Source organism: Gavia stellata, chromosome Z (genome assembly GCF_030936135.1).
Source record: "Gavia stellata isolate bGavSte3 chromosome Z, bGavSte3.hap2, whole genome shotgun sequence".
NCBI classification, from domain to species: Eukaryota; Metazoa; Chordata; class Aves; order Gaviiformes; family Gaviidae; genus Gavia; species Gavia stellata.
In genome coordinates this window covers 15597736-15669824 of record NC_082637.1, presented here as the reverse complement: position 1 = coordinate 15669824, position 72089 = coordinate 15597736, and positions in this window count along the sequence as shown.

The following is a 72089-nucleotide window of genomic DNA, read 5'->3' as shown; positions in this document are numbered from 1 at the left end:
CTGAATGTTCCTAAAAATTCCAAATTAGCTTATGCCTGTTTAGTGGTAAAATCAAAAACAGAAGTCAGGTTGACAACCAACACTGTATCTTATTTGCTAAAAGCTATTTCTAGAAATTTGCCAAATAAATCCAGAACTTGGTGGTTTTTTGATGCACTAAAAAGCAGTCAGCAAATTATGCAGTAACCCAGGATAGCTTGCTATTTCTTTTTCAGCTTGTCTTATATTTCTTTCACCATTATCTTTTCAGCTTATTACTCCTTTCCATTTTACCTGGACTTCTAAACACAAATAGATGGAATATCTCTGTTTGAAAAGGCAATGCTCAATACTAAATGATGCATCATATGGATTATGGATCTTTCTATACCTGACAGGTGTTTGACCTGAACTGACTTTTTTTTGCACTGCTGCACAGTTCCACTCTCTGGGCCTCTGGTGCCTCTCTCTGTGTCAGACTTCTGCTGTATTTTAGACATCCAAGAGTGTACAAAGACAAAAGAGTAATTTTCCACAGAATAACTGCAATCATTAGAATTTTATAAAGCTAAGAGTTAATTATGTATATCATAATGATCATGTTTTCAGATGGGCTGAGTACTTAAAATTCCCCAGTGCCTGAGCATACTTGTGCACTGGGGAAAATCTAAACAAGTTAATTTAAAGCACTAGAAAGAAGTCAAAGAATTATTATTACTTCGCCCATCACTGCAACTAAATTTTATGGAGCATGCACGTCTTTAAGAGCATTTTATGGCATTCTTTTTATTCATCTTTAGAGGGAAATGTCCTCAGTCTAAATGTGCTACTTATCACATTTGGTAAAGAGCTCTAAAGGTGTGCAGTTGCTGGATGATGTGTTCCAGAATTCACTGCAGCAGAAACACTTACCCTTAATTTTTCATGTTGCAGTACTGAGGAGATGAAATCTTGGCTTTGATACCATTAAAATCAGAATTCTGATTATACATTCCAGTTTTCCAATATTTACACATTTTAAACATGTTTTAAGTTATTTAATATATTATTAAGGAAATTTTAGTTATTTACATTTTTGTTGTTATTATTATTAGGCAGTGTAGCTTTCACTGGATATGTTACTTTCTAAAGACATAAACAATATCACTCTTATGGTATCCTGGTTTCTGAAATTCACTCCTTACCTTAGTCACCAGATGTGGAATTCATAAGCCTGGTGGGTATGCTACAAGTTCTCTCTCTTAGAAGTTGCAAAGGGCAGAGGTCTTTGAATCAAGCAGCCGAGTCAGATGGTTTGAATGCTAAATGTGTATAGCATTCATTATTGTTAATTTAGAGTTATTATCTTTAAGCAGATGGTTCTTGTGGAGCAGCTATTTGGTGTTTTTGAACTTTTCTATATCTGTATTTTACTCTACCTGGGGCAAGTGGTAAATACCTAAAAAACCATAATGAAGAGGAACTGGCCAGACCAAGAGATTAGGAATATTCTCAAGGGGGGAAAACGGATTGGTAGTGACTCAAATTTTTCACCATCTGTGAGCTCTTTCATGACCTGTATAAAGTTACTTGGCTCTTTCTGTCTTCTGCACATGCCAGAACCACAGCTGGCACCAAATCATATTGTTTTTGTTGGAGAAGAACAGGTCTGAACACTGAGCAATCAGAAGTGCATCATGTGGAGCAATCCTGGGAAGGCTGTGCTAAGCATGTCTCTGCAAGGCTCTTCCTTTCAGCTCCATGTTGTACTGCCTTTTTTTTTTTTTTAATTGCCCATATCACATCTGTCTGACTTAAGATGATAAGTTCCTTGAAGCAGGAACCTGTTCTCATTATAAAGCACAATGCACTCTATAAATTCAAGGATGTACTATGAAAAGTATCTGCATTGGTCACTAGGTACGCTTTCTGGTTTAGTTCAAAACAGGGAAATAAAAAGATAGGAGATTCTCAAAAGATGAGCTGAAATAAATATATTCAGTCCTTACTCATGCGGTGCTCCATGTCAGCTTCAGGAAAATAACCACAATTCTTTCGCCAAGGGGCTAGAAGGAAAGAAAGGGGACATGTTGCTCACAGCCATCTGCATCATGGGATCTGGAGGTCTGCGTATGTAGCAGAAAATGAAGATTAGGGACACGTGAGCCATTACAACACAGTTGCTAAGATCTACTCCTGAGCCAGCCAGGCTGCTGCCTTGAGCTTCCTTGCTAACCATTAAATAACTCTGCTACCATCCTGCATCCTCTAGGAAGAGGTCCTCTAATCCCCATGAAATTGCACTTCTCCAGGGCTGTGGATTAAGAGTGAAAGGAAACTGGCCTACAATGCAGTAGCAAGCACGCTAGGTCAAGGGCACCACATGGGAAACTACACCAGTTAAAATGAAAGGAAGCTCAACTTGTTCTGCTTTTTCATAATGAACATATTTTAAGTGCTGTGCTACACCTAGAGTGTAAGATTGATGCTATAAAAGTTACACAAATGAATAAAACAGCTGAAGCATGAGCTAGAGATTTTGACATTACAGAAAAAATAATCAAAGAAAATAGGAATGTCCAAGTTCCCATATTAATCATTGTGTTCAAGTAAAACAGTATACTTTGTGTTAAAACAAATCCCTGCTGCTATCTCCATCTGTCTAAAAGATAATGTGGGCAGTGTGGTGCATGGAATTTACCTTAGTGGGAGACAAGATAATTATGAGAAATAAATCACAATACTAGGAAGTTACTTCATAGGAAAAATAGTCTTTTTACTACAAGGTTCTACAACAATCTTTAGTTAATAATAGATAGACTATACTTAGCTACCCCAACACCTGTATGCCACACAGACATGTCTACATCAGAAACCAAACTAACCACAGCTGTTCCCTTATAATGCAGCTCGGACTGTGTGTGTTCTAATATGCCTTCTGTTTATTCTCCCAAGTGGTACTTGCTGCAGACTTTTCGTTCTTTTCATTCTCTTTGATGGCATCACAGTTATATCTTCATAGTCCTATTTTTTCATTACCATTTATTTATTATGATAGCTGCCTACAGAATTCTGTGTCTTTGCAACTGCACCTAGGAGACACAGTTGTACAGGGGCTCAGCATGCTGTCTTGTGTGCAGAGAAAAAATTATTCCTGGTGCTTGAACCATCTAAACAGTAGTTAGAAAGACACTGTGCCCCAAAGGATAGCAGTGGCAGGGAGAAGTTGCATAAACAGGGGTTTATCTGTTAATGCCAGAGGCAGACTTGGCCTTTAATGTGTGTACTCCACAGGTAGTTCAGTCTGACAAGGCTACAGGTGGGAAAAGTTTAGCTGAGAGTGGCAGGGAATCATTAGTAGGTGTGACGAGCATCTAATGGTAACCAAGGTGAGGAGAGCAGCGAGATAGCAGTGTGGAGTTAAAGATGTGTATTACACTACACAACACATGCCTACCTGCAATGAAAATGAGAAGTAGATGGGAAAACTAATTTTCTTGTCAAGAACTCAGGAAAGCTGTAACAAAATCACACAGTGGTTTTAAATTCTAGGAGGCTGCCTTATTTAATAAAGAATAGTTCTTGTAAAAGTTGTGGCAGGAAGCTTTTGAAAACAAAAGCCTATAGGGATGACCACCTGGATTTGTCCAGGTTTTTTGTATTTCTTTCAGCAGAACAAATAGGCTAGCATAAAGGATTCCTTTACCATAGCGTAAAGATTCAGGACTAGTCTTAATCTTTGGGGAGAGGAAAGAGGGGGTCAAGCGCATGGTAAGGTGAGAGGCAGAAGGAAGCCCAAAAGTAACAGTAATGTCACAGCTTCTAAGGATTTCAAAGGGGCTAAGAATGGCCTGCAGTCTTAATTTGAATCTTAGGCAAGTGTCTTAGGAACAAAACTGTTCGCTGCCCACCTCCCCGGCTACATGGTGCCACTGCTTTACCATGAGCTATGGGTAGCTAGCCAAAGGCTTGGAGTGCACCCTGCAAGCAAAGACTTGCAAGAGCTGATGCGGTTCCTAGAAATTGACTGCTAAATATCAACTGGCACATCCAAAACTTTCCAATACTAAAAGTCATTATGAATATGATAAATGCTAAACTCCAATTCTTTCTTAACTTAAAGCTACTTTTCTCCCTTCATAGATGAGAAAGGCAGGCCTGTAGTTAAGAAAGATCTCTGGTTCACTGAAAGGGGACAGGATGAGGGTTGGATGTGGCTACTTATTAAACATGAGATAATAACATTTTGCTGCAGATCTGATTAGGACTCTAAGGACACTGGCAATCTGAGTGGCATAATGTGATTTCCCAGTATGAAAATGTAAGGTACTCCTAGGATTTAGGGCCAGCATATCTGGTGTCTTAATTTGCTTTTTTTGTTTTCTTTTTCTTTCTGCCTTGTAAATAGTTGGATAAGAAGAAAACCACAAACACTAACACTCTGTTAAATTCCATGTCTTTTGTACCATGGAACTTAAATTAAGAAATAAGAGCAAAGTACAGAAAACTTTCTTAAGGGTAAAAGTTTATCCTCTTAAATGCTCTCCATGGAGAAACTGTGTTGAGTCATCTTCATTATGGCACAACAGAACATTACTTCAGACCTAAAACGATTAGTGTTATGAGTCAGTTCATCAATTGTTTTAGATCTAAAGTCATGTTCCAGCATTGTCATGTAATGCACTAGGCTTAACTAGCTGGGGATTTGGGCAGAATGGTTAGACAAGGAAAGAGATGTAGCTTTCATGGATATTTCTTCTGAAAAATAACAAATACCAGAGCCATGTGATTCCCAGCTTCACGTCATACCTAAGTATCACTTCTTCACTTCTCTGTCATGTGAAACAGGGTCTCCTATCTACAGGCAGGACCCAGGGTCAAAAAGAAAAGTACAATTCGTACCAAAATCAATGTGCATATTTCCACTAGCTGTCTCAAATAAACCCTGTGGCAAACTTCAAAAATAAGTCTTGGGAAATAATAGATTCTAAGCAAAAAACCAGTACACAGCACCTTGTCACCGACATGGAGCTGTACCCAGCAAACTTCAGAAGGTACATTAATTGAGGGTTACAACCCCATGATTAACTACAGCTAATTTTGAAGTACAGATTAGACTCTTTTCAGGTATCAAGCCCTGAACAAAGCCAAATTTGCAAGAGTGCTCCAAGGCAGGAAAAGATCTCTTGATCTCGGTGTCCCTGAAAATGTGGCCCTTTTATTTTAAAAACATATTCTCACCATAATTCTGCTGTACTTGAGGAAAAGTGCTATCAAATTACTCATCAAGTTTAATATAGCTATTTCTAACATTTTAGAATATTTTAGCAAAACCATAAATTTGCCAAGAACCCTGCTTGAATAAGAGAGCAAAGAAATGGGCCTTTCCTAAAGAGCTTTCTACCCCAAATTTGAGGCAACAACAACCACAAATAATAAAAGCACGTGAGAAAAAAGACTGAATGAAAGGGTATAACATAAACAAAAATATTAAAAAGCTATGAGTTCCCAAATAGTACACATATAAACCTTGATAGAAAAAAGTCATGTAAACTTCTGATTAAGTATTTCAACTTCTACCTTTAAAATAATGCATTTTTTCAAGATGGACTACACAGATCTCTGATTTGTCCCCTTTTGTGATTTCCATTGCAGATGGCTGAATTAAGGCAATTTCATACATAATTGTTTACACTTCCAAATCTCTCAAGGTAATATTCAGCAAAAGCAGGAGCAACACAGTGCTCATTCATAACTATACTCCCACTCTTAGTAAACGAGTAAGATTATCTTTGCAACTTAATTCAGTCATCTGATTTTTGGCTTTGATAGTAAGGCAGATCCCCTCCTCTTTGGCCTCTTTTGCATTCGCTTTAAAATAGGATGTTTCAAGTTGTTTCCTCATGAGTAAATTCCACTCCTTGCCTGCAAATCTCCACGTACTGGGGTGTGTCTCCAGGTGAGGCTGAAGATTAAGACAGGAATTCACCTGAGCCCCAAGGCAACAGGGTTGATGAACCAGGACTGTGTTGCTTTAGCTGAGATCAGAGCACCACTCTCTGGACAAACATTTGTAGCATTTTCTTGCCACCACATGGTAGTTATTCCTGTGCAATTGTTCTTTAATATACTGCGTCGTTTCCAGAATTACTGAGGAGGGAATGTCATATCTTCAGCACTGGCTACTTTTCTGCCAAATCTGCTTCCTTTGTGCAGCAATTACCTCAAGGCAGAGATCGGCAGGGCTGGTAGAAACCACTGTCTTGAATTAGCTGAGCTTTTTCTGGATGTTTAGTGCTATGAGAACCATTGTATCATCTGAAAGGCTTGGCAGTTAGAGTAGAAATTTAAAAGGGAAAAGAAAACTTTCTCACCCTTGGAGAAAGACAAATTGTCCTTAGTAGAATAAAAATATTTTTCTTTCTCAGCCTGTTCCTAGGATGTATTAAAACCAGATCAGTCTGCAGCCATAGGTGTTGAATGGTATACTTCCAATGTTTTCCTACATATACACATTTAACTGCTGAAATGTCTGAAAAAAAACCTAATGCTGAATTCTCCAACAGTACTGCTAGCTTTTTATGACCTAACATGAGAAAAATTAGATGATCAACAATGAGGGAATGGCACAAAGTAGAGTGTAAATCTGTTCAAAACTCAGGCTTTGTTTGGAATGAGATTTCTGCTGCATGGGGTACAGCTACTGAACTATTTGTGCATGAAGGACAATGGTATAGCAAGCATTCCCATGAGAACCACAGCAGTATTTTGGAACAGAAGCTGTCTTTTCAAGGATGAAAAATATGGAGGTGGGGTGATGTGTTATGGGTGCATTACAGCATCAGGAAGAACAGGCAATATGAAACACATAGAAGACATGGAAATAGGAGAGTCAATGATTGCACCATGGTTGAGTTCATAGGTGATATAGGACGGTTTGGGAACAAAAGATAACAGGCCAGTTCTTTAGTCACTGAAAAGTCATACAATGTCATTACAGTCAGGGGAAGTATAACAGTTCTCCTCCTTTAATGACCTCACCCAGAACGTGACAGATTGTATAAGACAAAGCCTTGAACACGAAACAAAGAGCTTAAAGTTGATGTATAGCTCAATGGATGGACAGCCAACAAGCCTGGTAGAAGTGGGGAGTTGGCATATGCAAGCAACAGAGAAAACCTGTCTCTCTCTCAAGGGACAGCAGCCATATAGCTCCATTCTAGCATATTAATTTGCCGCACAAGCAGTAGAAAACCGATGCTGTTAAGTGCTGTGCATTGATGGCAGCTAAGTAATTCAAGGGATGTTTTCCATTGAGCATGGCAGGCAGCAATACTGAACAGATGTAATTTCATTTTCTCTTTTCTTGAGAACAAGAAGGATGAAAAAATGTCTTATAACCCAAGCAACATTAGCACATGTTCAATAGGACAACTAACATATTCCAGCTGTTTATGACTACCACCTCCAAACCCTGCCCTGCCCTCATGACATACATAGGGTTTTGCTCAAGTACTTGAAAATTTATAGACTGGTTTCATGGGGAGACTTTTGAAGTCTGACTCAGAAAAAAGCAAACAGAAGTTGACTCGTGCCAAACTGTGAATGAACACATAAGTAAACAACGAAGGAAAAGCCATTTACCTCTGAAGATTATAAAAGAGGATATGAACAAGGGACTTAAAATAACAAAATGGTATTGAAATAGGGGTGTTTTTTGTTGGGGTTTTTGGTGTTGGGTTTTTTTTAGTTTCAGTAAAATTAAAGCTTATTCAAATCTGTTTTGGCAGTTTTTACTTTTGTACAACACAGAAGTAATGAAAAAAATATTTATTCATATGTGTACCAACTGGTATGTTTGCTTTCTTTTAAACACAACAGAAATTTGATTCAATCCTTCTGCCTCTTCAATGAGTTTAGAAATGCTAGTTCTGTAATTTTTTTTTTTTGTGTGTGTGTGTGTGTTCAGAAATATACATTTTCCATTGTTCTCTCAGAACTATTTTAATGTTCTGGAGCTGTATGTGAGAGGTGACCAAACCTCTTCTGATTAAATACCTTTAGCTCCTTCTCCTCCAGCTGAATTTACCTATATGAATGAGGATCTAACATCACACACCTCTCTGTCTCTGAGCTGTATCTGTGGTATTCTCAAAGCTCAGACCAGAAGTGCTGAATACACCACCTCTACTTCCCTGTATATCCAGCCACGTTTCAGACTCCTGCACTTCTTTATGAGCAGTGATAGAGCAACTAAAAAACCTTCTTGAAAAAAAGTAACTTCGTTAACAACTTGAACCTGAGGTCTGGGAAGAAAGAAGCAAAAAGATTGTAAAGGAAACACACAAAAAAACCAGACTGCAGCTGAAGCAGAATTGTCTAACTTCACGCAGCAGTACCGGCTAGGTTGGATGGGATTTCTTGTAATGGTAAAAGGAACAAAACAACACTGATTTACCAACAAAAGAGGTGTTCTTTCATGAGTGTATGTATGGAAGCCCATGCTGCTGTGTTGTTACCTTAGCTGCACTACAGACTCAACACATGTCATCGTGCTGCTGCTGCAGGACAGAAAGCCACCACTGTTTCCTGCTCAGCAAGCGCTAAATGTCTGTGAAGACTTACGAGCTCCATTTCTATATATCAGATCCCATGCATGAAGTCTCACTGATGCTGGAGTTTAGATATCAGTCTCCCCCCCCGGTCTTCTGGAAGCTCCAAAAACGGAGGTCGCCATGCTGTTTGACTCCTTCAGTATTTGCATCCACTGTAGATTTTTAAATGGCATGATTTTGACCTGTGCCAGCTTGCTCTTTCCCATGTAATTCCTATGTAGTCTTCAGAAGAAAGAAGGGGCCAGAAATTGTGGTCCAATACACAATTTGACTACAGTCCACATGCAGCATAGGCGAAAAATGGTGACACAAACCATTTTAGGCCATTGTTATAAATAACCTTACAGAGCACACTGTCTCTTGAAGCACACATCACCCCATGAAAATCTGAATTTTGATCATAACAGAAACACAATTTTTGCATGTCAGAAGACACACATATTGTAGATAGAGCAAAATAAATAGAAGCAAGGTGAGCTATTGGTTTTCTGTTCTTTAATACATATATTGCCTTTTTCCTATCCAGTAGTTAAATATCCTTATTAATAACTTGGAAACTGAGCAAAGTCCATAAGCAAATACAGTTTCATTAACTCCAATAGAACTCTTGTCCACCCATGCTATTGGTATATTTGGACCATTGAGTCATGGCCCTTAAAAAAGGGATTTCATCTAACCTTTTTAATGTGTAATACAATTCCTTCCAGCACAGAGAAATTATTTGAGATATAATTTTGGACAATGGCTCACTACAGAGCAACATCCAAAATTCTTTATGTTAGGAAAAATTACCTACCAGAAGAGCTAGCAAACTAACTGAAACACTAAATCCCAGGGGTTGTTAGGAACCTGGAGACACTGGTGGCTCATGGCTTAGACAGATGCACTCTTCACTGGATAAAAAACTGGCTGGACGGGCAAGCCCAGAGAGTTGTGGTGAATAGAGTTAAACCCAGTTGGCAGCCGGTCACAAGTGGAGTCCCCCAGGGTTCGGTTTTGGGACCGGTCTTGTTTAACATATTTATCAATGATCTGGATGAAGGGATTGAGTGCTCTCTCAGTAAGTTTGCAGACAGCACCAAGTTGGGCGGGAGTGTTGATCTGCTCAAGGGTAGGAGGCTCTGCAGAGGGATCTGGACAGGCTGGATCGATAGGCCCAGGCCGATTGTATGAGGTTCAACAAGGCCAAGTGCCGGGTTCTACACTTGGGTCACAACAACCCCATGCAACGCTACAGGCTTGGGGATGAGTGGCTGGAAAGCTCCCCCGCAGAAAAGGACCTGGGGGTGTTGGTCGACAGCCGGCTGAATATTAGCCAGCAGTGTGCCCAGGTGGCCAAGAAGGCCAATGGCATCCTGGCCTGTATCAGAAGTAGTGTGGCCAGCAGGAGTAGGGAGGTGATTGTGCCCCTGTACTCGGCGCTGGTGAGGCCGCACCTCAAATGCTGTGTTCAGTTTTGGGCCCCTCACTACAAGAAAGACATTGAGGTGCTGGAGCGTGTCCAGAGAAGGGCGACGAAGCTGGTGAGGGGTCTGGAGCACAAGTCTGATGAGGAGCAGCTGAGGGAACTGGGGTTGTTCAGTCTGGAGAAGAGGAGGCTGAGGGAGGACCTCATCGCTCTCTACGATTACCTGAAAGGGGGTTGCAGAGAGGTGGGTGTTGGTCTCTTCTCCCAAGTGAGTAGCAACAGGACAAGAGGAAATGGCCTCAATTTGCGCCAGGAGAGGTTTAGGCTGGATATTAGGAAAAATTTCTTTACTGAAAGAGTGGTGAAACATTGGAACAGGCTTCCCAGGGAAGTGGTGGAGTCACCCTCACTGGAAGCATTCAAGGAATGTGTGGACATGGCACTGTGGGACATGGTTTAATGGGCATGGTAGTATTGGGTTGATGGTTGGACTTTATGATCTTACAGGTCTTTTCCAACCTTAGTGATTCTGTGAAGCTTCTCCCAGCATCCACAGTATCATTGTGAGTCCACACCAGCTATGGATCCTTATGAAATATTCCACATCGCACACTGAATTCACAGATGGCTGGCACTGGAAGTATCCCATACCAGCATCTCACTCAGATTCCTGTCTCCTTCTATCGAAAAACTCAGTTCATCTAAAATGCAAGTTTCTGGCTACTTTGATTGCAAGGAAAATCCATTAAATATGATGTGCATAAACCTAATTCACATGATCTGCAAATGTAATTCACAGACTTTGGGGTGTTTATTCAGCAACATATGACATTGATGTGTCAGTACTATCTGTTTTCCACAGATAAGGCAGGAAAAATGAGGACGTGTGACAGATGACATACCTGATGACATGAATATCCCATTTTGTAACATGGGAGGGGAAAGTGTGATATGCAGCATCTTCCACAAGATGAAACCAAATTTAAGGAGGCTTTTAGAACCATAGGACTGTTCAATTCCCGTCAAGGAGAGTCTTGGCAGTGTGGGACACCACTCTAATTGGAGTACACTCAGTCTTACTTGAAATACCTGCTGAAAAAGTGCAAGCTGAAACTTCATTAGTTCACATGTATGAACTGTATTTTGGGGGAATTATTTGGGGATAAGTACTTCCTTGAACATTTTATCATATTTTACTTTCTGACATCCTTCTAAGCCAAGAGCTGTTTGATATAAACTTAAAGCACCTAGTGTGTTTTACGAAATATTTACTGCATGGCTGTACTTCTCTCTGAGTAGCTTCAGCAAGAAATGCCACTTTCCAGCATATATATATTGGAAATTGGCTGCAAAATTAAAAGCATAAACTAAGACAAACACAGCAATAGCAGGTCAGATCTTGAAAGTGCTTCTTCAGAGCAAGTCTGTATCAACAGCAGAACAGCACTGCATTCAGTGATATATGGATCACTACTGCTTTGCTCTTGCCAGTGCCAGGTTAGGAAGTATGCCTGCACCAGCCTTCGGAAAATATCTTCCCAGACAAGACATTTTCTCTGTGCCACAGGGTTCCTTTGACACTAAGTACAATTCTAGAACCTGGCATTTTTGTTACCTCTGGTTTTAACTCATTTTCAGCTTACGAGACAGTTGAGAGCAGACAAAAGTTTTGGTTATGACCTTGCAGAAGCATTCAAAATACATCTTATTAAGACCTCAGAGTTTGTAAGCACAATATTATTGGTCACTGAAACCCATGAACCTACCCAAAACACTAACCATCTACGAGAATTTAAAAAAAGAAAATAATAAAAAAATTAGATAAGATCTTAACATAAGCAGGTTGTGCAGTCACTCCCTGCCACAAGAGTATTTGACTACTTCCAGACCTCTCAGGAGGTGCTTTTGCAAAATATGCAGGCATACACAAAGCTGCACCTCTCTTCGCTAGAGAAATCTGGTATCAGCTACGCTTCAGCAATATTTGTCAGAGAGCTTGAGTTTCAAGCCTAACCAGAAGCAAGTAAAGGTTTTCTCATTGAGGCAACTTAGCTTCATGGTACTACTAGGTTAAAGTTAGCCCACATATGTCTAATTCTACTCCTCTTGTTTGCATCACAACTCAGCTGTGTTCAAGGAACCAAGCTAGCATTTAGGAATTTGAAAAATAAATAAATAATAATACCAGACCTTTGATACGAAAGATCTCGTGAAGAATAATAATTTCTTTCTTCCTTTAAACATTTTTTTTATACTTTTACTCCTAAAGCCAGCATGTGAATGGATATAAAGTTGCAAAGGGAAGTAAAGGTTTTTGTTTCTTCTTGAAAAGCACAAATAATTCTCAGGCAATCACCACCCACCCCACATTTGCGTACATGTGAAAACTCTGGCCACAGTTCAGGCAGTGCTGCACTTGTTCCCAGAAACACATGTTGGTGTAATATGAAGAGACCAGCAAGCTTCCAAAACCCTTCTAGATCCCATAAGTTTTTTTTAACAAGTAGCACAAACCTTTTAAAAGTGTTTAAAAGTATCCTAGGATATTTGGCCTTTATATTCTCATTGTGGATGTTTTTATAGCATCATCAGGAATGTTTTGGTGTTTGTTCAACTTGTAACGGTATTCACTGAGCCTGGTTGGGCTTCTACAGACTAAGAGGAAAAAGCCAAACTTGGCACCAGCCCTCCTCCCCATGCAAAGGAAACCTGGTACACTCCACAGAGCGTGCTGCAGTGTTCTAGGAAATGCTCCATCAAAGAATCCCTTGACGTAGAACTGCTCATTTCCACAGTTTTCCTCAGGGAGCTGAGAGTTTTTGTTACCTCTAGGGTATATTTCCAGTAAACACAGAAAGAGAGGTGGTCTTCTGACCAAGTTTTCAAAACCAGCAAATGACACTGACACTTTTAAAGAATGACTTACCAGTTCTTATCAAGAAAAAAAAAAACCACACCAAAAAACAACAAAACAGTAAGACCTCTACAGATTGTCCTGGTGCTCCAGCTCACTAGCTCCTTTTCATATTTAATTTATTTATCTGTGATGCTACAGATAAATTAATCTGAACTAACTATATTTAAACTGGCTCCAAAAATACTAAGCCCTATTATTCCAGACAAACTTTGTGAGCCTCCCAGTCTACACTTGTCACCCCACTTGCTTTACTCTTTTGGGACACACGCTTTGCAATCCTGTTGTGCTGTGCATATCATCACAGGGGCAGCAGGAGGGCCAGAGAGGTGTGAAGGGACCAAAGGAAGCTGCCAAATCATAAAGCTCAAACTTGAGGAAACAGAGCAGATTACCCAAACACATTAGCAGAAAGCTGTAAATGATCAAATTAAATAAAAGGAGAGGAAATAACAAATATTTTAAAAGCATAAGTCAATAGGGTGTTAATAAGCAGCAGGCAGAGACAACCAATTATCTCTTAGGAGGTTGCAGAATATGCAGAAGTGCTGCTTCTTCCTTTTGGAGAAACGGAGGCCATGGTAAGGTATCCATTCAATGTTTTTCTTGAGCATTAAGCTGACATTAAACATCACGTTTAAACAGGTTGCCTTCAGGGAAAAAATGAGAAAAAAGAATGGTGTAATGCCATGAGCTAGAAGGAGGAAGCAGTGCTAATGGAGCAGTGCTAAAGTAACAAGTCCTGTCTGTTTCTTTAATTGGGACCAGGAACAAAACAAAGACTATCTTGTGCAAGTGCCACAGAACAACACATCAGCTCCCACACTGAAATCTTCCTACTTCACTTAGAGCATCCTTGCAGTTATTAAAAACCTGACTGGATACAGACCTGAGCAATATGCTCTAGTTGACCCTGCTTTGAGCATGGGGGGATTGGATCAGCCAATATTCCAAAGACCTCTTCCAACTCCATAATATTGTCATTCTATGAAAATACTTTAACTGACAGTTTTCTTCAAACCTCATTACGTGGCAACATGTGGTTCTAAAAAATCCACAGTTTTCATGTTTAATATAGTTCTCATACCCCTAATCACACAGAACAGTTTGAGAAAGAGATTAAAAGTCATTTTCATGAGTCAAGAACCTGAAAAAAAATAAAATTAATACAAAAGTAAAATTTTGGTAAATTTTATGATCCAAGAGCACAAGGTTTCTAACTCAAGATCTCTAAAATCTTATGGTTCACAGCATTAGTACTGAGGCAAATTTCTCTGTAACTAGTATAGTTAAACTCAAATCCGAAATTTTACTTAAGATTGAATAGGGGAAACAATTACATAAAAAAAGTGTGTAAAACAGATGTAGGATACTCCAAAGCCTAAATGGCAGCAGATGTTTTAAACAATGCCTGATTATATGAGATTTGTTGTCCCTTATTTTAGACTGTCCTCTGTTCTTGGACAATCTGTAAACACTAGCGTTCTTTTAATATTAACTTTTAAGAAAAGGAAATAAATATACCAATTATTAGGACCCGTACAATGGGAACACTTGCTTGTTATTTAAGGATCGAAGTTCCACATCTGTTTAACAGCTGTCCTGCTTTTCTGTTTACTTGAAAAGTATGTATATTTGACAGTCATTCACTGACTGTTGCCTAAAGAAGAGTATTCTAGGGGATTTCAAACTGCATCTTTATTCTGACATGGGGCTTTGCAATTCTTTACAGGATATTTCAGCTTAGAAGCAGCTTGTAGAACTTGTCGTGGAGCACATCCTTCTCTTAACCTGGTACCACGTTAGATAAATTAATGAGTTAGAAAAGGCTTTGTGGGAAAAAATAACAACTAGTTATTAAAACCAGTTAATTCAAACCATTAAGCACCAAAGAAGCTCTTTATCTTTGTTCCCCTTGAATTGAGTAACACAGAAACTACAAATAGCATGAGAAATAGCTAATAGAGGAGTGCCTATCTTCTATTTTTTGCTTGGAAAAGCAGCATTTTATCTTCAGTGGTCAGATAGAAAGCAGGAAAGTGCTGGATACCATCTGCTAATCTCAGGTGTTCAAACATCATATGACCCCAGAACAAGTGCCTGTCTTCTAGAATTAAGATTCCAGGGCTTAGGTGTTCTAGCTTTCTTTCACAAGCCTTGCAATTTAGAGGGGTCTGTCTTTTCCTTTTTTTGTTTGATTGCAATGACCATGTTACTCATTTCCTCTTTTCTTCGCCCTCAGCCACTAAAGCTGACCTGCCCAAGGAGCAAAACACAAAATTCTGCAAGGTTGAAGATAAGACTGTAGCAGGATAGATTCCAGTTAGTTCCACCTTCTCAAGTCCTCAGCCTCTTTTTCAGCCAGCAACAAGAAAATATCACAGAATCACAGAATCACTAAGGTTGGAAAAGACCTGTAAGATCATCAAGTCCAACCATAAAAAAAAACCAAAAAAAACCACAAAAAAACCCCAAACCAAACAAACCACACACCCACAAAAAACCAAAACCACCCACAAACCACAAAACACACCATACAGCACCATGCCCATCAAGCCACATCCCACAATGCCACATCCACACGCTCCTTGAATCCCTCCAGAGAGGGTAACTCTACCACCTCCCTGGGCAGCCTGTTCCAATGTTTCACTACACTCTCAGTAAAGAACTTTTTCCTAATATCTAGACTGAACCTCCCCTGGCGCAACTTGAGGCCATTTCCTCTAGTCCTGTCACTAGTCACTTGGGAGAAGAGGCCAAAACCCACCTCTCTGCAACCCCCTTTCAGGTAGTTGTAGAGAGCGATAAGGTCTCCCCTCAGCCTCCTCTTCTCCAGACTGAACAACCCCAGTTCCCTCAGCTGCTCCTCATCAGACTTGTGCTCCAGACCCCTCACCAGCTTCGTCGCCCTTCTCTGGACACGCTCCAGCACCTCAATGTCTTTCTTGTAGTGAGGGGCCCAAAACTGAACACAGCATTTGAGGTGCGGCCTCACCAGCACCGAGTACAGGGGCACGATCACCTCCCTGCTCCTGCTGGCCACACTGTTTCTGATACAGGCCAGGATGCCGTTGGCCTTCTTGGCCACCTGGGCACACTGCTGGCTCATCTTCAGCCGGCTGTCAATCAATACCCCCAGGTCCTTTTCTGCGGGGGAGCTTTCCAGCCACTCATCCCCAAGCCTGTAGCGTTGCCTGGGGTTGTTGTGGCCCAAGTGTAGAACCCGGCACTTGGCCTTATTGAACTTCATCCAATTGGCCTCAGCCCATCGATCCAGCCTGTCCAGATCCCTCTGCAGAGCCTTCCTACCCTCGAGCAGATCAACACTCCCGCCCAACTTGGTGTCATTTGCAAACTTGCTGAGGGTGCACTCGATCCCCTCATCCAGGTCATCAATAAAGATATTAAACAAGACTGGCCCCAAAACTGAGCCCTGGGGGACTCCGCTTGTGACCAGCCGCCAGCTGGATTTCACCCCATTCACCACAACTCTCTGGGCTCGGCCATCCAGCCAGTTTTTTACCCAGCGAAGAGTGTACCTGTCTAAACCATGGGCCACCAGCTTCTCCAGGAGAATACTGTGGGAGACAGTGTGAAAGGCTTTGCTGAAGTCCAGGTAGACAACATCAACAGCCTTCCCCTCATCCACTAGGCGGGTCACCTGGTCATAGAGAGAGATCAGGTTGGTCAAGCAGGACCTGCCCTTCATGAACCTGTGCTGGCTGGGCCTGATCCCTTGGTTGTCCTGCACGTGTCCTGTGAGCGCCCTCAAGATGAGCCTCTCCATAATCTTCCCTGGCACCGAGGTCAGGCTGACAGGCCTGTAGTTCCCCGGATCCTCCTTCCAGCCCTTCTTGTAGATGGGCGTCACGTTGGCAAGCCTCCAGTCGTCCAGGACCTCCCTTGTTAACCAGGACTGTTGATAAATGATGGAGAGCGGCTTGGCAAGCTCCTCTGCCAGCTCCCTCAGCACCCTTGGGTGGATGCCATCAGGCCCCATAGACTTATGAGTGTCCAGGTGGCATAGCAGGTCGTTAACTGCTTCCTCCTGGATCATGGGGAGCCTATTTTGCTCTCCATCCCTGTCTTCCAGCTCAGGGAGATGGATACCCTGAGGATACCTGGTCTGACTATTAAAGACTGAGGCAAAGAAGGCATTAAGTACCTCAGCCTTTTCCTCATCCTTCGTGACAATGTTCCCCACCACATCCAGTAAAGGATGGAGATTCTCCTTGACTCTTTTTTTGTTGTTAATGTATTTATAGAAGCATTTTTTGTTGTCCCTCACGACCGTGGCCATTCAGCCCAAGGCAAGCTAATATCTTTTCTGCTAAAGGTCACAACTTGTGTTGAGTGCAATAGGACTCAATAACAGCTCCTTTTACAAATATGTTAATAAAAACATTATAAAATTTCTCTTATTCTTTTCTCCAAAAACATTGTTGCTTCCCACAGTTACTCTCCCAGCAGTACTTCAGCTGCTTACGTTTCTCCATTTTCCATTTTCTTTCCAGAAAGCCAGATGTCTTATTAAATTAATAGATGCAACACAGTCTTCTTAGCTAGTAGCATGACATGCATGGCACGTAGCATGGACTAAGTGATGCTCAAGGACAGTCATTTGGACCACAACTACCAAAGCCAGTGGTTATCACCACAGTTTCTCATTTCTCTCTGTATGAAACATTTCTTCTTTCTTCCAGGAGTCTTTACTCCTGGATCCAAAAAGACAACCTCTGCTCATACCAGAGATTATGCAGACATCTCCCACTGTAGCATCACTCCTTTCTTTGAGAAACAGGGTCTTCTAAATCGGTGTGGAGATCTGTGAGTACGTGGGAATGAGCTGTGGTCCAGAGACTTACCTTAATACCTTCTGCTTCTAATAATTTTGAGGAGAATGAATCCGTCAGAACTTACACAACATTTTTCAGAGTTCACTATGCTCAAGCCATGTCTTTGAAGACAGAAATACCAGATGAGCCACCTAGGTCATCAGTATACTAATGACACCACACCATGTGGAAGAAAAAGCATGCCCAGTGATGCAAGTGGTTCACCTGACATCCCACTGAGCATTCTGATGAATCATAGTAGTTTTAGGAAGTCTGTTGTATTCATTAGTCTAATTTTAGTTTCTGTGAATTTTGATTAAAGCAAAAACCTTGAGATAAAATGCAGGCATACAATACATATCACACAAGTTTGTATAATGACTTGTTTATAAAGTAAACAAAGTAATCATTTAAGCTTCTAATAGCTACCGCTCTGATGTCATCTCATTATTTAACACACTTGCAAAACGTTTCTTGTAACATCAATCAATTAATAATAAATAGTTATAATTTTTTCCAAATTACAATGCTAGAAAGTTAAAGACAAAGTTAAAGTTAACGTCTTCATTCATGCCTAGAGACATAATGAATAAAGGGCTTTTAAGAGTTAATAAATAAATCAGAGAGGGGAGCTGTAGCTCTGCAAGCTATTTCACCATTTCCCCTCCCCTCATCTGGATTGGATCGTGTTAGTGTATGAGTCAGCTAATTATGAAAGACTTCTCTGAAATGAATTAGATGAACCCAGCATCTTTAACAGAAACAGATCTTGTGACCTGGCAGAGTTCCCATCATGGTCCAAACAAAGCCCACCCAGATGTGACCACTTCCTTTACTGTAACTCAATGAACAGAGCGAAACATCAGTATGAACTTCCTCAGCTAAGCATCTTTCCAGCCTTCCTGATGGATAGGGAAGTAACCTTTCCAGTTTACCATTTGCTACTCTGAATCAAATCATATGTGGCACTAGACCCAGAGATAAACTAGTTTAATGTTATTGAGATCAATAAAATTGAGATCATTAAAATATGCCTGCTACTATTGTCTTCAAAAAATGATCAGGTCTTATCTCAGATGGACAAAGCAGGTACTTTAAAGTGGAGAGTCTGATGAAGTTAAGGGTTGTAAGGTTGTCCAAAGGCACTGTTAACCCAAACCTGTTTTCCAGCTTTAGTATTTTTGAAACTAAAAGTACCTGGTGCATGTCACTACCTGGTGAAATCATTGAGCAGTTTGGTTTCTGGTCTGATGTCAGATTCTTTCATATTAGTTTCTAGATTCTGTTGACTTCAACAACCATTGAACTGAAATCATGCCATACTTCACTGCTTTGAAAGAACAACTGGAAAAATAAGAAACTTTTAAGTTGGTTTTGTCTCTGTGAGTCAGACCAGTAGCCTAAGAGATTAGCTTCACAATAAACCTAGGCTGTGCTATACCTCAATCACAGATTTGCAAACCTAACTCCCTGAAGCTAAGAAGAGACTGAGGTGATAGAAGCTGTAGCCTGCACCCTAAAAGAATGTTTAATTCATTTAGCAAGACCGATGTGATGGCAGAACTGGTCAGTTATCTGTTTAGACAGGTGATATCACTTGCACCTGGTTAACATCAGGTAAAAGAGCCGGGGAAGAAGCAAAGTTAGAAGTAGAGGCAGAAATTAACTCCAAGCATCAACAGACAAGGCAAAGCACCTTTTCACTAACTATTCTAAAGCTATCAGAGCAAAAGAAGATATATCTCTCTATCCAATATAGCTATTTAACCTGCATTAACTATGTAACTTAATGTATTATTAATGGACCTTTGTTGTACTAAAAATCAAAGTAGACAAGGCTAAGTTGGTCACATGGATCTCTGCAAATCTTGCTGAGAAGTCAATTTTTTCACTTCCTCTTTCATTTAGAGGAAAAAAGTGATTTTGTCACTGTTTTGTCAGTGGGACCCAAAAGTGTTAGAATACCAAATCAATCAAATCTCTTTTAGTAATTTAGATTACAAACTGACTTTCAAAGCCTGGAGGATTAGCTTTACTTATAGTAGTAAACATATGGCCAAATTCTCTTCTTTCTTATCCTAGTTAAAAATCAACAAATGCTATAAAGAAAGGCAAAACTTATAGGACTCAAAAAATAAGAGCTATTTAAAAAGATTCTGTCTAGCCTTACTAGTCTGTAATCACGTTCACCCATATTAGTATTGCCAATCAGGATTTTTTTTGGTTTTTGGGGGTTTTTGTTTTTTTTTTTAAAACATGACCATTTACTAGTTTCCCTTACCTTTTTAACCTTGTTCCCACTTAGCGACTTGGTCTACTCTATTTAAATTTTCCAGGAGATTTCACACATATTTATTGAGCTCTTAGTTACATTTGACCTAATGTGTACATATTCTTTCTGTTCTTTCAAGTGATACTCCATGAGATTTACTGATGTGATAAATGTCTGTTTCCTTGGCCTTGAAGTTATCAAGGAGAATGATGCACTTTTATTATTAGGTCATGAATTCTAGTGAAGACATTGAATAATATCCATCTTCTATTTATTTCATTAATTTTCTGCAACTAAGTCTAAATTAATGCCTGAGTGCTTTCCAAAGGGCAGTTAGAATCAGGCAGTGTTTTCTGATTAAATGTTTACTTTTCAATATGTGTAATGAATTTATTGCTGCAAAATTTTATTTATACGGAAGATCCAATTTATCCTCTATGTCTTTATTACAGCGTGTTCCTGTGAGGGAACATTCCCTGGTAAAAGAAACCAGAGGCAGAGTTGAAACTGAAACTGTTTCAAATCTGATTACATCTGTCACTTTTATTATTAAGTGTCATGAGCCTTGGAAACAACTTATTGCTTTTCATTTTCATTAATTATTAAAATGTTCTCAAAATTACTTTCTGCCAAAAATTATGAGCGAAAAAAAGAGTTTTAAAAAGCTTTTTTTTAATAGAATCTAGTATTTGAAATGAGTAGTGCCTCTTCAGGATCTTTCTGTGTGAAAATTCAGTTTCCCAGTGGGCCCCTGGAGGATATATCAGCTGTACCTATCTCAGGCCACAAAGCCTAGGGGTTACCACACTTTCTGAGCAATGGGTTATATCATTTTCAAGCCCTCTCTGATTCAGAGGATTTGAATGAGGTCTCTTGGAGACCAGTCTCAAGACACTGCTAACCACAAGCATTCTAGAGCACAAGGATAGGTACAAGAACCATCTTGTCTTTGCCAGTTTTGTCAGCAGTAATGAACCTACTTTATTAGGCAAGTATCAAGAATTGAAACAAACAGAAGAAAATTATTTCAGGACTGCTGAAACTTCAGGTTGGTTTTTTGGGCAAAATTACTACCCAAGACCAACTGAAGCACGTGAATACTTTTAGTGAAGTAAAACTGCGTTTTTCTATAAATAAAGAGTTCTCACAAAAATCCTGCTGATCCTGACAAACATCTTGCACCAGGCCATCCACCCACATAAACACCATTCTGCATTTCAATATCTTTCTTACCTGAATTATCTGGGTTTTGTGCAGAATGGAGATGGTACAAAAATCAGTGCATGAAGCATGAAGATATTTAGAAAAAGAAAGTTTTCCCTTTCTGAATAAAGGTAATATTATAGAAATTAATTTACTCTGTACTAGAAGTAAAAAAAAGCAAAGTCCTTTTAGTATTTTGGCAATGGTTTAATTTCTGTTTAATCTGGTCCCTATTAGTTTCACACAACGTTTCCTCCTCTTATGTGATTATTCATCTCAACCCCGTTTTCTTGTTTATGAAGAACTTTCCTAAGTCCTCTGTAATTCTGCTATTTAAACTATATCATGGAGTGGTGGGTTTTTTCTAAAAAAAAATAAAATAAAATTTAAAAAAAAAAATCTTCTTACACAGCCCTAGCAATTTTTAAAATTAAAATTAGTCAAAAGCTAACTGTTTTGGCTAAATCACACTGTCAAATAATCACTGCTAAGACAATCATGATTTTAGTCTGATTACATTTATGCTTGTATCCAACTTTATTCCAGTATCCCACTACATTTTCATTATCACATAGGGCTGTCTTGCATGGCAGACCACAAGGTACAACACATTGACAACTCTATATGCATGTGGCTAGGTGTCTAGCCTGAACAGCTGCCTGCCTGCACAGCCCCTGTTTTTGTCTGAAAGTCAGAGTTCGCAACATTTTTCAGCTCCAAGAAGAGACAATAGCTATCTTCTGCAGAGCAAGGGGAGGATTAGTAAGTTTGGTTCTCTAGGACTTCCCTCCAGCTGTGTCCCAGACCAGCCCTCTCCTATTGTCCTGAAACAGGAGGAAGACCTGCTGATGGAAGAAGAAGTGAATGTAGGCAGCTATGAGGTGCTTGTGAGTGCCAGATACAAGGTGAATGAGAAGGTGGATGGGGAAGCAGCAGAAGAAATAGATTCACAGAAAAGAGAGAGAATATACAACCCTCTCCTTCCTCTCAGGGATTTCTGAAATCAACCAGTATATTCCAAGTCTCTAATGACTGTCCATGTAGTCCCTTCTCCCAGGCTCACCTGCCTCCCCAACAAAACCAACCATGTCACTAGCACAGGATTGATTTTGCCTGCTGAGAAGTTCTGAGCCAGCTCTGAGCTTGAAAAAGAGAGCATATCACTTGATCCTGTCTTGGTACAAGTAGTACTGGCCACAGCCAGTCCAGGGTCTAGAGCCCTCATTTGTAAAGGAGAATCATTCAGTCTTCAGAAGCTGCCACAATGGCATGGGTCCCCAACAAAAGTGACAGCAGGAATCTATTCTAAAGAGAAAAATATGGTACAAGAAAAAATTCCGATACTTCTGTTCACAGTCTAGTGCACTCCCACAAAGTATGTCTTGTCTTTAGGAGAACACTTGCAGAACTCCTTTCATTCTGTGGCTCCAGATATTAATAACTGTCTAAGATGAGAAAGCACTGAGCTTCTGCAGAGCCCTCTACAGACTCAGACAGGTAGCATTTGCTTACACTAGGCTTGTTTGTTCTAACTGAACCATAATGATTAGAAATTTGCATTTTCTTAAGTACAAAATAGGATTCTGATGTAATTCAGGTACAGAGCTCTAAACACATAGCTGGTATTTATGCATGAATCCAAAGCTGATTCTGTGCTTGTTTCTGGAAATGGATACTGCCACCACTTTCTCCTCAAGCTTACCTGATATGAAAAAAAGTTATGGCTTCAACTGGTTTTTGGCACAAGAACACTTAATGATGCACCTAACACCTGTTCCATACTAGTCATTTCTTGTCTAGTTTCTCATGGAAGAGTCATTAAAAAAATACACCACTATTCTTTTGGTGATGATAGCTTGGTGTCATGGCCACCTTCAAAACAAATAGTTGTGCCAGCCAAAAGCACATATATCATTATTAATACATTTAGGCTTGTCGTAATGGAACATACTCTGGCAATCTATTCATCTGTGGCTTCCAGGCTCCCTTCTTCTAAACCGCGAATGCTTGTGCTGTGAAATGGAGATCAAATTTGGGGATATGCATAAAGGCATGCTCAATCTTATTTTTAGAACCCAAGTCTAAAATTTCAATCCTCAGACTTATCATTTAGTTGACATCCAATCTGGAAAGAACCTAAATTACCTGGGCATCTATTTATTTGCCACAAAAACACCCTTATGTAAATGTAACGGTTCAGGCAGTGATATCAAATCCTGAGGTCACCAAACTACTCAATGTGTAACAATACACTGATCCATGTTTCTTGCGAATACTGATTTGTTAGCAGGGGAAAAAAAAATGGGTGACAGGAAAGGTGAGCTAACCTTGAGGCTATCAAGTGTTCAGATGTGGTCAGACTCTCCCAGTCATGTTATTCCATTTTACATAAAGCATAAGCATTACCTATAAAGGTATCTACCGAAGAGAGAATGACTCTATAGAATGTTGGTTAGGGCATACAGCTACTGTTATCTGGAAGATCTACAAGACAGCGTAAATCAAAGAGATTTTGCCTTATTACAACACATGAACATAAAGGAATGAATCCAGTGGAGGACTACTAAGATGATCAAGGGCTGAAGCACATAAAATATGAGGAAAAGTGGAGAGAACTAAGTTTATTCAATGGTCAGAAAGGAAGACTAAGGGGAGAACTTATCGCTGTCTATAAATGCCTGATCAGAAGACATGAAGACTGAGCCAGATTCTTCTTCTCAGAGGTGCACAGTGATAGGACAAGAGACCATAGACTCAGGTTGGAGCATGGGAAATTCCAACCAGATGTAAGGATTTATTTTTTATTTAAACCACGGGGGTGGTCAAACACTGCAATGCAGCCCAGAAGGGCTGTTGAATTTCCATCTCTGGAGGTGTTCAGGGCAGAACTGGACACAGCCCTGATTTCATCAGACCTGCTTTGAGCAAGGGGCTGGGCTGACTAACCTCCAGAGATCCCCACCAAACTAACTTATTCTATCGTTCAGATCCCAGGCTGACAGAAAAGGGGTAGAACTGGAACGTTTTCCCCTAGGCAGGCTCTCCCACTACCTCAAGCTCCCTTTCCTCCCCTCTTAAGACCAAGCACTCTCCATTTTAACCTCTTTTGCTAGGCTGACACCCCCCACTCCACCCCAGGTCTATAGGCCCTTCCAGCTTTATGGGGTTTCTCCTTGTCACAGGCCTTTCAAAACTTAAAGCTCAGAAGTTTCTCTTCTAACTTTCAACTGTAGTGGAAGACATTTATATCAAATGTTTGAGGACTCTGAGGGCACTTCTAGGCCTTACTGTCCTGACCAGCTGCCCCCAGGGCCTCCTCCATGGGCCCAGGACCCCACCTCAGCCCCCAGGGCCATCAGTCCCTACCCCAGCAGTGCTGCAGCAGGGCTGGTCTCCAGCTCCTCACAGCTCAGCCTTGGGCTCCACCAAGCCAGGCCCACCTGCGGGCTATTGTCCCAGCCTGGCCTCAGCCTGGCCCTGGCCCCAAGGAGGTGGCTTATGCCCAGGGCTGGGGCTGCCCTGCAGCTGCCCATCTCCTTGGCTGGGGGGTGGGACAGGCCTAGGCTGCCAGACCCTGGCTTGCCACCCCAGGGGCTCCCCACAGTATCCAGGGAGTCCCTGGCCCCTGCAGTGTCCTGCCAAATTGCAAAGAACCACACCTAGAAGCAAAACTAAAGACAACTATTACAAAGCTTACATAATATATAAACATGAACATATATATATACACACAAAACCCAAGCATATCAGACCCGTGCTTTGACTGCCACCGCAGACCAAGTCCAAAATGAAACACGTGCCTCAGTATTTTATGACTACTTTATACATCAATACTACTTTTAGATTTTAAAATTACTCCATTGAAGTAGACTGCTTCTCTTCCTTGTTGACCATGACACAATCCAGGACTTTCCCTCCTACAGCCACCAGGAAGTGTCACAGGATGTAAATTACAGAATTTGCTCCCCTATGAAGTTTTGCTCCCTTAAAATTGGTCTCTGAAAAGAATTTGCTCCCCGTTGAGACTCACTGAGGCAGAATTGATTTGAAACTAATTTCTTGATCGGATTTCACAAAAAGATAAAATGAACCAGATTACTTATAAATGTTTAAAGATGAGGAATAGAGAAGGTTTAGATTCTTTAAAAAAAAAAAAAAAGCTAAAACAGAAAGCTGGAGAGCAGGATACACTGTACACTGAGCTGTTGGCAATGCCCAGTGGATTATTAATGGTCATCATAGCATTTTTCCACAGTTTATAATAGCCTGACCATTTTGCCTACTACACTCAGTTGTACTTCAACAAGACATTCTTCACTTTGCATCTTCACCTGTATCTTACCATATTAAAAACAAATGACACCAAGCCTGAAGCTTAGACATTTACAAACTCAGACACAAAGATTAGAGTTGTTCCCATCAAGCTAAGAATTACTGTAAAGCTCAACTTCAACACAGAGTAAAGGGCAAACATCTTTGGCCAGTCTTCCCTAAGATAAAGCAATACATATACTACAATGTTCCAAAACAAAACTTCCATAATAAACCTTGTCCCCAGAGGATGACAGAAAAAACAGGCCATGTGTAACAGGCTTTTCTTAGTTCAATTAAAGCACAACAGGTTGGTGATTAACGAACCAAAGAGAACTCCTGAAAAGCCACAGGAGAAAGGACCCTGTTATCCGTGTTCACAGTCTGAGGCTTCAGTATGACTCTCCAATTGCTGTCTTCTGCTTTCCTCACTGTTGACCTTCAATTCTCACAGTAGATAGACCGGAATCCAAAACCCCAGTTTCAACATACAACAGCACCTTGATTCATTCCCGTTTCATACACCAAGCAAGAGAGAATTCTTGTGGAAAACATATTCTGGCATTAAAGAATTTGAGAGAAAGAAGCCCAGCAGCCAGAGCTTCCCACTAACAGTATTTCTAAACTCTCATTTTGCTTTGCAGTCCTCATCTTTCACATATGCATATGTCCATGTATTTTATTGTCATGGAAATCGCAGATTTTTTTTCATATGCAGCAATAATATTTTCTAACATGCACATTAACTGAAGTTGAATGAATGGTTCAAACCAAACCACTGTTACCCAAGACAAACTATCACTTACTTCATTCAGTAGTATCCAAGGTATGAACAACCAGACAGAACTCTAGACTAGTGTAACCAATCTACCAGTCAAATAAATCTTTCTTCACATTACTTCTAGCTAATCCACACAATCCAAAATTGGATGACAGAACTCTTTTGTCAAAAACTTCAAATAGAAACAAATTGACACGGGATGGGGGAGGCAAAAATAAATAGTTGTCCTTATTTCACTCAAGCAAAATAAGGGTCAGGGCACAAACCAGAGGAGAGCTTTCCATCAGCTGTCAAAATAAAGCCAGGCTAGAACAGAGATCAGACATGGAAAAAGTTCCTGTCAATATAGTTAAATTTTGGCATTACGAAGGCATGGAGTGCAGTAACCCTAAAATAAAGGCTTCCTACTAATTCTAACTATAGATCTAATAGTTTGTATTACGTACAAACATCCACTACAAGCAACCTGACAACATTGTCTCACGATTATGCACATATAAGCTAACAATTTTCCCTTTGTCATGATCATAAAAAAGTCAGTTCTGGATGGGAAATGATGAGACAAAAGAGACTTGACCTTGAAGAGGAAAATTGACTAAATTTAAATATTTTTCCTTGTTCACAATGGAAAAAACATGAACTGGTAGGGAAAGTATTTAATTCTCAGAGCCCATTTGAAGGTCAGGAAAGCAGACACACTAACTACAGAGAAATCAGTGGGACTCATTACAATTTCTCTCAAGCCATATCTTTTGGGAAGACTAGAGGGAAAAAAATATGCTTGAGCTAAATGATAGCAAAGACATCATAAATGTCAAAGAAATCCAGACAAGTTAAACTGATTAGACATGAGGTAGCACAGCTAATTACAACACCATCATTCAAACCAATCAAGGAATTGCGTACAGGACAGTTAGTGTTATCTTTGACAAATCAGTTAATGTTAGAATAATCCAAACCTCTCAAGCATAATCCCTCATCTCTGATTAAATTTGAGTGATTTCACCTTTCAGTGTTGAGCACCTTCTCTCTAATTATATGAGCATGTAGTTAGCCTCTCTGAAGAGCCTATAAAGAGCTAACTACCATAATAAAAATGACTGTGAAAAGATTCCCCTGATTAGCCATTTGATGCAATGAGATTCTGGTGTTCCCAATTTGGTAAGACTCCAGCAGTTGCTGTAAAAACTGCTTTAGATCTAAAAAGCAGCTGCATTTGAGGTCTTCACAAACATTTTTAATTTATTGATCCATACCTAAGTGTTGATGTAAAATCCTTTCTTATCTACAAGATAGATACACTAAGTACATAAAGTGTAATTTGCGTGTAATGATAAGAGACTTTATCCCAGCTTTATGGCCAGGTCCCAAGTAGGCTAGTAATTCTGTTCATCTATATTTGCTGTGCAATTTTGAGATGATAGTGTTATTCTTTATCTCCTTTTCTACATGGCTGAATAACAGTGATTAGCTGAATTGGTACTCTAACACCACAAGAATCCCCAAGCACTAAAGATCACTGACTCAGATGGACAAACACGGATATTTCTTCAGACAAACCAGTTTTCAAAACTCATTTCCAAAAGACAGACAGCTAAACAAGCTAATTGACAGAAAGGGTTAATTTGCACTGGGAAAAAGGGGACTAGAAGCGAGAGGAGAAAGAAACCAGACATTTCAAAGAGTGTAGAAAGCATGTCCATACTATAGTGCCAAAGTCAACATAGCTGTATTAGCAAGCTTAAGAAGGAACCTAAACTGGCCTAGGCAGATTACTTTATTAAAACTGTTATGCTGTGACAGGTATTCCAGCTTATTTGGAACCCTTTACTGGAAAGCATAGATGTATGTTAGGACAGAAATTTCTTCAGAGAAGAAAGTGAGGCCACTGCAAAGGGCAGATGTCCCTTTGCAGGCAACCACTGCCGGTGATGGGTTGAATCCGAATGTTCTTAGTGACACTGGCTGCATTTCCCTCCTGTTTAGTACCACTTGTTGCAGGGCAGCACTAACAGACTGTAGGTACTACTGCTAAGAGGATAATCAGATTTATTCTACCAGTGCTTCACCACTTCAGAGGATTTACATCTCTAAGGCTTGCTGCTTGGCTGTGCCCTGAAGACGACTATGCAAGTCTGGGGAAATAGCAATTGCAGGGTTAAAAAAAGACAACTATGGATTACAAATTATATTCAGAAATGGTGAGATGACATAAAACATTCTTACCAAGAAATGAGTTAGAGTAAGGCTATTCTGCATTTTACTACCATTTCAGCTGTGGTAGGGTAAGTCAGGTTTGATCTACTGACTTAAAAATGTAGGTCAGCTGAAAGCTTTGTAACAGTGCAGGCAGGTCACAGTACAAAAGTTTCATTTGTTCTTGGCGCAGGAGCAAGAGTAGAGCGGGGGAAGAAAGGGCAAACAGAGTGAGTAAAGTCAGCACAGAGCACCCTTAGAAGCGTACAGTATTTCCTGAGGGCAACCATGGAGCTACTGAATGCCACCTGATGTAGCTTTGCGCAGAGATGTATGAGAACAAGCATCCCCCCCAATCAATCTCCTGCTGGTGTGAATGGCCAGATTGGGCAAGGTGAGGAAGAGGTTCTGTGGCTTGGTAGGGCACGTGGTAGGGAGGGTTTAAATTAAAATGTGTGAGAAAAAGTTTAGCAAGTATCTCAATACAAAGTTCTGCAATCTGGCACATTTGTTGTACCTGTGTTACGTCAATGGAGTGGATTGAGAGGACATATTTTATGTAATATTTGTTAGTGTTATTAGACTCAAAAAAGTGATTTTTTACTAGCCTTATGCATAAATAAAGGATATATTCAGGCACTTTATCATCCATTATCAATGTTTCAGGATTCCAAAGACAGATTGAGGGTTCAGTAGTCACAGAACTACAACTGTTTTGGTACACATACATAATCACAGGTAGTGGTGAGAATACAGCAGCCCTGAAATTTTCAGACTATTTTTGATGGAAATGTAGACATAAACTACTGTTAATAATTGCTCCTGCACCGTAAGGTCTACCTCTTCTCTGTGTAAGAATGATAGATACTTTTCCAAAATTCAAGCACAAATCCAGATTCTAATCTATTTGCGCATCTATTCTAATGCCATTTTCTAAGCAAATTAAATAGCAAGGCACATGTCTAACACAATTACTGCTTTTTTACAAGAAAAGGGCAGCTCTTATGTATTTTCTGAATAAAAAGTTATCACTGCAAGTTACCCATCAAACCAACGTGTGCAGCTCCAGGAACTCAAGATGCATCTATACTCCAAAAAAGAAAGCAGCTTTATACCTTTTTCTTTTTTTGGCTTGGTGATTGTGATTGATATTTTCCCTGGACTAAAACCAGGGAGGATAAGAAAATATGAGATTTAATATCAGCTAGTGGCTCAAGTTCAAGCTAACAGAGAACATTTGGATGAAGCTGAACTTTGTTGTTGCCTGCTGTATACAAGTTTTGGCCAGCCTGAGCTAAGAACTCCTCCCTCCACTTTGCAGCTCAGATATACCCAAATATATCAACACACCCAAACTGTTCCCATTCCTGAACTCAGCAGCTAGCTCCCAGGCCCTTTTAGGTAGCAGAGGGGTAAACAGCAGGGCGGCCAGCTCTGGAAGCCTACTGTGCAACTGTATATTGCCCTGCTGTTTCAAGCAGTTCTCCAGCCCCACAGATAACCAGAGCTCCCTGCCAAATCAGAGCTCTGTTGCCATAAGCACTTTCTAACCATAATGTACTCAGCCTCATTCAGTCTTTTAATTCAAGACCCCAGAGAGAGGACAATCATGGAAACATGTCTTTCCCCCTGCACCGCGCCCCCCACCCCCTGGTTATTATGGCCAATACAAATTTTGAACACTCCACGTAAAACCAGAAAACAAAGCCAATCTTGGGGCTGGTGCCAATATACTGTGCTGTTCATAAAAGTTCTCTGTGTAGAAAAGGTCTTGTTTCCAGTCAAGACAATGGAGAAATCTTAGTGATAAAATCCCTTGCATATTTGAATTCTTAGGGCAGATGACTTAGTATATACGTGCAAAAATTTCCAAAATCTAAAAGTTACTTTGTCCAGATGGAATCAAGAACTACTACTTTGCTCAGCAGTTGGTACAAACCACAAAATGCAGTGTACGATACTGGTGATGAAACGCTCATTACATTACAGTTAAAAATAAATGTTATTTTGAAAAAGCCACATCTGTGAAGTCCACACAGCAAGGAGAATGAACAGTGAGTCCAAAGTGAGGCAAAATGTGTAAACAAATCATTATCAATTTAAGTCTCTCTCACAATTTCACTGAAAAAAAAAAAAAAGTACTTTTGAACTCAAGTTTCTCCTGCTTAAATAAAGTGATGGGCAATGGGGAGTGCTTGCTTTTTTTTTTGGTTTTTATTTGCTCCTTTGTCTTTTTTCCTTTTCTTTTTTTTTTTTTTTTTAACTGGACCAGGTAAAGTCATATAAACAACTTTTAAATCATGCAAATATTTATTTAAAACTTTATTCACATTTTATTTTTAAATAAACATATATTTATACCTATTTTTTCTATTCCCATTTTTTATAGCTTGGGCACAGACCAGTCTTAATTTCACACTTATCTCATTTAAATTTCAGCCCCCAATAAGGCAAAAGCAAAGTTCAGAGTTCATTTGGAAGTAAGAAATTCAGAAATATCTAAAGCCTTTCTCACTATGTCAGTTATGACTAATCACAAAAAAGATGGAAGGTAAATATATTTTTGTAACCAATTCGGTTAGCACTGGTATGCACAGTAAAGCTTTCTCATATTTCTTACTGACCCATCACTCTGGAATTAGAGCAAGTCAAAATGTAAGCCTTGATTCCTCTTGATAGTCTTACCTTTTCAAGCGGCTGCAAGCATCTAATTTGTGATGATTCCCCAATAAGAACAAAGTGTTTTTAGAAACTTGGAAGAGAGGGGGAATTAACTTTATTTCTTCTTTTGTAGCTTAAAAAAAACCATAAAACATCTTTCTCTTTTTATGCTTTTTAAGGTGAAAAAAAAAATATCACTCAGAACCAGCAAACGTAGAATGATAAATAAGAGCCAGTATGCAAGGTATACTAGCATCCCTGACAACAAGGACTGGTGAAAAAAACTGTGCCTTTCTGCTTTAAGAACAAGCATGTGAACTTTCAGCTAGCAAAGGCTGGATCTGTGCTGTTTTGTTGGGTTTGACTATTTCAAGTAATCAACAAAATATGCTGGAGATGCTGTATTTGCAGAGGTTGCACATGTATTTGTATGACTTTAATTAGCCTAAAATTTTGCCCTCTGAAAAATTCCACTGACGTGAATGAAACTAAGCAGTAAGAATAAAAAGGTAAAAACTCTCAAAGAATGATGATTTTAATATTAATATACACACCTGCCAGTCTCCATAGGATTTGGGTCTACAGCCTCCGCAGCTCTTTCCCAACAGCTCTTACTCTGTAGGACCAAAAGGCAAATATTAAAGTTAGGAGATGAGTGAATGATTCTCAAATTATAGAACAAAACTGCAGATCCCAGTGTCTGCAATGATTGTGGTACCATCTAGTGGAATAACAATAGTTATACAAGCAGTAACTGCAATCTACAGATCAAAGGGTAGAAGAAGAGTTTGACTCTATATGCTATAAGTTCACAGCACAAGCATATTTTGGAAGCTCCACGGGAGTTCTGACAGCAGTCACGTTACAGCACTAAGCTGATGGCACCTGAGAGAAGGATGGTTTCCATACTGAAGTGGTATTAAGTACCAATGCAGTGTCAAGGAAGGGAGGGGGGAAACAATCATCCCCACTCCCCTTCAACAGATTTGTTTAAACATGCTGCTGAAAACATCAAGCAGATGATGAATGCCAGTCAATGCATTATGAAATGATAAACTGTTCTGCTACTCCAATCTTGGCGGTTTTAAGAACTTTATATCAAAGTTTGAAAGGAAAGCTTGTCGATAATTGAAAACTGGAATAGAATTCAATGTGGACTGATTGGAAGAGGACTGTGCCAGATTGATCCTGTAACTGGATCTCCAGACAAAAAAAAAAATGCAAAGATTTGGTATATAAAGGCTTCAGTAAAATGTGTGATACATGCTGCATAGGAAGTTACCATTACTGGAGAAAACAGGCAGTGACATAAGAACTATAAAATTAATTCAGACCTGGAAACAAGAGATGGCAATTTCTGTTGAAAGAAAAAGTTTGGGTTTTAGTTTCAATCTTCAAATTTTTTCACATAAAAGGGTGATTATGCTAATGAAACTTGGTAATAGCACATTGTATGCAGATCTTCAAGTTTTCACAGAACTAGTGTCTTGCAGACAGCACTAGCACTGTAGAGGTTGACTGCAATAAGAGAAAGGAAGTTGCATGATCTTGAAAGTTGAACTGGTGGAAATGGGCTAAGATAAACAAGATTTGAAGTGAAGACTCACAAAAAAAAAAAAAAGTGCAAAAAGCAGGAGAATCATCAACTAGAATTGACCAAGAAAGACAATAAAGAAAATACACTGAAATATATTAAATCAAAGGATGGCTAAACCATGCCTGTGATGCAGCACAGAAGATGGCAAATTTGTTTTCAGAGACAGCAGAGTGCACAATATTCAAAACAGTGAAAGGCATTGGTAGAAATTAATTTGAAAAGCTGCATACAATTCTGACCACTGTTCAAGAAAACACCAATTTAATCTGGAGCAGGTGCTACTAGGATGATGTCAGCAGTAAAAATAAATAGTAGTATCAAAAATTACAGTATTATAGGGTAGGGTAGCCATTGAAGAACATGTCAGAGGCATAAAATCCTGGAAGAAAGAAAAGCTGTTAAGAGCAAAGGACAACAACAGCAAGTAACTGAATAGGTATAAACCACTCACAAGTGCATTATGAGCTGCAAATGGGTCAAACCCTCTGAGGTCTGCAGATGAGGACATCCTTCCTGTAGACTGGAATGAGAAACAACCTAACTAGCTCTAAAATGGAGCTGTAAATTCTCATACAATATAGCTGTCCATGACAGATGGAGGTTGGAACTGCTGATCCAGGAAGTCTCTTCTCTATGTGCTCTATTTCCAGATCCTTCATTTTGATTCTAGATTTGCAACCTGTCTCCAAGCAAGACCTTGGCAGGAGTAATTCCAATCGTAGAGCCTGAATCTGAACTGATCCTACAGTGAGCATATAAATCCCTGTTTCTGCTTATTAACTTTCAGGCAGCCATTTATTTTTATAACGCATTTGATTTTCTCTCTGCTGAAATTGTTTTTCAATATGGTAATGTAGTATCTCTTCACATGTTCAATTTCCAGGTGGACTGAATTTCATCACTTACATACTTAAATGGACCCTTAATCAACTGTCTTGATTTTTCTTATTTGGAACTTCATGCATTATGCTCATACAGTAAAGAAAGGAATTGTAGTAAAATTACAGGTCACCATGAGACTGTCCATGCGATTTTCTTGTCCATGCTAGCAATAAGATTCTTCTTATAGCTTGTGATCAGAATGGTGAGGCGGTAATCTCAGACTACACAGGTTTCATCATTAAACAATGCTTTAAAGAAGGACAGCAACTTAGAAGCCTCTGAAGCTCTGACAAGATAGGTGCGTACAAAAGGAGACAGAAAAATGTTAATACAAAGATCAGTTATGCAGTCTGGATACTGAAATGAAACATTTGCACTTCTCATTACAACAGGTTGTTTTAATAAATATGTGACTAAAAGTGTATAGATTTGGACACTCATAGATTCTTTTGTATACATTAATTTACTGTAATAAAGGAGTTGGAATTAAATTTTCCATCTGTATCTGGAAAGTTTAGCTGCAAATTTATGCTGATAATTAGATGGCTATTTGTTGGAAGAACTTTTATTTATTAGGAGATTTAAAGAGTATGCACCCAAGTTTTTCTAATTGTAAGATTTTTTCACCAGATGGAAACTAATCAGCTCTCATTACCTAGAACACCTTTCTTTCACTGAATGGAAGTGAATACTCATTTCTACATAATAGACTTAATCTTCTATAAATACAGTGTAGATATGATAAGTAGTATTTTAGTATTTTGACTTATGAGTCAAGAAATGCAACTTGTTTGTCATGTGCTACTCCTTTCCCTTTATCCTCTTCTTGTGTAATGAGTGCAAACAGTCTTTCGGTAGGATCTTTTCCAGGTATTGTGTGGCACACACTGCCACATTTATGTATATCCCTGGAGACAAACTGAAGAAATGCATTGCAAAAAGATTAGGGCTTGTTCTTCTAGATTTTTTTGCTCCTGTGAAATACCCCTGCTTCCACCAATAGAAAAAGAGTTCAGGTGAGATGGTTTTGTATTTTAACAGGAACCAAAAGCAGAAGCAATAGAATAAATAACAGAAGAGGGTGTTTCCACAGAAATTTCCCTTAGGGTTGGGGTTTTTGCCGCCCAGCTTGAGAGATTCTGTGACACAAACTTTCAAACAGACCAGCACTTCAGGTTTTTCAGCTTCTACTACAGAAATATCAGGCCCAGAGTTTACTTGGGTTTTAGCAGAGCAGTGAGAGCTCTCTACAGTAGTGCATCGACAGCAAGTAGGATTCAACAGCCTCTCTTGAAGGTGTAAAAGGTCAAAATGTGGTTCCCTGCCCTTTGCTGGGGAACATAATTTGAATCTATGGGTTATGGCATATACGATCAGTTCTGTCAGAGCCACAATGACGTACTCACTTGTAATTCATTTTCATGTATGCTGTTAGCTGTTGCTCTTTTTGCAGTTACCTAGTGATACCCGTAGAGGGTACTCATGGATAACCCAATAGTTAAGAGCGCCAGGACTTGAGTGATGTTTCTTGGCTACCTGTAGCAGCCACAGTAACTTGGCTGCAGTTTACAGTCTGTAAGCTTTCTCTGAAGCAGCTCAAACAGACATAGTCAAGAGTTTTAATTCCAGACTTAACAACAGTCTCCCCTAATCCAAAAATATTTATGTTAGAAATGTTGCTGTTTTAAGTTACCTACGCAGAACTGAATGAACAAGGACTTGCTCATACTCCTTCTATCCCCTCCAGCTCCTTCCATCCCCTTCTCCAAATGACCCAAGTGCTGAATCTTTCAAATTCAGATCCTGAGCCGCATCAGCAGTTAGCTCCATTCTCAAAGCATTAAACAGACAACCCTTACAAACAAAACTTCACAGGCTGTTGCACCAAGCCCAAGACCTGTGTTTAACCTCCCACTTCCCCCAGAATCTACCCAGTACAACCTTGTTTTTGAATCTCCAAACCTCCTAGTAACCATTACAGCATAACCAGGTGGGGACATGTGTTTCAGAGGCTCTACCAGGTACTTTTTTGAACACACACCCACACCCACCCCCCCACCCCCCCCACCCCCTTGTATTTATTTATTTTAATGTAATTCTGTGAAGAGCAACAAGACCTCCTTACTCTCAGCCCTTTGGGTCTTGATTGATTCATCCAGGATACCAGAATCTGCTCTCTATTTTCTTTGCACAGTCTGTAGGTTCTCTTTCTCTGTTTCTGCAAGGAAAGCTTTCTATAGCTTGTTACAAACAACCTCCAAAGCAATTTCCGCTACTCTAAAGTAACTTAATGGAGATGATATGAAAGAGTTCCTTTAGCTCAAACACTCTGTCCAGAATAGGCAGCAGTTTGGCCAGAGTCGTTTCTTATAGGAAACTATGAAATGGTATGTGACATAGTCCACATCAACAAGAATTGCTAACTTAATTCACAGTAAGCATTAGAAGGTTTATAGCTCAGACCTGAAGCTCACTACATCAACAATTTTTTTCACATTGGCTACTAATATACATAGCTTAAAGAGTGCCACTGCCCTGTCCATTCCCACTGAATCTACTGAGGCAAAGCTTCTAAACTGCTGACAGCTTTACAGGCATGGGGAAAGAGTGGATCAAACACACACACCAATTCATGCCACCACACTGCCTTTCCTCAGGCATGCCCTCTGTATGACACCCCAGCACAGATGGGACACCAGCATCCAGGTAACAGATCCCACCAGAAAAAGTACTCATTCCAGAGAGGAAGCATTTATCTGTATGCCAGCTTGAGTACACTTTCAGTCTGAAAATATGCCAGCTCTCGTTCAAGAAGTTCACTGACTGCTAAGAAAACATCGCTATGTGCTGCCTTACCTCTTCATACTTTCTCTGGTGGCTGCTATTGGCCATTAATATACATTGGTAGATACACCAGTATCCTTATGTAGGGTGGCCATCACAAAGACAACAGAATTACTCACTTTCTTCATCAGTCGAGTAGCTGGTTACCACTTAGACACCCCTTTTCACCTTATGAGAGCAATGTTAGTTTCTATAATGTACAATGGTATACAGGAGATAAGCATTGGTCAGGGTCTCTATTTCATAGGACTCAGGGCTGGGACAGGAGGCACAGTACATGAGTACACAGCAGACAATGAGTAAAAGCAGTCTATTATCTCTGTGCAAGTGCTTAAGTAAATTTTGCCATTTTTAGTTTTCATACAAACTCATTGAAGGACTTCATATGGGCTGCAAATATTTACTAACATTAATAACATACTAATAAAATGCTAATGCCTCCCCACATATTATATACAGTACTATATATTGATTTATTCATCCAACCAAAAAATAAAACACCAAAACTTGTCTAAATCTTGTTTTCTCATCTTCCAACCCCTGTTTTTACTTTCATTTTGCTGCAAATAAGTGAATGTGAAAATGAAATGGAAACAAGCTGATTACATAATTCAAAAGAAAGCCAACTGCTTAAATTAGTAACATCCTACCTTCAACATAGCATAATATAATTATTTCTCAGACATCAACAACACCGACCACAAACCTTTCCATCCTTAAAAAATCAGGCTCTCAATCTGCATATAAATCATGTTCTTGAATTGAATCACTTGGGAGAGCAGCAAGCTTAGTGGAGCCTTTGCATTTTCACTACAGGGTAAAAAAAAAACCCCTATCTACAGCAGGTGGAATCTGTAAATTAATCATTCCACAGGTGCCACAGTGGGTCAGACCTGTAAGCATATTTAGGGACTATGAAAGAAGTACTCTTCAAAAACATAGCAACTATTTTAATTGCCTAAAGATATACACAGAGAAATGTACGAGAATTCTCAAAAACCTTCAGATATGTGGGCACCCCCCTACGCTGGTCTCACAGGCAGTTTGAGAGCTGTAAAAGTGAGGGAGCAAATAGAGAAGTAGTATAACTCAGCCTCCCCCAGCAAGCAGCTGGGAAAGAGCATTGCAGAGTATCTCTGGCCTTCAAACACTCCTGTTTGGGCTGGGAAGGACTGATAGCTGTAGCAAGAATGACCTCTCCCATCCGCTGCTTCAGATAGGGCTGGAGAAAAGAGCCATGAAGTCTTGGGTCACTGCACGGTCCTTGCTGGTTCACAGAAAGAAGTACACAGGTTAACGTGGGCATGGAGGCTACAGCTATACCATGCAGGACAACTTATCTGTGACAGTTGGCTGCAGGATTATGCAGCTATCACTTGTTACAGGGTATCTAGTCCCAAGTGCTACTCTCCACAGGCATGTCTGTGGTCATCATCTCCCCACTGCAAAGAGAAGGACAAGGGGCGATGCCTAAACTCTCAGCCTGAGCACAAGCATCCAGACAGTTTAGGCTTACCCCATTGTTAGCACAATGGAGACAGAGCTGAAATGTCCCATTTGGTGATGAGTGCCTGCTGCTGAGAAACTGCAGCACTGAATTCCCTAATTCAGCGCTTTGAAGTGTTTACTAAATACGCAGAGGAGGCAGCTGGAGCTGGTAGACAGGAGGGTAATGTGTGTGTACCAACAGGTGCTTGCCTTTAAAGGTCAGCTGCAAGTAGACAAGCTCAGCAAGCCACGCTCCTGGCTGAAAATAAAACAGTAAAACAAAGAAAGCTACTCTTGCAATTTCAGTACTGATTTCTACTGGAACAGTCAAATACTTAGATTTTGTAATCAGATTACTTGACTTTTGAAACTCTCAGGAGATGTCACATCTTGCAGCCGGCTCTGTCTAGGTAAATGCTGTTGCATTATGGAGCTCTGGGTAAAGGCCTCAAGTAACTCCTGTATCTGCATAAGACACAGCAGCGTCAACTTTCACATACTATATAATGCTCACTAAGTAGTTGTGTTTGTTAGTATTTGCCTACAAAATATATCTCCATTCCAAGAAATGTTTTTTTGTCTTGAATTAGATTTTGATAAAGATGATGAATTAACACCTGGATTAGTTACATCTAAACAAACCTTTGTATATTAATTAACCATGTTCTCCTTTGCTGTTTAAGCACTAGAGTTAACAGGATGAGGGTCAGCTGATGATAAAGAAACTCTTGTTTCCGAGCCAAGACTCCTTTAAAATTAAAGCAAATCCACTGTTCCTGTAAGAAGCTGAAGGTTCTTGCAAGTCAACCACAAAGACAGCACTGAGGATGGTTTTGCAATCCCAACCAAAGACTGGGCATTCAGATCTCAGTCTGACCAAGTCCTCAGTGGTGGAGTCAGTAGGCTGAGAAAGTGATTATTCTCCTCATTCAGGCTACACTTGCAGTACTGAGAATCCCAAAACTGGAGGCAGTACAAGACAGACATTGACATCTTGGAGTAAGCCCAGCAAACAGCTATGAAGATGGTCGGGGGCTGGAACACATGACATACAAAGACAGGCTGAGAGAGATGTGTTTGTTGAGCCTTGAGAAAGCTCAGTCTGGCTCTTCGTGTGGTCTACAGCTCCCTAATGGGAAGGTGTAGAAAAGGTGGAGTTTCACTCTTCGCAGGGATAGAAGAAGAGGCAAAGGATAAAAGTTAATACAAATAATGCATTTATATTCCATGTAAGGTACTAGTGCTTTTGGGCTAACAGAGATCAATTTTTCTACTTGTATTTCTTCAATATTAGCAACAAAATTTGTAGTGTAAAGATGCCACTCAGCAAGAATAAGGCAAACAGAACCTCATCCTTGATTGAAGAACACTATTTATTGTAACTACAGTTAGCTTCTTTTTTTATAAAGCACAAAAGCAAGGAAGCGAAGTTTCATACAAGCTGGTGATAACTTTCACATAGGAAGAACAACTCAACCCAGCTGGATTTATGAAGTTATCACAGTTTAATTAAGTTCTGGTCAAATGTAGCTATTACTCAACTAAATTAAAGGGTAGATCCAAAATCAATTTATTCCTAAAAATGATGCATGCCATCTGCAAGGAAAAGACCTTGTTAAACAATAGTGAGCTTGTGTAGAGCAATCCCATCTGTATTACAAGGATACTATTACTTTGGGAAGCAAAGTAGAAAAGCCTGATTTTAAAGCCACATCACATACGCATACAGAACAAAGGGACAACCTTCAATGCACCTCTGTATAAGAATAACCTCCAAAAACAAGGAAACACTGTTGAACTCTCTTACTAGGGGCTCCTATGAAGTCTTCCTTCAAGTAATAAGTTTTATCATTGACAGAAGGAAATATGAAGCATATCTATGAATACTTTGGCTGCCCTGATAACTATGCAGATGTCTGGGGTCCACCTGACACAAAATTAAATGATGTTTTAATCCTCAGCACTAGCTCCAATCATGGGTTTGCTCTAACATCCTGTATATGTGATCCATTAGAGTTCAGAATCACAGAATCACTAAGGTTGGAAAAGACCTGTAAGATCATCGAGTCCAACCATAAAAAAAAAAAAAAAAAACCAACACCACACCACACACACCCACAAAAAAAAAAAAAAACAAAACACAAACCAAAACCACCCACAAACCTCAAAATACACCACAACCCACACCAAAACAACCCACCCACACCACACAGCACCATGCCCATCAAGCCACATCCCACAATGCCACATCCACGCGCTCCTTGAATACCTCCAGAGAGGGTGACTACCACCTCCCTGGGCAGCCTGTTCCAATGTTTCACCACTCTCTCAGTAAAGAACTTTTTCCTAATATCCAACCTGAACCTCCCCTGGCGCAACTTGAGGCCATTTCCTCTAGTCCTGTCACTCGTCACTTGGGAGAAGAGACCAGCACCCACCTCTCTGCAACCTCCTTTCAGGTAGTTGTAGAGAGCGATAAGGTCTCCCCTCAGCCTCCTCTTCTCCAGACTGCACATTTCTCTCCCTCACAGCTAATACATGTCCCAAAGATCTTCCTCCTGAAAATAACAGATCTTTCCATATGGCAATGTGTACATAGAGAAGGGTGTTGTACTTTTGTGTTGTAGAAATATCTTCCTTAAATGCTGTTATGTGCACAAGGTGTTCATTTTTGCTACAGAATGAATGTTTCACATCCAGTTGATTCCTGTTTCCATTTATGCAGGAGCAACAAAGAAGATACCACCCATGCGGTTCGTGTTGCTGACCAGAGAGACATTTTTGTTTTGCTGCTGCTGGCTGCTTCAGTTGCAGTATATAGCAAACTCCTACATGGCATTTCATAAAAGACAAAACACATGTCATTGTCATCCTTGCCATGCACACACACACATTCTGCATCCCTGGGCCTGCAGAGAGTCTGTGCAATATTGCCACAGGAGCACCTCTTTCCCCAGTTCACCACCAGCTTCAGAATCCCTTCTGTGGGATAGTCCGAGTTTCATCTTTGCATGTATCTTCATTTTTAACGTATACATGACTGTGATGCATCAAATCAAAGATGATTTCCTTCATGAGTAGGTTTGTGTGAGGAATTTAAGTTCTGTTGCAGCATTGCTTATATCTACATTCATAACACATCTAGAAAGAGATCAGCATTCAACACCAGCCCCTATGGAATAAGCCAGTAGAGGGAACCAAGGAGCCCAAGAGCTTTCACTGACCACACCTACAAGTAGGAAGAGAGAAACTCCTCTTCCCCAAGGTGTTAAATACCTCCTCAGTACATAGCATATCCTGTATGCGATGCTCTTTGCTCAGTAAAGGAATGATAAGGCTCTGTAAAAGCACAGCCTTTTTATTAGATCAGTAAGAAGTGTAAAGCATAGCTGGACTTTCTGATTACAGCAAAAGTATAGAAGTTACTACTTTTAAGAAACTTACTCTGCTGGTCTTTCAAAGATAAGGCAACAATTGACACCCTCCTCCAGCTCCCTATGACAAAGTCAGCTTCTCCCACCATGGTTTATTCAAAATAGTAATTTTTGAGTTCTCATTTGGAACATTTGAAAATATCAGTTTAACAACCAAGAGACCTGAAACGTGGCTGAGCAGGCCAGATGGATACATTTGAGCTGCATTTCTCTGAAAATCAGGTGGGAAAAGAGTATTATTAATCCAAACTCATTAGTCTGCCTATTTTAAGACATGCTTGTCTCCTTGTTACTATAAAACCACTTTGATTTCACAAGGGGTCCCTGCTTCATCTATTCCAGGCATAAATTGGAAGTCTTATTTACCACTTGCCTATATCCACGAGGGAAGCTGCTTCTTTGCCCCGGGTGAATAAAACCTACTATAAATGAAAATATAGACACTCAGAGGTTAGGGATAGGCATAAGTAGCTTCCCTACCTGTGCTTAATCCTCTGCTGGAGTTACCCATGCAACAGGGTCATTTCTGCCTGTAAAACAAATGAGGATAACTATCTTTATTTCAGGGAAACTACTCCAGAAGAACATAGATACCAGGGACACTTTTTCTAGGAAGGTAGAATGGATGGCTTTCGGACTATTTCCACCTCTGTAAAAAGGAAAGTACATCCTAGGTACCATATAGTCTGTGCAGAAGAACTTGCAAGCACATATGAATAAACGTAAAAGGACTGAAACATCAAGAACTGGGATGAGAAAAACAATTTTTATTCCTACAAACATTCTGAGAGTCAGGGGAATTAGAAATACAAATTAGGAAAAGAAATTTGAGCTAGCTGGTATTACTCAACTGCAGTGGTATGACTCACATGACTGGATGTTAAACTCATTGGTTACAGACTATTTAAGAAAGACAGCAGGAATATTATATGGTTTAGAGTCACAAACGATTGAGAAAGACAGGACCTTGATTGTATACTAACCCATGTATTAAGTTACGAATCACAAAATGGGATAATGCTAAGACAATGTAATAGGCTATTGAATAGGTCAAGGAAATAGAAATAGCAGTCCCCCTACTTGCTAAAACATTCAGGAAAAAAATTGTCCATCTACAGAATACCAATTTAGGAGCTTTGGGTGTTGTGTAAGTACAAGTAGATCAGGTAGATGTAATTATACTGATCTTTTCCCCATGGGGAAATAGAATACATTTCTGATTGGCATATATACTGGGTACTTTAAAAGATCCAGTCTCTCAAAGCTGAAGACAAAAATTGAATGGAAAAAGATATTTAAGTACAAAAAACTGGAGGGAATTACCTCTGCTGCTGAATGGTCTTTCCAGTGTCATAGCAACCATGTTCTTGAATTAGTTGAGCATGCTTCACCAGAATGTCTACTCCACCTACTCCATATGATACAAGCCTCACAAAAATACAATGGTTTCTGTTATGGGTGGAAATTCTTTCTTAACTCATCATCTGGAAATCAATTTAATTTTGAGTACTTGAGAATATATTAAGAATCTATATGGCCTATAATACTAACAGCACCTTGCCAAATATCCCTCCTGTAGTTGTAGTCAGTTACTAAATACTTATAAGAAGGCACTCTTTGCCTTTTTCTGCAGCTCATAAACAAAGAAAAAAGACGAAAATATCTCCTGCACCACAAGGTGATCAGTAGAAATCCTGTAGAAGTCCTGGGACTTATATTGTTTGGTCTAACAACCAGAAAAATACTGATCAGGAATCCTTCAAACCTTCTGGTATCTTTGGGATACCAGAAAAAATGTGGAAGGTAATTGGAAATTGGTAAAGGTTTTCCTAGATGCTCCAAACTGAAAATCGTTACTGGAGGTGGCTGTAATTTTAAAAAACAACATCAAGAGGAATGAAGATATTTGTAACAGCTGAGTGGGTATGGAAAACACTGGGTCATCAGAATAATATTGGATAAAAACACAGATAAAGGAAAGGGGAAGTTAAAGAAATCACTGAAACTCAATGGCCATCAAAATTAAAGATGAAAGGATGGAATTACTTGGATTTACCAGACAAAAAATCTTAGCCAATTGTTATAAAGATGGTAAAACTATTGAGCGTCATATCTGATGATGGCCACCAACAGAATAATTTATACATAAATGTTTTTGTATTGAGCTTGGAGTGAAGTTGAGTTTGGAATTAGTTAATCTTTCAGTGAAAATTACATAATTTCTATTCCAAAAAGGATTGAGAGGGTCTTAAACACTCTGTTAACTGCATTTTTGCAAACTTGTAAAATGGCAAGCTAACATCAACCACAGGTAAGATCATGGAAAGACTGTTCCATCAGAAAAATATTATAATATTATAACACAATGTATGCAAAAAATCTTGGCTATGGAAGCCCTAGGTAGCTGATATATCACAAAAAGTATCTGTGAAGGGGAAACGCATGTTTCTAATGTCATTGGTTCAAAACAAAATTTGACAAAAACATATAAACTCCTAGCAATACCTGCGTTTATCACTATAATTCATTGGAGAGGTAAATGAGATGTGAACTGATCAGTTATATAGGCTGACCTGGGTGAGTTTTTAAGATATATTCATTTCAGTAATATCACTTTAACACAGTTAAATGCTGTGCCATATACCTAGAAATACAGGCTGCAAGGCACATTGTTAGGGTACAAGATTGTATCCTGGAAAGCAGCAACACTAAAAAGCATATTTGAACATATGCTGCCTGTGCAATAAGCTAAATGCAATTCTCAGATGCATTAGCAGGAAACCTGAACATGGGAGTAGGGAAGTAATTTCATGCAGAAATTACAGAGCCTCTCATTGGAATAATCTTACCAGATCTGGTATCAACACTTTCTTTCAATACGGAAGCTGACAACTTGGAAATTTTTCAGATAGACCTGCAATAGTGATTCAAGGAATTATGGTGAAAGACTGAGGAAGCTCAAATTATTTTGCATGTTCAAAAGGTGTTGTAAAATAGGTGGGGCAGAAAACTTTCCAGTAAGATCAGAGACTTGTGTGTGAGAGCGTGGTACGTCATGAAAGATGCAATCTGTCCAGGCTTATAGCACATGGAAAAATGACTCAAACTCCAGGCTTGTGAAAACGGGATTTTTGCACCATTCATTGCTTTCTAAATTTCTGTTGGAAAATCAAAATAATTTATGGATTTTTGGCTGGAGGTACTCTATATAAGTATCAAAGGAAGATCCTTCTGACAGACAGTGTCTCTGTAGTTTAGAAAAACGGGTATAGTTTGATTAAAAAAATGAAGATTTTCTGCCTTTTGTCCTCGTTGCGAAAACATGGGAAATTTCACCAATCCTCTATCTTTTCAAAAGTTTCTTGTTACACATCTTGAGAAATGGAGGAGAATTTTAGTGAACAGTTGGTGTATAACAAATAAAATTTATATCCTGCTAGCATATTGTATTTATATCATTCAGAACCTTCACTCCCAAAAACAAAACTCTGTATTACCAGAGTTAAAGAAGAAGTAGTTACTAGTGCTCATCTTCTGATCGTTCAGGACAGGTCATTAGTAGGTGAAAAAAGCACATTTGCTTAAACAAAATGTTATGTTACCAAGTGAGTCCTGTTACCTTTCCAGTAATAGCAATACCATCCCACCCCACCTGTATCGTTACTTCACTGGGATTTGGTGAGGTAAATTTACTACTGTTCTTAAAAAGTCTTCATTTTCCCTGGAGCTGAATTAGAGAGGGATTATAGCAAAAGAATTGCGAAGGCATGCAAGAAGAATATGAAGTCACTCAGTTTAGGTCTTGTAAAAGAGCCCTAGGATCTTGGATTTGCAGTCAGATGCCTGGAAACATAAGTAATCATAATCCACAGGGGAAAAACATAGGAGAAAGCAGTCTTTTGTGGATGTCACAATGGAAAATCTTGTAAGAAACACTTTCTTTTATGAATTTCCCACTCTCAGGATCTGAAAGCTAAGTCAGGAATGAATGGTTTGAATTTGCTTATGTATGTCAGCAACTACTCATTTAATAATCACTTTTGTAAGCAATGAAAGAGTAGTGAATATGTATTCTCAGAACTATAAATTAGCCTAAACCAGAATTTAGATTTATTGGAGGCCTTCGTTGCTCATATATAGAAATATTTGACTCATACAGATGATTTTTTTTCAACACGGGGAAGATGCACTTCTTTATAAACACATGCAATGTCATTTAAAAGTACACTATATGTATGATGAATTGACAGTGTCTCTGCATACAAAAAAATCCATGGTTTTTTTTCAGACAAAATCTGAATTGACATCGTCACTAACTTTCATTCAACAATAAGGCAGCCTGCTTCCTGTAGCACAGCAACTGTGAGTGATGTTGAGTCAGATTCTTTTAGTAGATACAGCAGCATAAATTCAGGATTACTTCACATACAAATCAAAGTAACTGAGAGCAGTATTCAGTTTATCATGCTTTTGTTTCTGAGAACTTCATGTACCTAAGGAGCCCTTGATAGCCTGCTTGAATTGTTTTCTTAAGAAAATGTAACTGCAGAAACATAAAGATACAAGCCTATGAAGGCAAGTTAGCTGTGTCCTTGTGAGGGACTGCATGAACAAAAAAACACAAATTCTTCCTGAAAATTGTTTCCTGTTGGAATTCACAATCTGAGACTATGGAACATTTTCTGTGATGACTTTAAACTGTCACTTATTTCTGTTTCGATGGAAAATGCCAAATTTGCAGTTTAACTTCTTTTTATATTATAGTGAAGTTTCTTTATTAACAGCTGCATTATCATATTTACCATTGCTTATTTTCTGTCCTGTGTGAAAAAAAAACCATCTGCGATCCTTTCTTATTTCTTCTAAAGCATGTGTTTTTAGATAAGCAATGAAAGGGAATAAGACACACACATTTTTAAAAATCATGAAAATGCTCATTAGTAATCTTGTAAAGTGAGATAACAGGATGGTTTTCCTGTGTAGGAAATACCATAAAAGAATCCAGGAAAAATTATCCGCTGAGAATGCAACCACATGATTCCCACAGGGAAGGAAAAAGCCCGGTTGTTTAAGGTCACAGTTCAAGGGACAGCGCAGTTGATGTCTGTATCCCATCAAAGCTGAGAGCTTGGACTGAGCTTGTAAGACATTCTAAAATTATACCACAATGACAAGGTGTGACTGCACGGTTGGGCCACAAGGCTAAGAAAAAAAGCCCAACATTTTGTATGTTAGATTGTTCCTGGGGAAAACAAATCATCAGTAATATAGTAATGATTTTCATAATCCAGATGTTCCAATTTCAGCTGAAGTATATTATTGTAAGGAGTAACATTTGTGCAACCGGCTGTGACAACACTCACAAAGTAGAGACATGCACCTCCACTTTTCCAAATGCAGCATGTTAAGAAAATAGTTTCAAGTGGCAGCCATATGAAAACTTGAAGAACTTAACTTTTTAAACAGCAGCAGTCTGTAAAATAAATTGATTAGGAAAAACTAGGGGGTTTATTTCACATGGTTTCCTCAATATGGATTTTAGATAGCACTGAAGCTTCATTTAACAATATATTATAAAATTTTAATTGAGGACAATGTGATGATATCATCTGTTGTTTAATAGTATAGAACCTCCACATGAATAACAAAGTAAAATTATGACAGTATCCTCTATATGAACTTTGGTAAACAAAAATTGATATTTCCACTGAAAGTATACCAATTGATCATGTTCAGCCAGATCCATAGCTGGTGGGCAGAAACCACTGGCACGCATTTTCCTTGCTCACGGACCCATGATCACTGTTTTTGGAACTCTGCAATGAAAAGGAGAAGGTGTGGGGAGACCTCTCCTCACTGCACATTCTCTTTTCTAGTCTCACAGAACAGATTATTTCAAAGCATTGCTATTTCTGAAAGGTGAAGTTCAATTCATGCTTATTCTCTTAACCTGATACGAGTTCCTCCTAATCAGAGGCAAAACTGATGTATTTGATTCCAGTTCCTTTCTTGGCCTTGTAAAATATTTATCAAGGACTCTCGGAGCAAAGAAGGAAACTCAGAGTAACCAGTGAAGTGAGATGGTCCATGCAGAAATAGTTTGAGCCCAGCCAACATCTCTCAGCTGCTAAGTGCCTGTCTCCACAGACTCAAATGTGCTGAGAGTAGTGACTTTTGCTATGCTCCCTCACCCTGCTTCCATTTCCTTTTAGTGGGTATAAGGGGTCAATGAAGAAATGAAAGGAAAAAACACAACTGCAGTGTTAACACCTGGAATGGAGGATGGTGAAGGGACAGTTTGTGCTTTTAGTCAAAAGAATATAGAGACAAAGGTGGAGATCTTGCCTACATAACTAATGGGTCTGTTCTGATAACAGATACATTGATTTGCTGGTTTCAATTTTGATTTTTGCATAATTGCTAAAACATTTTCTTTCAGAACTTCCTGCCAGCTGGCCACGTCTTCCTCTCCCTCTTCCACGCTGTGTAAGTCCAGTGGTTAAAGCAGCACCCAGGGTATAGAATAATAGGTTCACATCTCCTCTGTTAAGCTTGGAGGAAGGTTTTGATTTTGTACTTTTCAGGCAGGCATCCTAAATTTTAAACAGTGAGGGCAGGATGAAGTGGAGGGCCTACCTCAGACTCTCCCATTGAAGGGACAGAAAAATAAAAGACTGAAGTGGCAAGGGAGAAATTTGGAAGAGGTATGAGAGAGGAGAATGGAAATGACAGCCTGAAAAGCTCAGATTCCCCATCTCTGTTGGAAGGCTCTATGTCACCAGCACATGGTGACTATTCATGCCGTGGTAACACAGACACCTGTGCACTCAAACGCATAACTGTGGAGCTGGCTCAGTGGGCATAAGGGGGAAGAGAAATCAATGTAGGGAAAGAACTGTGTATAGACCTCAGATCAACCATCTTCATTCCTTCTTTTCAGCATCTGGATCTGGTCTTTAAGCTCAGTGGTACCTCTGTCTTTGCCTCCGACCTTTGAGACTGAAATCACAATTGCTTAAATGCAGGAAAAAGAAAATCATTAAGGCAAAATATTTTTAATAGTGAACCAAGGAACACAGCACTGCCAATGAGGAAGGATTTATCTAAAAATAAAATAATCAAGCATCCTAGAATAACTTCCAGACCATTTCATTTTATAAATGAGGACTACCAGCACAATGTCTGTATCTCAAGGCATATTGTCTAATACACACAACTAAATAAACGTTGATAACCTCTAGCCTGACAGAACATGAATAGGAAAGCCTATGCTGCAACACTAATTTGATATATTGTTCTACTTTATTTTGTTTTCTGCAGGTGGTATTGGCAGCTTTGCCTATTCTGAGAGGAAAATTTCCAAAAGTCACTCTTTCCCTGCCAGCACAATGTTTATATTCATGCTACAACTTGTTGGCATATAATACTGAGTACTATGAATGATTATGCACTGGTGCATTTTTCTTAATGAACAGGACACATTCACAGAGGATTAATACCGGCCTTTAATTCTTCTCCGAAAGTTATTTTTAATTTTATTTGTGCAAAATACAGGAAATTCAGTATTTACAGCAAGACTCTACTTACTTAACATTAGCCATCTAAAAATTAGAAATTTAGTATAAGCCATTTATATAGTTTCCCTTTATAATCAGTGATCTAGCCATCTAAAAAGGCATGTAAAGAAATTTTTCTTCTTAACAGTTCCTGTGCCTCTACAGTGTTGGCAGAGGAAACAACTAGTTCGGAGCACCTGTTCTAAACTGCTACAGCTAGGTGAGATAGATCCCAGCTAGCTAACGGCTGGGTAATATATACCAAGAAAAAACTGTAACAACATAAAAATTATATTCATTACCTTGGGATAAGACTGATTTGAGAATCAGTCTTTGTCCTGTAAATTCCCACTGAGTATGACTAGAAATTAAGTGAGAAAGAACCTTATTTTAGTTCATGGAGCAGGTCCTTCCAAATTCAGCTGCTTTTTCAGTAGACCGAAGAAGCAATGGCCAGCAGAATCACTTTTCCTGAAGTACAACCACCAAAGTATTAGCATTATATAGGCTGAAGTAGCCTCTGCAGTGTTTTGGCACTTAGGAACAAAGATAGTATTTCCTTCATTCAGTTTGCAGAATACCAAGACATTATCTCAGAAAACACATTGCTAGTTTGGATTCTTCAGATCCATAAATTACATGAGAGCAATGGGCAATGCTGTTTGTCTAATTCCTTAGTGACAGTTCCCCACAAGAAATGGTACTACATGGGAAACCAGAGTATTTGTGTAATAATTCATGTCTACATGCACACAGGCAAAGAAATCAGCCAGTGGTGTCCACCGTGTGCACTCCCCATTTAACCATCTGAATGGCGATAGAGTTGAAAAGGACATTTGGATATGAAAATATAAATATATAGAACGAATTGTTGCCTTTCATGTTCACAGATAGTTGCACTAAGCCACAGCTTATTTTCCTGATAGCTCAGAGCCTGTTCCACTGTCATATGCTGTTCCTTTACAACCCGACAGAAGTTGATGACATAAACATATCCTTTTCCCAAACACTTGGGTTTGTGTGATTTAACCTTTAACTCCTGCTTGTTGTTATAGGTGAGATGTCAAATATTTCTTGCGAGAGTCTGGCAAGGATTTGGATTGTTTTCATCACTCTTCCCCTAGGTAATGTAGGCTTCCATTGGACAAGCATCGCAGGGAGGTCTCCCTTCCCCCATCCCTCTGGCCACTTCCTCCAAGCTCAAACAGGAAAGTGAGGACAATGCAGAGGGACCAGCCACGGGCTCACAGTAAATCTGCAATTACTTGAAATGTCACTTCCTGTTTTTGAACCCTACAGAATAATAAATACCCTTCTGGGCTGCTCTGCAAAGCCGAGGGGCCCCAGCATGTGCAGTCCCAGCGCTGTCGGGGCTGGGGGCAGCAGGAACACAGAGCCTCACTGCTCTGGCAAACACCGTGATGCTTCCAGGGGTGACAATCAATCTTCCTCTAGGGACATATAAATGTTATCTGAAATGTGTAAATGGGATTTTATCCCAACTAAGATTGCTACTTTTGCCTTAGAAAAATGGGCTTTGACAGGGGAGAAGTTTATACACATATAAGAGGCCAATTTTCACTGCGAATCTGTATGGAACTTAATTTGCCAGAAGTCTTGGGCCACAGCAGTCCCTGTCACTTTGTCCCTTACAAACATCTGTGTAAGTGTTTTCAGTAGATTCTGCTGAAAACACCCCCACAAACAGTGTTCCTCCTGATGTTTGGAGTGAATTTTTTCCAGATGTATGTGGTCTTCGGTCCAGTTTATCACAATGACAGTCCAAAGTAGGCTTGAGCATAGGCTGCAGAGGAGGCAAGAATGGGTTAAGTCAACACTAGCTTAATAGAAAGCTACTTATAGAACTGTGGTGTTAGTGTAAAGGATATTTCAACTCTGTAAGCACTGTCCAAGCTGTTGAATAAGAATTTACAGTAAGTTTTGGCATCACACGAATGCTTTCCCAACACCATGTGTTAGTAGACCAAGTTCTGTGTTTTAGAGAATGCAGGAGAAAGCTCTGTGAAATACTTCTTCACGCTTCTAAGAAATACAGCAAGATGCAGTTCCATGCCTATCTGATTGTGCCTTGCCAGATTCAGATATACTTAATTCATAAAGCAATACACATGCATGCTTAATTTCAACCCATGATCTGAGAACGTCAGATCAGGCATAAAGGGGAAGTCAGTGCTGCTGGTTTTGAAAGGCTGACAGTGGAAAACATGTTGCCAAAGTAAGCAGATATTCTGTAAAGTCAGGACCTGGTCTGTAGAGTAAGCGTTCATCACTCACTGCCTAAACTGTTTTCAGAGAAACCCAACTTCAAGAAAATTGCTTGAAGTTCTCCAAAAGTATTTAAAAGTACTTTGTGGATGTTGTTCCTAAAGAACCCTATTGAACTCAGAAATTCACCAGAATTTTTCATTTCTTGCTGTTTTCCTTATTTATATTTACCACTTGTTCTTGATGCTTCTATCTAAATAGTCATTAAAGAAGGAAAACAAATACAGGGAAGATATGAAAAATCTTAATGATTTTTTTTTGTTAGAATGCAATTGTTTTTCTGATCTCAAAGGTGACAGCACAATGAGTTGATCAGGCCCAGTAAGCATGGGTTTATGAAAGGCATGTCCTGCCTGACTAACCTGATCTCCTGCGACAAAATGACCCACTTAGTGGATGAGGGAAAGGCTGTGAATGTTGTCTGCCTAGACTTTAGTAAAGCCTTTGACACTGTTTCCCACAGCATTCTCCTGATGAAACTGGCTGTTCATGGCTTGGATGGGCACACTCTTCAGGGAGTAAAAAACTGGCTGGATAGCCGGGCCCAAAGAGTTGTGGTGAATGGAGTTAAATCCAGTTGGTGGCCAGTCACAAGCGGTGTTCCCCAGGGCTCAGTATTGGGGCCAGTTCTGTTTAGTAGCTTTATTGATGATCTGGATGAGGGGATCGAGTGCTCCCTCAGTAAGTATGCAGATGACACCAAGTTGGGAGGGAGTGTTGATCTGCTTGAGGGTAGGAAGGCTCTGCAGAGTCATCTTGACAGACTGGATCGATGGCCCAAGGCCAGTTTTATGAGGTTCAACCAGGCTAAGTGTCAGGTCCTACACTTGGGTCACAACATCCCCATGTTACAGGCTTGGGGATGAGTGGCTGGAAAGCTCCCCCGCAGAGAAGGACCTGGGGGTGTTGATTGACAGCCGGCTGAATATGAGCCAGCAGTGTGCCCAGGTGGCCAAGAAGGCCAATGGCACCCTCCTTGTATCAGAAATAGTGTGACCAGCAGGACTAGGGAAGTGATTGTACCTTTGTACTTGGCACTGGTGAGGCCGCACCTCGAATCCTGTGTTCAGTTTTGGGCCCCTCACTACAAGAAAGACATTGAGTTGCTGGTGCGTGTCCAAGAAGGACAACGAAGCTGGTGAAGGGTCTAGAGAACAGCTATGAGGAGCAGCTGAGAGAACTGGGGTTGTTCAGTCTGGAGAAGAGGAGGCTGAGGGGAGACCTTATCGCTCTCTACAACTACCTGAAAGGGGGTTGCAGAGAGGTGGGTGTTGGTCTCTTCTCCCAAGCGACAAGTGATAGGAAAACAGGAAATGGCCTCAAGTTGTGCCAGGGGAGGTTTAGATTGAATATTAGGAAAAATTTCTTCACCAAAAGGGTTGTCAGGCATTGGAAGGGGCTGCCCAAGGAGATGGTTAAGTCACCATCCCTGGAGGTATTTAAAAGACATGTGGATGAGGCGCTTAGGGACATGGTTTAGTGGTGGACTTGGTAGTGTTAGGTTAACTGTTGGATCTGATGATCTTAAGGGTCTTTTCCAACATAAATGATTCTACAAGTCTATAAAACATGCCACAAATAGAGTTTGGTTCCTGTTCCAAGGAATCTAAGAGATTCCTTCCCATGGGGCAGACACTGGAGTGTGTCCTAACTCCTTCCACCTCATCTGCCCGCTCTGCAAACACCCAGTGTTTGCCAGGGCCTCAGAGCTGCCAAATTCCCACGAAAGTTCCCTGCCTCTCCGAGAGTAGCCAAATTCCCAAGGAAGTTCCCTGCCCCTCTGAGAGCAGCCAGACAGGCTGCTTGACGAGGGAAGGCAAGCTGGAGCTGAGGGGATGGTGAGGCAGGCAGGACCGTGGCCTTGCAACAGCAGGCTCATCCCACAGCGACAAAAAAATATGAGCAGGGAAGGGATCTGTGCATTTGGGAAACTGAGGGCTTCAAACACAAACATCCTTCCATATCACTGTTTTCCCCAGCCAGCCTGTTTTGCAGATCACCAAGGCAAACAATTGAGACTGCCAGTGTCCTCACCACCGGGACAGTCAGGTGGGACTGGCACAGAAGTCTAGGGCCCTTTCTCCTTCACTGACAGTTTCAGCATTTTGGGGTTTAATCCCATGCTTAAATGAAACCAAATTTACAAGTACTAAATCCTCCACACCACAAATGTCATTACAGAAAACTTTAAATTATATAACCACGGCAGAAATGCAGCTAAGACTGTTGGAAATGGAGTCACACACCATGTTTTGGATGCACATTTTCATTTCATATTTTCTACCCAACAATCACATTTTATTCCACTTTTTTAAGTAAACAGTTCTACCAGTATGCCTCTGATACTATTAGGACTAAGGCTTCTTCCTGTGGCATAGCTCTTCATGTCTCAAATATATCCACCCTGAGAATTTAGGGTGAATAAAGAGCAATTTATATCCCTGCTCAGCTTGTGACCACAGCCATAATGATGAGACCAGAGGTGTCTCCATCAGAAAATCCTCAATATTGTGTGCTTTTACAATTCAAAGCAGTCATTTAGGAATACAAATGGAAGTCTTGGAGGCATACTAATGGCTCTTTTTTTTCAAAAATGACATAGTTCTTCATGAACCACTATTCCTGCCAAAAATATTAGAAGGGCTTTTTTGGAACCCTGCATTGTTTCCTGCCAGCTCACCTGCTGGCTCTGGAGGCTCTGTGCTCTGAGACAAACTTATGACCAAGATCACATTAAAGTTAGAGATGCCAAGGTTTCCATATTCCCCGTTAGGGAGCTGTAGTCACAGTTCTGCTGAGGGGTCTCAGGGTCCATGTTTAGCTGCAGAACTCCTATGAAATGGTTTGACATAAGGATCCTAAGGTTATGAGACTTTCCACGCCTTAGCTGGTAACGTAGAAAACTGCAAGATTCCCAAATTAAACTTGAACCTTATCATGTTAGAAACTTCTGCTTTCCATTGCAGGACCCTTCATCTCTGGCTTACTCAGCCAGAACTCCAACGCAGTGGGAGGTCTGAGAGGCAACAGTTGTTCCTGGTTTCTTCAGGAAAAAAATAAAAAACCAAAAATGTTTACATTTTTCCATAATTATAAAGCTCAGAAATTTCCTTTCTGAAGAGAACATCACCATTTCCAATAAATTTGGATTTTTTAATTATTATAATATCTTAAGGACAAGAAATTATAATTGACCTCTTCAGGGCTTATATGCTTTAGACTTCAGGGAAGTCTGCAGGGTATTTTTTGTTGCTGCTATTGAGTAAAAATGAAAAAAATAGCCAAAACCTACAGAAGCAGATGCATTGATATTTAGGTACCCAGTATGGACCTGCTGTGACCCAGTGGGCTCCACTATTTTAAGTTGGAATTGCCCATGTCGTTCCACAACAATAACAGGTACATAGAGCACTTGAAAATCAGAGAAAAACTAAAATTAATGACTGCAAAACTCATAGGAGATATGCTTTGGCTAAGCAAAAATTTTTTTGCTTCAGAGGAGGCATGGATTTTTAAGAAAATTTGATTGGCTAAAAACATGTGTACATTAGGTAGAAAAACAAGGCAGTATATTTTCCCTCTAATCCTCACTACTTTTAACACAGGTGTATAAATACCTGGGACTTTATGGAGATCATCCTTAGCTACAGTGATAACAGAGAGGGGATAATCCCATTTAGTGGGCCTAATAGCCTGCAAGCTTCTGTTGCCACCAATGTGGAACACAGGGATAATAGTTATGAACTGGAATGCTCTACACATGTGCACAAATAGGGGCTGGCTGGATCCTGCCTTGATGTTACTTCAGTGCTTGCACAATTAAAATGATGACACTTCTTTGTTTTTCTAGGTGCATTTCTTTGTTGATGCTTTCATTGTAAAAAACACATTAAGGAAGACAAGGGTCATATAGGGCTAACTTTGAAGTTGGAAGTGTCCTAGACTGTAACAAATATGTCTGTCAGCATGTCGCAGCAACATATAGCATAAACAGGTATCAGAACCATTTATATAAGTTTTAACAAAGCTCCATCTGCTCTGTGCTGCTCACATCATTTTTTCTTTCCTGTAGATGAGAAAACAGCACACTTCTTTCTTGAAAATCCATATTCTGTTTTGACCAGATATGAAACTTCTTGATTTGAAAAAAAAAAAAGTGAAATGGTCATCCTTTGCTGTCACATTTCCTTGCTGGTTTTTAGCTGTCTGTCACAGCTTGATCCAGTCTCCATGTAAGCAGGGGTAAAACTGATGCTCTGCATTTCACAGCAACTGCCATATTATGTGATTGATATAAGAGCACCCAGTGCACTTGTAGGGACTAAAGACAGGATCTAAATTCTTCATATTCCTCCCCCTAAGAACAAATCCCGTATCTGATCTTTATACTGAACATACAGGGAGCTATTGAAGAATCTGTAAACAAGAATTAAACTGTACCTGTCTGATACAGTTTATAATCCCTTGAACAAGTGTCTTTGAAAGACTTTTTATTTCTTATTTCATTGTTCATGTCTGGTGTTTTCAGACTCACTAGGCTACCCCACAGGTATTTGTAACTGGGAAGAAAAGCAGAGATTTATATTTAGCCAGCCATTCATTTCTGGGGATTTGGTCAAACCGGAATTCATACTTTCAGACATTCCCTTAAGACTATAATATGATCACCCTTCAAAATCAGAGGATTTAGGAAAATTGGTGATTCAAGAGGCTTACTGCTAGTTTATAGGAATACAATTAGCATCTGCAAGGAATGCTAATTTTACTGCGCACTGGCATGCTAAGTATCTGCACGAGCAAATTCACTGTAATAATCACTATATTTTTCATATCACCTCTAACTAATGGATTTAAAAGTATTCCTTTCTAATACATTGGTTTAAGTGCTGTCTAAATCATCAGTGAGTTTCAGTATTATCTTATAGCAATTCCATGGTTTAGTAATGTTCAGCTAGGCTTTAATTTAGATAAATATCTACATTCTGGAAGTCATTGACATGATTGACTTTATAAGTACTCACCTAGACAAAAGCCTCAACTCCTGCTGTGAGCTGATCCATACCAAAAAAAGCCATCATTAAATTCGGCATTTAATCGTCAGCTTTTATTGATTCAGCCTGGAAAGACTGTACGATTAATCAGACGGAAATAAACTCCTTTGTTTCTCACTTCTCTGACCATATTAGACTTTCCTATTATTATTGTCATATAAGATCATAATTTGTTAGCCAGTATCTCCTAGTTAGCAGATATCCCTACCTTGATATTAAGTAGATTTAATTTCTTTATGGAGGCACAAAGATTAGCAGTATTTTTGGTACCATTTTGTACTGTTTTCAAACGGGTGGGGGTGGCTTCTCAGATTTCAACATATTCTGGAGAATATCCAAGGCCAGTCATAAACATAAACCAGCAGATTACATGAATTCCATGAATTATTAAGGGTCACCATTAGCCAACATTTCTCCTCATATCCATTTCCTTTTGACAGCAATAATGACTTTGTTGTGAAAAAATTTCAAAAGTATAGGAATGTGAAAAATAGGCAGTCCAAATCTGTTTAATAAACTAGTCACAGATTAAAGTCCTGTAACTACACTGTAGTTTATGGTAGAGAGTGAATAGTATCTTTTATCTAGTACATAAGCACTTTTATAAACAACAGTCAAGTGTAGGAAATAACATAACTTCTGGAAATTGCAATTTATTTGTCACTATTTCATATTAGCGTTAACATTAAGTACCTCAAAACTGTAAAAGTGATTTGAAATGATACCTGCAGCAGTATGACCAAACTTCCGTCAGTTGAAGTTGGCCTTTTGGGAGTATGGTTTGTCTATTTTGCATTACCTTTCACACAAAGAAAATCAAATGCAAACTCCAACCAAAACTCTCTATAAGTAACTGACCTTCCTACTTTATTTGGGCTGCTAGCTAGGTGATTTGGTAGTCCTTAATTCACCTGACACCTTACTTCTGTAGACAAAGCAGGCAGTAAAACAGGAATTATCAGACAAGACAGAAGTTTGGAAAGTTCCTGGCAGGACAGAGTGGGAGAAAGCCCCCAAGTGATGTAACTCAACATGGCTCAGTTGAAATCACCAGCTGAGAACCTTTATAGCTTGGCAAAGATTTAAAACAAATAGTCTCAGAACATACATAGCCTTCATGCAGACTCTAATAACAGAAACTTTCTTTTCAATTTAAACCTAATATGGGTTTGTATTAAACTGCTTAGCTCATATTAATGGAGTTGCATGTTTTTTCCAGACATGACAAATAGCTGCTGCTCTTTCATGGTCACTTGAAAGCGCTGAAGCTTCACCCAGTCTAATTACAAAGTTGCTGTTGTCACTTTATGCCTGTATCTTTCAATAGAGGCTCATTACAGGCTTTGCCATTGTATTAGTTCAGTCCTGTCTCACCAGATCTCATTTCAGCAAACATGTAAGTTACAGTGGCTTGCAGTCCACTGCTAGCAGTGTCTGTGAAAAAGCATGTGAAATGAATGGGGTTTCCTGGGCTTGCCTTTGCTTTGAAGGGATGGTCAGACCAGTATGAAGAGGTGGCCTACCGTAAAAGGGAAAAAGGTTTAAAAATACATATTCTATTTATTGTAGATTTTATTTCCTCAGTTCTGGCTTTGGTAATATTCTTCAGGAAACTAAATGATGTCATTTCCTTTCTACAGGCAAGTTACATAAATGCTGGAATACAGCCACTTCAAACAGCCTTCAAACAGATGGCTGTGTGTATAAATGCCAGAAAGTGAGAGCAGTCACTTGCAGTAAAAAATGTTACCACACACATGGTATAATGTTTATTTTATAACCTCTCTCATGGACTTACATGGCTCATTCTTCTAATTTTTCCAGGCACAAATCCCTTAGGAAGTGGCTGTAGAATACCAAAGTAAAATAAATTAAAATTATATAATAAAATAACTTGAGCAGAACAAAGCTTAATGGCTCAGTAGATATCAGCCACAATAGAGACCAGAATATGGACAGATCTCAATATCAAATGTTTCATTTGTTTAGTTACTCCAGGACTGAACTTTGAGTAGTAAACCAGTGAGACATAAGAAAACCCAATTCAGTTTAAAGGCTACATAAAGCTTGGTAAGGAACTTTAACTGGAGGTGTGATGGCTGAATCCCTTGAACACAAACCCGTATTTACTGTAACAAAAGAAAACCTGTCTATAAGGCAATGAGCTAAGGCCAGATGCTGTACTCTGCCACATAGTGAGGAGGAGCAAACGGATCAACTTGGTCCTTAGAAACCCAGCCATGAGGATAGAATTCAGTACTGCATGACTAACCTTCCTGGAAAAGGTCATGCACAGGACCATGAGCAGCTGGGAACTACAGTGGTACGCATCAGAAAGGAGAAGGAAGACAGCACTGCCATCCATCCCAGTAGACCTAAAGTGAGTGCAGCTGCTGGAGGCAATTCTGCTCCTGCCTTTCTTTCACATGTCCCTCCTCACATTTTGCCATGGTGGGATGAGAAGCAGGCAATGCCAGCAGGTCAGCTGCAGCACTACTCTTACGGTGTCAGGAAGACACTCAAGGACACCCTGAAGGGATAGGGCTAGGACGAAGGAATCAGGGAGTCCACCTCTGGGTGCTAGAAAATCCCATGATGCTTTCCAGCACCAAAATCTTCTGGCTTGATAAAACTATGCACTGAAAATAGTGGGCGGGATTTTTTTAAAGGAGTTTGACATTTTTCTGACTCTGTTAAAATCTAACACAATGGGAGAAGTCCCTGACTTCAAAAGGAGTGGCAGAAGGCCAAAGCACAGCACCTCTGAAGTTTCTATACAGGCAGTTTTGAGGCTATTGTCTTTCTTGCCTGCATTACAGGGAAAAATATTGTTGGGGCTCCAGAACTGTGCCTCCAGTGTCATGCCTCTGCCATATGAGAATTCAGCTCTTGAATGTGGCAGACTGGTTTTCCTCAGGTGGGAAAATCAGTGACAAAGGGATATCTGTGGTTAAACTTGATTTACTCATTCATTGCAGCCCGGTAAGAGAGGCAACCACAAACCCATTACAGGCAATTTCCTTTTTCAAAAGTTTCCACTCATACAGCAGTGTCCAATTCCCAGGAAGCTTTTCTGTCCCAGGAGTCTCTTCCAAATACAGGGAATAAAGTAAAAAGGAAAGTTACTGCTGGATGCCGCAACTTATGTCAAGGACCTTTGCATAACAAAACAACACAGCATTTCTTCAGAGTAGATAGGGGCACTGCCATCTGAATTCCTGGTAGTAATGATAATAAATAAGTCTCATGATAATGCCAAGTATCATATTAAGCTTGTTGGACAAGGGTCAGTGAGTTTTCCAGGGGGCTGTGATTGAAGAGAGAGACGTTTCATTCTCCCTCCTTGGTCTGTTTCCCAGCTATTACAATGTCTCAGGGCTGAGACCTGTTTTCTGGGATCCTTTATTCTATTGTAGCAGTTGAAAAAAAGCAGCATTGACAATGCCAGGATTCTTCCCCACAGGTCCTTGGGTACATTACACAGGCAGCAGCTTGGCCTTGCTGCAAGGGAATGAAAGGCATGTTGCCTGCTGAAGCACAGCAAGTGAGAGAGCAGCCCACCTCCAGCCCTTTCCCTCTTCACGCTCCCCAAGAAGAAAGGCTGTGCACACAGCAGCAACCTGCCCTGGAGGAAGCAATGTAGGAGTCTGAAAACAGGGGCACAGCAGGGATAGGCAGCGTAAGTCAGAACTGGATCAAGAAGTGCAAGATGAGGCATATGACTGATATTGCAGATATCTCAACAATATCAATGGCAAATAACTTCAGCGTCACTTGATAGCACAGTACTTCTATGCCATGGGGTTATAGTCCATCACTCCTGCAATAGTTACAAACTTGCCTGCTAAGAACAGTAATTGTGAGATTCTGTGTAACAGCGTCAGAACTCTCAAAGCCTGCTATGTAATTCAATTCTTGGCTCAAACACTAGGATGACAAAGACCACTCTACACTATAGCAGCAAATGGCACCAACCTTACTTTAAAAGGTAACAATCCATTTTTAATACCTCAGTATCACATTTTCTCTCTTTGCACTACAGCCACACAGAAAAAGAACTATCCTTGAGTACAGATACATCAACAAAATAATGTCCCAAGCCTTAGCTTTCAGTCTTTTTACAGGACAGAAAAAGTTGGTCAGAAGTCCATAAATACTACATTGGCCTGTAACACCCTATTGTATGAAAGAGGCTACACAAGGACAGGGTGTCCTTTTAATTCTTTTCAGTAGTGATCAAAGCTAGCAGTGTGGCGTAAAGACCATGCACAGGCCCCAGCTTCATGCTCAGAGGAGTGCCAGAGTAGATGAGAGGAAGGGACAGAGTATAGGGGATTCCTCCACCCTGCTCTAATTCCATCCCCAAAGAAGGACTCCGTGTAACGGTCTGCTCTGGGGCTACACCTGGAGTGGCAAAACCCAGTGCTATCTCTTGCTGGGGCTCACTAAGCCAAAATTTAATCTGAGTAATTTGTGCAGTTTGCCTTGTTGTTCAACATTGTAAGGGGAAGATCTTCTCACTCTGGGGTTGTTCTGTGCTCACTGTGCGACAGGGATGAGGAGTCACTTGGAAGAAGGTACAAGCAGGTGCTGGAAAATGCCAGCTCATTTGTTTCTCTCTTCTGCAGCACTGACTTTTTTCATCTCCAAGGAGACTGATTGATCCTCACTGCCAATGCACCAGAGACACAGAAATCCACTGCAGTGAAACCATGAGTCAGAACTCCTCGATACAACTTGAATTGTTAAAGAGCCAAGAATCAATACACTCCACCAAGGAAACAGAATCAAACATACCAGCCATTGCTGCAATCAAACTATTACTTTTTTACTGCTATTACAAGTTCTTTACTTAAGGTCTTGTGACTGTTTGGAATGTCAAATGTCTCCATTCAGGATGTTTCTCGCCTGTATTTTGTATGTATTTGATTGCAAAAGAACAGTTTAGACGTCCTATTACCTTAAGGTAGAATTGTGTCTTCAAATGTTTTTATGCTCTGCTTGGGCTCTGCTGCCTGAACTCCACCAAACAGTCTAATAAGTTCCATATGCCCATTTTTTTGAAGAACACATTTTCAAAGCAGCAAATGTTTTGACGGATTGGCTCACGGAGAGCCTGAACGCTGTTATACACATCGTTTAGCATTCCACAAGGCCCCCACTGTTAAATTCTGGGAATGTGGCCAGAGTGACCTACCTAATACTGCACTAACTAGCTTTTAAAAAAAAAAAAAAAAAAAAAAAAAGAAAAAAAAAAGAAGAAATTCTTAACCATTGTGATGCACTAAAGCATATTTGGAATTTGAATGTGTATTTGCTGCCCTGGTAATTTGTGTTTGAGGTGTGTGGGAATTAAGCTGACAACGTAACCAGACTCACAGAAAGACTGTTTTGCATAAAACTAAAAATACATTTTAAAAGTAGCTCACACACTTCATCTAAAGCAGAAACTGGGGCCCCCATCTTGTAAGAAGTTAAATACCACCTGAGAACTTGAGCCTCCCACACACATTGAGTTCAGGCAAACATGAGCATGCCCAACACTATCTAAAGAACAAACCAATTCATTATAGAGCTTGACACTTCATTCAGAGCAAAGTGGAAATACTTAAGAGAATGCAGCAAACACATATGCCTGTAATTTAACCATATATTATGAGTGTATCCAGGACTGGAAAAAAAATGCTCACATTCATTTTGGTTAAGGAAATGTTCTAATATGTTTTTAAAGACTTCAACACCAGCTTTGATTTTTCCATCTCCTTTTTCTAGTGGCAATTTGTTATTTCTCTCTTCATATTACTCCCAGGTCAAAACATTCTGAAAAGCAGGTGCAGTTCTGCTAATTTTTTTACGTGTTGAAGACAAGAGACTTGAGCAAACTGAGAAACAAATGATCAGTTTAGTACTGCTGAAACCAAATGATGCTTACTTTTTCTCCTGGCAGAAAGAAAGAAAGAAAGGAATTACAATGCATTTGTTTATCTGAAAAGGGAAACTTCCTGACCTAGCATACTAATTCTGTGTATATAACCCACATAAAATTCAACATCTAACATTAGGCTTAAGAGAGACGAGAGAAGAGCAGTGAGGAGGATATGTGGGTGCTAGGATATTCTGTGTCTGCACATGTAATGAAAGGCAAGGCAGGGTTAGCGACTCAGGAGGGTTCAGCAAGATCTACGTTTGGGAGTGGCAGTTTTACACATGTTCAGTAGCTGATGTGGAAATCACATATGTAGTTACCACAAGCCATGGCATCATTTGTTTCAGCCAAGCCAATTAGAATGCAAATACAGAAAGAATGAAGTGTGTGCATACATTTGTGTGCATGCATGTATGTGTAAAAGAAGCTGTTTATTGCAAGAATACATGTACCTGCAATAGTAAACTGGATTTCCAAATCTGTACCACTGTAGCACCACTATATTAGCATCACACCTCTAGGCTTACTTATTGGAGGCAGTTTTTGTTGAAGCAATGCTTGGTCCAACAAGATGTGTTTTAGGGAGGAAATAATACCTTGTAGACTGAATGGCTTACACAAAACCTGGGGATATTTTATGGGCTGATCCTAATACCTGCTTCACTTTGAATGCAGGCTACAGATTTCTGTTGTCACCAGTGGCTATGCTGACCTGTTACCCCAGAGGCTGGAATGCTGCTGGCTATGCCTGTGGCCAAGATGCTGGACGACTGGAAAAAAATTAGACCTTTGCAAGCTCTTAGCAGTCTATAATGACAAATACATGTCTGGGACATGCTGTCAAGAATAAGACACCAGCACTGGACAAAGATCAGTGGGGGATGTAAGTATTTGTGCTAAAGTACAAAGGTATAAATGTGATGTTGAAACCATGTATTTGAATACACACAAAACCAACAAACTGGAGGAAGCAGAATAAGGAAAAACAGTAAATCTATTGTTTGTTAGATCTTCTTTACATTCTGCATACTACCTTGCAGTGCCTTATACAATTTACTATGTGGCTATAAAGGACAAAGTCAAAGTTTTATCTGTTAAAAGACAAAGTCTTGGGCAGCAATGCCAATTTAAGATACTCTTATCCTTCCCACCCAGTACTCCTTCCCACCCTTTGACACTCTCTTCAGTTGTGCTGGCACAGCTGTTTTTGCAGCAATGCCATAAGGCACTGTGAACCAGCTTATAAACAGATCACATTTTTAGAAACACTCCCAAAAACTATTTTCTGAAGCTGATGATCTCCTCAGTCTGATTCATCAACAGCTGCACAAACGGTTGTGTTGGGACATCTGAAGGGGTGATGCATTAACTGGTATAATTAAACTAGTAGGATTGCCAAAGACTTCATCTTCTGAAATCACAGCCTGCTTTCTATGTGTGTTAGATGTTTGTTTTCCTAAGAAACTGATTAGTATTTCTCCTTTGAGAACTGTCTGGGAATTACTAAACCAGCTTATAGAGGTTCTACACATATACAACACCCTTAGGTTTTACTGTCATGTGGTACTTTCTAAAAAGTCCTAAGACAAAATTACAACTCCTGTTGCAGCAGACATCTAGGGTTTAGAAAGAATACCTCTTCTGTACCACTGATCCCCAAGGGCTGCAATGTAGATTAAGTTTTGCAAAATTAAGAAAAATAAATGTGGGGAGTATTCAGGAATTAAATTCAGGGACAAAACAATGTCACCTGATTGCTCTGATCTAATTAATCCCAATAAATGAGCATAACATTTATTTGCAGTTGGTTCTGTTGCTTCTGCTGCTATCACCACTTCAAAACTACTTTGCTTAGAAAAGTTTAAGGAATAACTTTGAAATTATTGTTTTATCTGTTCTGCATTTTGTCAGAATATTTGCTTTCAGAAGACAAAGAAAACCTCAATATTATATTTGAACAATCCACATAACATTGCCACAAGAAACCTTTTACTTACCCAAATGGTGATGCGGTCCCCAATTGTTTGGCTTTATGATGTTCTAGTGATAGGCATAGAGGAGAGAAGGTTAATCACATGGGTTTTTAGCTCAGCTGTCTACTCACCCATGTACAGCAATGAGCATTTTTTAGATCATTCTTTAATAGGCAATTTTTTGTGGAAAGAAGATAAAAAAAAAATTATTCTCATGTAATTACAGGAAAGACTTAAAACATTTCTTTCATGCACACAGACTGCATACACAAAGCTCTGTATTTCAGATTTCTGGATGTGTTTTAGCTGGTCTTTCACTTTAAAATACTTGTTTATTTAAAGTCTTGCATGCCATTCTTTGAAGGAATGGGTTAGGTTTTTCATTGTATTTTGGCTGATAAGAAAGTCAGTAACCAGAGATCTCTCTAACCACTGGGAAATTATGAAGAGTCACAGATTATGGCCTGTGACAGCTCTGGGATTCAGGGACTGCCTCAAGATGATCCCACCCTGGATATCACCCTGTCCCAACTCTTAGTGGGATTCGGGATTTTCCCTGTGGCCTCATCTAAAGCCATGGCCAAAGTCAAAGTCTTTCCCAGTACCAAGACAAGGCAGGAAAAAAAGTAGAGAGTTTCCCATCACTGCTCCATTGTGAATGTCACATAACATAACTTACGGAGCAGCGTGTCACCATCCACCAATGGGGTCCTACATCCTGTGGCAAAACCTTCAAAATGGAAGGTATTTTCCCTAAGTCCAGTTCTGATTTTTTCAGCCTGGTCATCAAGTTAGCCCTCTCCAACAGTCCCTCCTAAGAGGTGGGAGAGAGGGTATGTATGCTAAATACATTATTCTGTACTGCCTGTCCATCGGGGGTCTGTTCGTAAATAACCAGCTGAAACCTAAAGGTAGTTCAGCTCTGCTCTAGGTTGTTAAGTGAGTTTGGGATTTCAAGCAGCTCCATGGTTATATCATTGGCATTGACTCTTTTATGGTCCATGCTCTCAGTTTTGCTCAACAGAGGTGAAAATGTGGGTCTGTGCTGAAAATTTAGTAACAATCCTTGAAGGAGTGAAAGACAAAATATTGGTTTTTTAAAACTAGATATACATATGATGCAAAAATGTAATTAAGGTACTTTTGAGTATTAACACAGGACATGTATGGAGCAACTATCTGTGTAGAGAGAAGAGCTTGACAAGGCACTTAACTGCAAAATCTACAAGGCTTAATTTTGTCACAACAATGCCCATTATTCCTTCAGCAAATGGTGTTGCCATTCTAGGAAGCTCACATCACTTTTGCTGTTGCTACTTGTAGTTATTTGGAATAAGCCATAGCAGTTATTAGTAGCCAATGGGCTACTAAGAGCAGCACTTAAATCTCCACCATCTCCTCTGTCTGGTACTAAATATTTCCTCTTAAAAGAATTACAGACATTCATTTGAACTTGTCTGCATGTTTAAAAAGACATTTATGTGTAGAAAGAACACTACATTTGTAAATGTCCTTTACAAAAAAGCAGAGAACCCACAAGAAAAACCAAGCAGGATTTGTGTCCTCTGTGACCTGGTTTATCAGGGCGTTCACTTGGTCAAAATTTAATGTAAATAATGGTGGCTTCCTCTCACTGACAGTCTGAGTGGTTTTGCTTGATCAGCACTAATAGGGAAAAGGGTAAGAGAAGGATTAAATGATAAGGCCGCAAAGGAAAAGTCTATGGGTAAGTCTGAAGAGCAGCAAGGACCTATCAGGGATGACATGTGCTTAATTCTTGAGCCTATTTAGCACTGCTGTGATCTTGGAAAACAAAGCACATGGTTTCCTGCTTGACCAACCTGATCTCCTTCTATGACCAGGTGACCCGCCTAGTGGATGAGGGGAAGGCTGTTGATGTTGTCTACCTGGACTTCAGCAAAGCCTTTGACACTGTTCCCCACAGTATTCTCCTGGAGAAGCTGGCGGCCCGTGGTTTAGACAGGTACACTCTTCGCTGGGTAAAAAACTGGCTGGATGGCCGAGCCCAGAGAGTTGTAGTGAATGGGGTGAAATCCAGCTGGCGGCCGGTCACAAGCGGAGTCCCCCAGGGCTCAGTTTTGGGACCGGTCTTGTTTAATGTCTTCATTGATGACCTGGATGAGGGGATAGAGTGCACCCTCACCAAGTTTGCAGACGACACCAGGTTGGGAGGGAGTGTTGATCTGCTTGAGGGTAGGAAGGCTCTGCAGAGGGATCTGGACAGGCTGGATCGATGGGCTGAGGCCAATTGGATGAAGTTCAATAAGGCCAAGTGCCGGGTCCTGCACTTTGGCCACAATAACCCCATGCAACGCTACAGGCTTGGGGACGAGTGGCTGGAAAGCTGCCCTGCAGAAAAGGACCTGGGGGTGTTGATCGACAGCCGGCTGAAGACGAGCCAGCAGTGTGCCCAGGTGGCCAAGAAGGCCAACGGCATCCTGGCTTGTATCGGAAATGGTGTGGCCAGCAGGAGTAGGGAGGTGATCGTGCCCCTGTACTCGGCGCTGGTGAGGCCGCACCTCAAATCCTGTGTTCAGTTTTGGACCCCTCACTACAAGAAAGACATTGAGGTGCTGGAGAGTGTCCAGAGAAGGGCGACGAAGCTGGTGAGGGGTCTGGAGCACAAGTCTTATGAGGAGCGGCTGAGGGAGTTGGGGTTGTTTAGCCTGGAGAAGAGGAGGCTGAGGGGAGACCTTATCGCTCTCTACAACTACCTGAAAGGAGGTTGCAGAGAGGTGGGTGCTGGTCTCTTCTCCCAAGTGACTAGTGACAGGACTAGAGGAAATGGCCTCAAGTTGTGCCAGGGGAGGTTTAGGCTAGATATTAGGAAAAAGTTCTTTACTGAGAGAGTAGTGAAACATTGGAACAGGCTGCCCAGGGAGGTGGTAGAGTCACCCTCCCTGGAGGTATTCAAGGAGCGTGTGGATGTGGCATTGTGGGATGTGGCTTGATGGGCATGGTGCTGTGTGGTGTTGGGTGGGTTGGTTTTTGGTGTGTTGTGGTTTGTTTTTTGTGGTGGTTTGGGGTTTTTTTTTGTTTTGTTTTTTTTTTAAGGTTGGACTTGATGATCTTACAGGTCTTTTCCAGCCTTAGTGATTCTGTGATTCTGAGTTACATACATGTCATTCAAATACCAGTACATTACATTGCCATATGATGATACAAAGTGGGAGATCATTTTGTGTGTTCAAGGAACGTGTGGATGAGGCATTGTGGGACATGGTTTAAAGGGCATGATGGTATTGGTTGATGGTTGGACTTGATGATCTTACAGGTCTTTTCCAACTTTAGTGATTCTGTGATTCTGTGAAGTGCAGGGAACCAGGAGGAGGTGAGGACCACACTAACAAGCCTTGCTGGAGGGCCTCGGGGCAAGGGGAACCTGTGGTTGAAGGGGCACCAGTTAGCAGGACAAGCTGGCAAACCCAGGAGGTGAGGTTGATGGCTGGTTGTACATCTACCTGGAGACCCAGAACTTCACAGGGCAACAACAAGGAGAGCCATGTTCCTCTGGGCACCAGTCTGGAATCACACCTGCAGAGGCAGCAGGTTAGAAAGGTTTACCCACATGCAGTCATGCAAACTCCACCCTAAAGGCTTTGATTTCCACAGGATGCAGTCACTGGTCTCAAACCAGTTTCAAGTGCAGCATCATACTTCCTTGGCCTGCTTAAGGGTGACAGTCAATCACAGTACCCAAATCTGGGTGAGCCTGAACTACTCACAATTTGTCTTTATACCAGTGGTGACACTGTTTAATTTTGCTGCGGCAGCAGGACACATCCAGGTGGCAAGGGAGAGTGGGCATGGAGGGACAGGAGGTACATGGGGAGTTCAGATGAGAAAAAGGATCTAGAAGGGATCAATATGATTGCAGAGGCTTTTAAAACCTGAAGACCCTTCCCCTGCCCATGACATCATCCCACCTGAAGGCTAGTGCTTTTAAATGATAAAGTATACTAAGATGATAAAAGGAAACTAGGATGTGGAAGAAAATATTTTCCCAGTCATAGGAAAAGTACTACACCTATCCATAAAGATCTGCTCAGATCTACCTAAACAAATCTGAACATGTTGTGTTTCAACTGTTAAACGCATCTCTATCAGGACTTTGCAGATCAAGGCAAGGAGTGTGTCAAGGCACCAGGGTCAAGATATAATTACCTTGTGGCAGGGGCCAAGAAAAGCCTATGCACCAGAAATCCATCCCCAGAGCCCAGGTGGCCTGAGAGTACTAACCACGTGGGAGTGTATGCAGGGAGCACATCCAGCCAAGCAAAGTTTTGCACACAGGACCCTGGGACAGAGGAGAAAGGAGCAGGCCGCTACCTGCTTATGCAGGGAACGTGGTGAGAGAGGACAGGACTGTGATGCTGCTTTCAGAGCTCAAGATCCCTCGCAGCTCCTTTCCCCAGTGCAGCCTACGGTCCTGCCAGGCCCCTCTGTCCCCTCACTCCTTCCAGGCCCTGTACACTCTCTCGCTGCCAGACTCCTGCCAGTTGCCTGGCACTTGCCCCTTCCAGCCACCACCACCGTGCACCTTGACAACCCTTCACCTTGGATGGTCGCAGTGGAAATGGGCAGAGGTCAGATATATTTTCTGATATTCAGTACCTCCCTCCCTTACAGCACAGCTATTTTTGCTGAACCCAAACGCTAAGCATCGGATGACAGGGCCACCACTTTCCCATTCTTTTCTCCTTCTTTGTCTTTCTCTTACTGAGGACACCACAGCCTGTTCTGATTGAAGCCCACAATACATGCCCTATCTGTCAGAGAGTCCCATGGTGAGAAAAATATACTAATTGATATATTTTTAGTATTTCACTTACATTTCCCAGCTGGTCATCCAGCAACCATATGCCCTGGTGCTAATAATTAAGCCCCTGTAGTCTATTACAGCCCATCAGCAAATACCGTGGGACCTGAATAACACAGCCAGCCGCACAGCTTTAGGAAAACTTGGCAGGAATATTCACTAGTTCACTTGCTTGTCTTTTCCTCCTCCACTTCCTTGCCCTGACTCCTCTTTTTGTTAGTTTTGCAGACACTCATTGACATATGTGAACACACAACAGAGATCGATACTGAAATTCCACAGGGTTCTAGAGGAGCTGGAAAGAACTCGTAATAATGCTAAGATGGGCAATGTTGTCCAGTTCCACCCCCCTGGTGCTAATTACAGCAAAATAAAAATTCAGCTCCATCCCAGGGATAGTGCTTGAGCCACAGCCATTTTTCTCACCCCTCACCACTTCCACTGTCCAATCCACCCCCGACTCTGAGTCATCAAAATCGCCTTTAGCCTTCTTCACTACTGGCAAATGGACCAGATTTAGGCAGGCAGAAAGGCAGCAACACCAGGATGTTGCAACACTTCCTGGTCTTGGCACTTTCATCATCCAATCAGTGGAAAATGAGAGGAAAAAAGAGGCAACCAAGTTTCACTCTTGGCACTATTGAATATTATGACATTGTCATTTGAAATTACAGCAGATACTGGTACCACCCAGTGCTTAAAAAGATTTTAAGGTTACTACAGAGACCTGGAACATTTTTCAGTAGGAGGAAAAGTAGCTGGCCAAGACAATGAAACAGAAGTGCAGGAAGGAAGCCACTGGCCCAAGCCTTCTTTCAGTTAAGTTGACAGAAAGGTTTCCATTGGTTTCAGCAAGAGGAATGTTATTACAACAGGTCTGAAATGTCTAAAAAAATCCATAGATTTCATAAAGCAAAGAAGGAGACTTCACCATTACTGATGAGCCAGAATAAATCCTAAATCGTGGCACACTGAGAGCAGAAAGGGTAAGGCATTTCCCTTTTGTGCTTGCAAAGCAAAGAGTCAAAGCAGCCCACGAGCTAGCAGAGCTCCCTGACATGATGGAGACAAGGTGACTTGTGCAGCCTGGCAGCACTTGGCCACCCCTTCAGCCAGCACATAGCAAGCCCTGCAAGACATAGGGGGAATGCAAGTGCTCTGCTCCTCTTCCTTCCTGGCAAGGACAAGATTACCCCAAGAGATGTCTCTCACAGCAGTGTGAGGTCCTGGTTTAGCATGGTACTCAGGCAATAAAGGCAACCAAGAGGTTAAAGCTGGAGTGCTGGCTGGATGATCTAAAATCAGGAATAAGTCCGTATATGTCCACGGGGAACATCATCTTTTAATTATGCATTAGTGTTAGAAGACCCAGGCTTCAAAAGTTCCCGGGATTTTCTTTTGTTCACCTCTAGTAACATAGCTTAACAGTAGAGAAGTACAGCTGCTGAAAGACTTAAACAGGTAGTTCATTAAGGAAGATACCATTAGTACTTTGTTCTAACATTAAAAAAAAATTGCATTGATATCTGTAGTAATTTCCTTTCAAAATGGCAGTTTGCACCTTGTTATTTTGCTGTCTTCAATTCTGTTTGCAGATTCTGCAAAAATTTCTGGAACTTTTTGTACAGAATCCTTAAGAATTAATAAACTGCTACCATAAGAAGTAACTACCAGAAGAAGAAATAGTCACCTGCTTCACGCATTATTTTAAAAGAATAAAAAGAATTTTATAAAATGCTTCTGCTATCATGGAAATGATCCTGTGACTCAGCCAAAGGCGTGCAGGACAGTGATATTTATCTTATTTCATTTAATGTTATTCAACCACATCATTATGCTGGCTGCTGAAAAATAACAAGGAATGTCTTAGGAGAGCTGGCACAACATGCCCTGTAGGCAGTGTTCTTCCTCCTGTCTACTGGAAAGAATCCCTGTTTAAATATTTAGAAAAACAAATCTTGTATTATTTTTAACAGCTGTACTTATGCTTGCCTCAAGAGAGAAAGGGAGAAAAAGAGAGAGAGAGAGAGAGAGCGGGAGACAGACAAAGATGGCAAAAAGAGATCATTTTAAAAATATAATTAAGAAAGAGAGAATAAAAAAAGAGACAAAAGTGAAAAGATGATCAAGTTTGGTTTTCAGATTACTCAAACACATGGTATTTGTTTCACATTTTACAGTGCTTCTCACTGACTTGATGGTGAAACAGATACCTTGGATTGCCTTTATGACACGAATCATTCACATATGAATAGAAATTATTTTAAAATAGGAGAGAATCTGGTTGAAGACCTGAGAAAACCAAGGCTGGTGCCTCAAACAGCAAGATGATTACAGTAATGTTCTGTGACTATGCCAGGTTTTGGGTCTATGTCTGGAAGGCAGCAAATGCTCTCAGTGGTGTGCTATGAGACTTTGGGGAATCTAATTGGTGTCCCTCTGTCTTCCCATCCAATTATACTTGTCTCCTTTCAAATATCATTTGGGATTTGAAAGATGGAGATTTTGTGCCTGATTCCAAGGGGACCATGACTTCTTCTATTCAGCCTGAATAAAAATACCATTTTCAGAGGGCAGAACTTGCAGCAAATTTGATTGAAATCAGTGGCTGAATGAAACAGAGCTGATTCCCACTTCAAGCATGGCCCCAAAAGTTTCCATTTGTGCTGTCAGGAAATAAACCAATTCCAGTCTTATCTGTGGTTGAACAAAGATTATATTTGTGGGTACAATATATGGCATTAAAATACATTTTATGTTGCCAGCTTTTTGTTCCCATTCATACAATACCAAATGGTGGTCATCTATATAAAATGTGAAATGATACAGCATTGAGTTAGCTTTTTTGGTCTGTTCTTATGAGAATGATAAACATATCCCTAAGGAGATAAAGAGTTAAAGCATAATGGACGCTAATGGCTAGTGTATGTTTACATTTCTGTGCAACTCTCCAACCAGTTTTCTTTCATATATACATTCCTATAAATGCCCCATTTCCTCTTGCATTTATCTGTTATGCCCTGCTATTAACCTAAATTGTGGCTGCCCTGGATAGGAG